Raw genomic sequence first — 64,796 nt, 5'->3', positions numbered from 1 at the left:
ACGGCCTAGATGGAGAATTCGTCTTCTCCGGTGAACTTCCGCCGCCGTTAACTCCCATCTCAATCTCCCTTGTTTTTTCCTCTCAATTTTCTCGGATGCCTTTCGCTCTCTCGATCTCCAATCGGAGATGTCATTCGTTCTCCTTCGATCTCCAATCGGAGATGCCATTCGGTGTACCTCCAAGCTTGGTGACTGCGACAAAAAAAAAACCAGAGAGGCTCTTCAAGAAATCCGATAAGATTCGATCGGCTTATTCTTCTTCTCTCAAACTCCGATGACGCTCTCATCCTTCACTCCGATCGGGGCTTTTTCTTCCTCCGCCGTGAATCAGAGCACTGTATTTCAGGTAACACTTTGTGAATCTATTTCTCCTCATCTTGACATGTTCTCCTGCTCTGTGCGAATCGTGACATTGCGACCGTGTCATTATGATAAGCAGATGCCGAATTGAATCGGTGAAGAGTGTTGCTCTGGAGGTTCTATAGGACGATGTTACCGTTCCAGGATTGTAACCGAAGGAGTTTACGAAGTTTTTTTTTTGAAGGTGATTGAATGGAAATGATGATGAAGATTCAAAGATGATGATAAACATGGACGATGATTGAAGGTTGAAGTTTATGGTGATTGAAGAATGATTATGGTAGTGAAGATATTGATTGAAGAGGAGTGTTGAAGATTGCAGAGAGTTAAAGTTACAGTGAAGAGAAAGATCGAGATTGAAGGTTCTGAATTTTTGTGAATGATGAAGATGGTGAAGAATTGGTGTCGTGAAGAAGAAGGTGAATTGTGGATGGTGAAAATGGTGGATGAAGTTCTGAATGTGAAGTGAAGAGATCTTGAAGAATGAATCTTGGTTCTGACTTTATAGCTATGAAGGTTAGTTTCCATCTCTGGTTTTTCTGTTGAATCTCTGTTAGTTTTCTGTTAGGAATCAGTTAGAGGTTTGGAAAGTTAGTTATGGGTTCTGTTTGTTAAAAGTTGGAAGGAGAGGTTGTTAGAGGGAGTTGACAGTTAACAGAAATTCTGTTATGTGAGTTTTTCTGTCTTGTGTGATATGAAACTTTATTTTTTCTTTTTTTTGATGCAGGGCTTTTGAACAAGTTGTATGGTTAGTTGTGAGTATGGACTGACATGGATAAGAACTAATTTGTCTTTGCACTGGTTCTTTGTTTTTCTGTTCTCATTTTCTGAATTGGTGTGCATAATTGGGTTTTATTGCAGGTGATGATGCGAATTTCTGCGGTACAAGGCGGTGGTATGGTCACGGTTTAGGCTTTAGTGAAGAAGGTCACCATAGGTTGCATTGGAATGTTAGAATGGTTGTTTTTTTTGAACTGGTGTATATGGATTGTTTTGTCTTGGATGGATACTGAATGGATGAGGTAGCAAAGATAAGGCAACCACAACAAAGCATGAAGCGGAAGATTATGAGAAAACTTGGTCCATAAATCTTATAATCTTTCTATTTTTCCTTCCATCTTGTACTTGTAATTTGTAAAGGATTTGGATTTTTTTGTAATGAATTTTAGGAATGTGTGGGTATTTGAATACAGTTTTGAACAAGTTTTGAATAACTGTTGAATGGATTATGGATATGGTAAACTTGTAATTCCAATTGTGTAATTTCCTTAACTTTGGATTCTTGAATCGAACTTAGAACCCATGAAAGATATACATGTTCAAACCATGTCTTGCATGTCTTGTGACCATGAGTAATTGCCCTTGCTTAGAATGATGAGTCTTATCACATTTCTTTAGGATTTTCCGAACAGCATGTATAGGTTCACATATTTCCAGACTTTTGTCTTCATGAACTAAAGTGAAATGGTTTCTTTTGATTTTCCTTTCTCGCTAATTCCATAAATCTTGAATGGATTAGCTTTAAGCTTTAACTCTTAAACTTGAAACCTTGAATGGTGATGACCTTGAATGAATGATGTTTAAGTCAAAACTTGCATGAATATTTTTGGTGAATAAACTTCAGTCCACTTGCAAACTTCAATGGATTCAATCTCGGCACTTTGATTCAAACCAAACCACCAACAAATTGAACATATAGCAACACCTTGAATACAATGCTCTCTTTAAGCTCATAATCTTGTATCATGATTTGTTCTCTTTGCAATTCAATCCAAAAGCCCCTTGACTCAATGATCACAAATGGAATATCCCAAGGAGTCCTTTGGATGAAGACAAGACTTGAAGCGTAGAAGAACCCCTTAGCATGACATCTAGTGAACCGCAGTGGAATTAATAAATTTGTGTATAAAAACCATTATCCTCTTGCCTTTGATGAATCTTCATAGAGGAAAACCTTGTAGTTTTACGAGAAAGAAATCCACAATGAATGACCATATAAAAACCCTGGCTTCTAAGATCCTTGATTCAATGCAAAGTTATTGATTGACGATGCATAATGCGTTAGATGACCTAAGGAAGAGATGCAGGTGAATGCAAAGCCTAAGTCAGTTAGTAATAAATATGTGGGCAAATTTTGGGGTGCAACACTTAGGGAACAACTAGATTTTTTGGAAATTTTTGGTTTGATTCTCTCCATTTGGCATAATTCAGAAAAAATAAATTAGGATTGATTGATCTATATAAGGAATAATTTCTCTTGATTTGGATGAGGATTGAGATTGATATACAAGATTGAAAGCTCATTGATCTTTTCCTAATTTACACAACTTGTGTCTTAAGTTATAAAATCAAATCAAATTCATTGATTAAATCATTCTTAATCTATGAAATCAATCTCAATCAGATCATAATTCTTCCTAAACTAGAACAATCAAATTGAATTTCTAGACCTAATTTTATTCCTATAGAAAGCCTTAAGATTTTACACAGAGGAACATCTATAATTCACAGAAAAAAATCTAAAAGGTTTGCCTTCACACTGCTTTGGTCCCCTAGTGGGGTATTCAACCGAAATTGATGAAATATTTGCTTCGATGAATGCACGCAATTCTTTCAAGATCGACCATGGTAATCTTGGTCGCAACCCAATCGACTGAACCAGCCTAGTTAAAAATCACCAACATCTAATCCTTTATTTTAGGGTGTTGACCCTTAAAGTTTGTGACACTAACTATGTAAAAAATTCTAAGGTAACAAATACGTAATCATGTGAGAGATGCTTTTAAGTCGTATCAGATTTGCAGAAATGGGTTTAGTATGTATCATATACACAATCATGCAAGAAATGAGGATAATCTTTGTTATCCCTGTCTTGAGTGCTCTAAAAGAAAAAGACACAAGGAAGCCCACAAAAGAAGAAAAAGAAGATGTACAGATATTTATATTAATAATAAATTGAATTCATTACAAAGAAATAATGAAATGACTAGATAGATAGACCTTCAATGGTAGATTTATTATGGAGAGACTACGTCTTGAGTCTTTGGTAGTTGTTCTCCCGGGATACTCCAAGGGTACACTTCTCTTCTTTAAGGTGCTTCATTTGGTTGGACGAGATGCCAAAGCATCTCGTTCTACTTTTGCTTGTTGGCACATTATTGGGTTGTCGAATTCATCAAGGACATAGCTTGAAAACAACCATCGAAACCTTAGGATCTCGAAGTTTTGTTTGTTGAGTTCTCTGGTTGCGTTCCTTCTGATCACCGAGACAAAACTTCTCGGCTCCTGGCTTACTACGGACTAGGGGTCGACTCCATCTTTGACCCTGGAAGACGGTCGGATACGAACGATGTTCTTTGATAGGTTGGCATTCCACCCTATACAAGAGAGCTTGGATTGTTATTTCTATCTAATCTTCCCTTTGAATGGTGATGTCAGTCAGTAATCTAGAATTACTAGTAACCGGTATTCTTGCAACCTGAGTTCGGGGTACCTTTCCTCTGACACGCTTCGAGAACCTCTGTTCTTTGATTCATCCTGAGGAGACCTCTCTTCATCGAGTGGAAATCATGTGGTACCTATAGGATGCACCCAGGTATCTTATCGGCATCCGACATAAGACATTAATGATGAACTTGTCTTATCCCGACGACATTAACAATGAACAAGTCGTATCTTCGACATCTCCATGGTGAGCACCACGTTAGCAACGGGAAGCACACGTGATGTTAGATCGGAAGAGGGATCATGAACATTCCACATGATCTTCAAGGAAATAGCCTTCGGTTTCTGGTGTAGACCTATATTTGGATCTAGAATGCTTTCTTCATTCGCTTCAAAGTTCTTGTGGGAATTGGAGATTTTGAATTTGACGAATCGTAATTGAAAAGGTGATTGATTAAATCAACTACAACAAATATCCGTTTTTGCTTATGAATGCTCTTGATTCTGTGATTTGAGGAAGTTGCAAACTATGGAGTTTGAAAGAAAATGTGAATTCGTGGAAATCGTAGGAATCAGAAGTCGATTCCCATAGACAACTCCATTATTCCATTCAGGAAGTATAAATGGAATGCAATTAAAGAGTTGATGATCTTGAACGACGGTGTTGATCTCTTTTACGGCGACACATGGTGGACCTGCATGGTTAGCATTCCAACTTCCAAGTCATTTCAAGATTCATGATGAGTGTAATGTAAAATGTTGATAAGAGAATGTACCATACTCTTTTCGTGTGAACTGACTTTTATACCTTGGATCAAGTGGAACGAATTTGAGATGGATTGGGCCTTTTACCGGCCAGGAACAACAATAATGCTTCAAATTCACTGAGTTACGTGTTTTAGGAATAAGTCATTCATCCAGTTCTTCTAGCTAATATGCACCATGTGGTAACTTGTACACCTTATATGGTCTTTTGCAAATGGAGAGAAAATTTTATGGATCTTGATAGGTGGAACCACTTGCCCGAACACAAGGTCTCCCTCCTTCATGTCCCTTGGGACTACTTTCAAGTTGTACCTTCTAGTATTTCATTGTGTGGTTGCAAACTCATGGGTTTATGCGATCTCCCTAGCTTTGTTGATCATACCACATGCACATTTAAGCCTAATTTCATTCTATTTACATATGGAAATATGATTAATTTGGTTCAGGAAGGTTAGATACTTTGTCAGTATATAAAAAAATACGAATGCCTATAGGTGCACCTTACCTTCCTCATTAAAATGCTCACGTCACCATATGGGCGTGTAAATTTCAACTAGAAACATAACATAGGCTCCATAAACCATCTTAAGCAGTATTTCTTTAGTGGTGGAATGAGGAGTCGTATGATACGACCACAAAATCTTTTTAGAAACTTTATTTAAGTATAACAGCATATACCTTGGAAGGGAAGTATTAAATCAATCAAAATAAAGGGGAATGAATATATCTTGTGTAGTTGTTCTTCCCATAGATCCTTGGCTTCATCAAACTTCTTCTTTATTTCATAGAGGATTTTTTTTGGTTGATTTGTCTTGTATATTGGCTTGGACTTAGACTACTAGGAAGACATTCGCCTAGATTCCGAGTTGGTGGCAAAACTCCACCATGCTTGAGCTAGAGAATTGTGTTCCTTTATTTGAGACAATACTTATTTGAAACCAAAACTGAAAAATGATCTGCTTCCAGTAGAAACTCTTGACTCTCTGTGTTGTAATTTTAGACATTGTCTCAACCTCGATTCACTTCATAAAGTAATCCACTACAACTAGTAGGAAGTGTAGTTAACTTGTCGCCAAGGGTAAATGACTTAAGATGTCTACGCCCTATTGATAGAAAGGTCAATGTCATGTAACATAGTGCAGAACTTCAGCAACATATTTATGGCATCTAAACAAATTTTGCTTTATCCTTAATCATGGTCGACCAGTAGTAATCCACCCTTAATAGCTTATGAGTGAGGGCTTTTTCTTTAAGGTGGCTGCCATACACCCCTTCATGAACCTCCATAAGAACCAAGGTGGTCTTATTCTTTCTCAAACATCTTAGCATATGGAAAGTCCTTCCCATCTTGTATCGCTTTCCTGTTATCGTGTTGTTATTTTTCGTCATTCTTCCAGTATTATTTGCTTCGATCTCCTCAAAAGGAAGCCCTTCTATTTTCAAATAACACATTATTGGCTTCATCCAACTTGTCGCATTAATGATGTGTACGGCGTTAATCTTTTCTTTTTCCATGTTGGGATCGACTACAGTCTCTTGTATCGTTATGTTGATGTGGCTGGTAAAATAAATGAAAAATCTTGTTCCTTGCACATGAAATAAATCTAGAAAGGACACTCAGTCGTCTTGTCAAATGTTGAATCTCCTTTAGTAGTGAGAATAATAAATGAAAAGTCTTGCCCCTTACACATGAAATAAATCTAGAAAGGACACTCTATCATCCTGTCAAGTGTTGAATCTCCTTTGTTGTGGAAGGACTCCTCGTGCTAACGATGACTCTATATTTATCGAAATTAAGCTCTATATCTCTTCTTGTTAAAATGAAACCCACAAAATTTCTTTCCTGATTTTTGAAGGAGCGCTTAGAGGGATTTAATCGCATGTTATACTTCCTAACCAAATTCAAGATGTCCTCTAGGTCACTACAATTATTTCCTTTCCCTGAGGTCTTCAGGAATATATTGTCTATGTAGACTTCGAGGTTGCGCCCTATATGATTTATGAAAATGACATACATCAGGGTTCCCTATTGCATTAAAATCAATGAATTCCACACATATTTTCCATTTCTTATATGCCTTCTGGACCAACATCAAGTTCATTTGACAAAATTGGTATTTAATTTCGATTATAAAATAGGTTTTTTTTAGTTTCTGAACTTCTCCGTCAATGGTCACTCGCTTCTCCTCGTCCACCTTATGTTTTCTATGTTCTATTTTCTCCATAGTGGAATTAATGGCGAGACAGTGACATACAATTCTGGTGTCATTCTCAGTCTTATCATAAAGAGTCTTGGCGAATAGATCGATATTTTTCTTTAGCAAGGCGACCAGCTCTTCCTCTTCGACTTCTATCACGGAGATGCCCAACTTAGTGACGTGGAATTCAAGCAGCCCAATTTAGACCTCCTTCAAAGTTCTATTATGGCACGTGTCTTTCACTTTTAGGTTCTTCTCTAAGATTTAAACCCAGGAAATTCACCTTACATATATCTTGCTACGGTGCGACGCATATGACTACCACCTTTGCTATTCTTCTAATTCTCAAATTATCTTGTAGCATTTTCAGAAGACATCTTAATATTCATGGATTACGCATATACACTCATTCTTCAATGCTGCGAACATCCCTCGCCTTGTTCTTAATGGACAAAGATCAATGGCTCAGGCAAATATTATAGCTCTGGCATTATTGTTGCGAAGAATCACCCCGTCAGAGCACCATTTTTTGACATTTTTAACTTTCTTTTACACATTGTTCTCTTCCCCTTTGAGATAACACTCAGCCTGCACTAAAAATTTCAATCATAAAAATAAAAAATGTTAAATTTTTAGATGAGAAACTCGTTAAAATGTCCTGCCTTTGAACTATTTTAGAATGTCACTCTGAACATTTTAGAATGTGCTTGATATCAATAAGTTTTCCACTAATTTGAATAAGCTTTTCTTATAGGTTACGTAAGGTAAGCATTGGAGTGGCAAGGATGAAAGAGCAGACAAGTTTATGCATCAGTGGATTTTTCATTTTGCAATAGATTACTAAATTCATTCAATTGATCGTAACTAATTACAAAACCAAAAACTACTTTACACAATTTAAACAGAATACAACACTCTTAGACAAATTACAACACAATACTAAAATAAAAACTAACAACTACTTTGCATAATTTAAATAGAATACAACACTGTTAAGACAAATTACATTACAGTAATAAAATAAAAGCACTTATAAGTTATCTCCTTCTAGTTATCAGTCTCTCCTCTTCTTCTTCCTTTCATTCCTCTCATTTTTGTCCGTTGTATTCTTCAACTGTGAAAAGAAAATAGAATCTTAGTCAATACAAATCATCTAAACCAACGAACAATACTGCAGACTAAGAAATATAAAAAGTTGATTCAACTCACCAATATAACAAGAATCCGCACAAAGATTGCAGCCAAATCAGTAAACAACGTCAATGCGTGCTTCACATAATCCAAATCACCCAAGTGGGCTCTCTCAATTATTTCTTGGGTGTCTAATACAATGTAGCTCACAAACACCAAAAGCCCAAAATATAACTGCAAAGCAGCAATCAACATCCAGTAAGATATTTTATTAATAAGTATATTATGAATACAAAAATGTTTTTTAAGGGACGAATCAAAACTATAATAATTAAATCTCAGTAGATCGTGGCAGCGACGCCAACAAATATGATTCCTAAGTTTGTAGCAATACTCCAGTAAGAATGATAACATAATTCAAATACCTCAAACTGGAATAGGGCAGTAGAACCCCCAAAGAGAGAGGAAGCAAAATGCAGCCACATAAGAATAGACAATCCAGAAGAAAGAAAGCCACCAAGGTAGAGATACTCCCTACGCCTTGCAACCAAAGTTGTCGCTGAGAAACATGCAAAGGCCAAGGAGGTTGCTACAAATGCGGTAAGAATAAGGCTGGAACAATGAAACAAAAATCTCATAAAATCAGCCAAAACTAAAAACTAGATATATAACCACGAGGGGTGCTATGTGTACACCAAAATTTTACACCATAGAAGTACACCGTATCATATTACACATGTGCATGTGATTGTTTGTGTCTCAGGCCAAATAAAAAATAAATATTAAATATTTGAAAAAAGAAAACCGTATCATTATACGATGTATGTGTCACTTTGAGTGTACAGATAACGTTTCTCATATAACCACTACTCAAATGCCACAAAGCATGCATAAACTCAATAAAGCCATACCTAGCATCAATGACAATAGCCAAATCAATCAAGGGTCCAATAGAGGCACCTTGCAAGAAAGCCGAAGCCATCAACAAATACACCCTCTTCCGCTGCAAATAAATAAAAGCAAAAAAAAGTGAGACCTAAAACACAATCAAAACTAACAAAACATAACTAACTAAACCGAAATTTAAATACACACCTCTTCAAAAGGAGGTGTAGATAACAACCAAATCATGGTTCCAATACTCGCCACCGTAGTAAGAAAACCTCCAATATTCCATAATACATGAACAAACGCTCCAACAGCTGAAGCAGCAATAGCACAACACAATGTAAAATAAACCTGCAACAGAATCCATGGAATAAGATTACTTTCTTCAATTTGTTAAAAATGAAATTATGAGAGAAATTAGTTAGTTAATTACCAGTTTGATGTGATTCTGAACGACGGGGGAGATTTGATGGAAGTTTTTGAGGGAATCATAATTCCAGCTGTTTCTTGAAGAAGATTGGGAATCGGAGAATGAAGTAAACGCGTCCATTGCGATTTTGATGAGACGGGAGAATGTTGCGAAGTAGAGAACAATTGCGATTGATTGAGGACTAAGAAAATAGAAGAAATATTGGGGTATTTATAGTGTGTTGGAGAGAGACCGCGAAATGTCGAGTTTATTCTAGACCTGATCGGTAATATTCTAACGTTTTTGGCATTGTCTATCCATCTCTAAAGTCAAAAGTCTCCTCTATTGACTAAATTTATAATAAATTGGTTTTAAGTTTTAATTTATTCATTAATAAATTAATACAAATGGTTATAGAATTGAGTTCACTAAATTTAATTTACGCTTAATTACAATTTTGGTCCCCCTATTTTATCTGATCTACGAAATTGATCCTCCTATTTTAAATTTAAACAGTTTTAATCTCCCTATTTTATATTTAAACAGTATTGGTCCCCCTTTCATACTTTTGCACTTAAAATTAATAATATTTTGATTTTTTAAATGACAAATTACTTGTAAAACATGACAAATTATCGTATATAAATTTATTATTGAACTTTGTAGATAAATATATATATATATATATATATATATATATATATATATATATATATATATATATATATTAAAAAATAAAAAATTTCATCGATTTTCTTTGAAAAAACATGAGAGGGGGACTAAAACTGTTTAAATTTAAAATAAGGAGACCAAAACTGTTTGAATTTAAAATAGGGGGATTAATTTCGTGAATCAGACAAAATAGGGGGACTAAAACTGTAATTTAGCCTTTAATTCAATTGTTCAATTAAAATAACAATATAAATATTCGTATTTATAAATAATTTAAAAGAAGAGCCTTTTAAAATTTTCTGTCTTTAATTTTGATCTATATCGTCTATTTGGTATAATAGAAGTTGACTTGGCACATCAACATTACTTTTGATTATTGCATATAAGTCTCCATTCATTTAATAATATCTTATAAATTAAAAATTAATTTTTATTTTATTAGATGATAATTTATTTTAAACACAAATGATATTTTTTCTTCAAATTCGTTCTTCTTTCATTCTCCCAACTTCCCAATCGAAGAAATCAATTCGAAACCCTAAATCTCTGAATTTCTCCGTTCTGGAGTTGATCTTTGGTCACCTTCTTACTAGCAGTAACTATGATGATAATGCGAAAAAAACTACCGGTGGTCGGAATGGCTATGGTGCGAAGCTCACCGACATTTTTTCAACTGAGTTTATCATTGAGACTGCTGATGGACGTCGTCTGAAGAAGTATAAGCAGGTAGTGATTCGTTTCTTGATTTTAGGGTTGGATTTGGCGTTCAATTTTAGGGTTCTGCTAGGGTTTTTGATGTTTGATTTTACGAATTGAAGTTGAATTTGTTGGAATATTTGTTTGTTTGCAAATCATAATGAAGCCTGATTTTCTGTTACTTGAATATTGAGTATCATCTTCCTTGTGATTTTTGAGTTGATTGGTTTTGTTATGAAGGTTTTCTCAAACAATATGGGGACGAAGTCTGAACCAGTGATAACCAAATGCAAAGCTAGTGAGAACTGGACTAAGGTGACCTTTAAGCCTGACATGGAGAAGTTTAAGATGACTTATCTTGAAGAGGATGTTGTTGCTTTGATGAAAAAGCGTGTGTTGGACATGGCAGGGTGCCTTGGAAAGACTGTTAAGGTTGAACTCAATGGAAACTTGATTCGTTTTAAGTCGTTCCGTGATTACGCTGATCTCTTCCTGAAATGTGCTGAGAAGTCTAAACCCACACCCCTGCCAAGGTTTGTTTCTGCAGACACATAGTTTGGGAACTCAGTTTGTGCGTGTCGGTTTGTTTCCCGTTGTTGTTATTTAACATGATTTGTTTGTTGTTATTTAGGATTCATGCCAAAGTATGATAGGTGGGAGATTTGTGTGAGTCTAAGCGATGGGCAGTTTCGACAGGTGAATAGCAAACTTCTCAAGTATAGTAATTTGGAGGTTTATTGATGTTAACTTTTTGTCTTACACACCTTAATTTGCTCTTTTTCATGTCAGTTTTGTTAATTCAATTGCTACAATCAAGGGTGGGACTCATGTCGATTACATTACAAATCAGATCACTACCTATGTAATGAATAAAGTAAATAAGAAAAAGAAGGATGCCAATGTGAAAGCTCATACTGTAAAGAATCATTTGTGGGTTTTTGTCAATGCTCTGATAGACAATCCAGCTTTTGATTCTCAAACTAAGGAGACACTAACAACTAGACAAGCTAGTTTTGGTTCTAAGTGTGATGTTCCCGAATCAATGCTTAAGGATGGTTAACTACAGGGCAAAAAATTACAATGTAATTCACTGGTCAACTACAGGGCAAAAATTTTAAAAACTGGTCCAATGGAGATTCGAAACCGCTCCAATTAACTGAATTCATGTATTCCTATCCACTAAGTCACTCATGATTTTTGTTTAACAATTGCAAAGCACATGTATATAATAAATACTTTCAGCATGTTTAATATATTAACAGTAAATTGACATATTTAATGTATATAATAAATATTTTATATATTAATATTAGATTTTATTTAAAATGTTAAATAATAATGGTAGGTTTTAAAATATTTAAATGTTAATAGTTTAAAAATGTTAAAATATTTAAATGTTAATAGTTTATAAAATAGATTTTAAAATGTTAATAGTTTTGGTTAAAAAAAATGTAAATAGTTTAAATATTAAAAATTGAAAGATTAAATAGTAAAAAATATTTAATTTGTTAAGTATTTATTTTGTTAAATATTTAGTTCATTAAAGTCCCTTATATTTATAACTTTTCATTAATTTATTCATTTTTTAAAATAAATTAATTATTTAATAAACTATGTAATTGAAAGTTTAATAATTGGAATATTAAATAGTTAAAATATTTAATAAACTAATTACTTAATAAAAAAATATTTAAAATATTAATAGTTGAGATATTAATATTTTAAACAAAACGCACACATGTGTGAATTGTGTCAGAGATGCATAAATAATGGTCAGATATGTGTGCACCATGTAAGAAAATCATTAGAAGATGATCAACTATGTGTGAACTAAGTTAGAGATTCAACAAATGATAGTCAATAGATGACACTCAACTATGTGTGAACAGTAAAAGAGATTCAACTGATTATGGTCAACTATGAGTGACCTGTGTTAGAGATGCATAGATGACTGTAAACTATGTATGACCCATGCAATCAACTAATGATGTCTGACTATGTATGAACCATGTTAGGGATAAATTAAAAATGGCCGACTATGCGTGAACCATGTCAGAGAGTTAATTGATGATAGTCCACTATGTGTGAAGCATGTGAGAGAGTTAATTGATGATATTCGACTATGTGTGAACCATGTCAGGGATGCACTGTTGATGTTCGACAATGAGTGAACCATTTTAGGGATGCACTGCTGATGGTCAACTATGTGTGAACCATGTCAGACAATCAACTGATGACGTCCGACTATGTGTGAACCCTAGAAGATAGTCAATAGAAGATGGTAAACTATGTGTGAATTAGTCAGAGATGATAGTTAACTATGTGTGAACCCAGAAAGTCAATAGAAGATGGTTAACTATGTGTGGACCATGGAAGATAGTCAATAGAAGATGGTCATCTATGTGTGAACTATGTCAGGGATGCATAGATTTTGGTAAACTATGTGGACGATGTCAGAGATTCTTCAGATGATGGTTAACGATGTGTGAACTATGTCAGAGATGCATAGATGATGGTCAACTATGTGTGAACCATGGAAGATAGTCAATAAAAGATGGTAACTATGCGTGAACTAATACAAAAGGAGTCTTTATTAGAAAGTGTGACATAACTATCTCAATAATGGTGTTTTAGATATTACTAAACAAAAGGAGCAAAAATAATTAAATCACTTCTCAAGCTTCCAAATCCCTAAAAAATGATGGTCAACTATGTGTGAACCATGGAAAATAGGCAGTAGATGATGGTGAACCATGTCAGAGATGCATTGATGATGGTGAACTATGTGTGAACCCTGGAAAATAGTTAGTAGATGATGGTGAACCATGTCAAAGATGCATTAAGGATGGTCGTCTATGTGTGGACCATAGAAAATAGTCAGTAGATGATGGCGAATCATGTCAGAGATGCATTGATGATGGTCAATTATCTGTGAACCATGTCAGAAATGCATCGATGATGGTCAATTACGTGTGAACCATGTCATGGAGTCAATTGATAATGTTCGACTATCATTGAAACATGTTACAGATGAACAGAAGATGGTCAACTATGTGTGAACCATGTCAGGGAGTCAACCGATGAAGTTCGACTATGTGTGAACCATGTTAGGGATGCACTGATAATGGTCGACTATGTGTGAACCATGTCAGGGAGTCAACTGACGATGGTCAACTATGTGTGAACTATGTCAGAGATGCATAGATGAATGTCAAATATGTGTGAACCATGGAAGAGATTCAACAGATGATGGCCAACTATGTGTAAACTATGTCAGAGATGCATATATGATGGTCAACTATGTGTGAACCATGGAATGTAGTCAGTAGAGGATGGTCAACTATGTGTGAAATATGTTAGAGACGCGTATATGATGGTCAGAGATGCATAGATGATGGTCAACTATGTGTGGACCATGGAAGATAGTCTATAGAAGATGGTCAACTATGTGTGAACTATGTTAGAGATTCAACAAATGATGGTCAACTATGTATGAACCTTGGAAGAGATTCATCGGATAATGATCAATTTTTTCTTCTTTATCTCATACGTTATTACTATTATTAATGATTTCCTTTATCCTTTCTCTGATATGAAATTAGTATTTAAAAAATCCAACAAAATATAGTCAACTACGTGACAAATGGATAGGAGATAGCCTTTATGTCAGGGAGTCAACCGATGTTGTTCGACTATGTGTGAACTATGTCAGAGATGCATAGATGATGGTTAACTATGTGTGAACTATGTTATAGACGCATAGATGATGGTCAACTATGTCATAGATGCATAGATGAAGGTCAACTATGTGTGAACCATGGAAGATAGTCAATAGAAATGGTCAACTATGTGTGAACTGTGTCAGAGATGCATAGGAGGTGGTCAACTATGTGTGATCCATGTTAGGGAGTCAAATGATGATGGTCAGGGAGTCAGGGATGCACTAATGATGTTCGACTACGTGTGAACCATGTCAGAGATGCGTATTTGATGGTCAACTATGTGTGAACTATGGAAGATAGTCAATATATGATGGTTAACTATGTGTGAACCATGTAAGAGATTCATAAATGATGGTCAAATATGTGTGCACCATGTAAGAAAGTCAATAAAAGATGGTTAACTATGTGGGAACCATGTCAGAGATTCATAAATGATGTTCAAATATGTGTACACCATGTAAGACAGTCAATAGAAGATGGTCAACTATGTGAGAACTATGTTAGAGAATCAACATATGATATTCAATAGATGACGGTCAACTTTGTGTGAATCGTGGAAGATAGTCATTACAAGATGGTACACTATGTGTGAATTATGCCAGAGATGCATAGATGATGGTTAACTATGTGTGAACCATATAAGAGATTCATAAATGATGGTCAAATATGTGTGCACCATGTAAGACAGTCAACAAAATATTGTAAACTATGTGTGAACCATGTCAGAGATGCATAGATGATGGTCAACTATATGTGAACAATGGAAGATAGTCAACCGAAGATGGTCAACTATGTGTGAACTATGTCAGAGATGCATAGATGATATTCATATATGTGTGAACCATGGAAGAGATTCAATAGATGATTGTCTACTATGTGTGAACTATGTTAGAGATACATAGATGATGTCAAAGAAGTTGGCCCATCATCATGGGACCATGAGGCCCTAACAAGGTTAGAGTTAGACCCTTGAATTACATATGTTATTAATTGTTAACACTTGAATTAATCGGTAAAATCATTTCTACTGGTTTGGACAAGGTTCATAGAGCGTTTTGGAACTCATTTTATAATTGGGGTGAGCATGGGAGGGAAGGATGTGATATATGTTAGACAAGAAGTTTCATCCAATCTCGATGATCCGGCTAGTATCCAAAAACTTTTAAAGGAAACAGTTGACATGAAGTTCATGGATTCTGCTGATAATCATCACGTAGCTTTAGAAGACTTACATGGATTCTTCATGGTTAGTAATGCATCATTTGTTGTTTGTAATTGGTCAATTAGAGGAAATGTTTTTTTTACACTCACATGTTTTAAATCTATGCAGTTGAAAAATCTGGAATAGTAGACACCCTCCTATCATGGGCAGATTTTAAACAAAGTAAAGATCTGAAAAAAACTGATGGAACTAAGACCCAGAGGATTCGTGGGATTGTAAAGCTCAAGGATGCCAATGATGCTGGTGGAAGGAACTCTGAGAAATGTACCTTGATATTGACGGAGGGAGATTCCGCCAAGGCTCTTGCGGTTAGTTGTTTATTGTATATACCAATAGAAAGAAATGCATTTCAATTTTTGGGGTTTAAAAGAAAACGTTGAAACATATATTCATTTAATTTAGAGTATGTCATCACAAATCCCCAACATATACAAAGAATGAAGAATGTTTAACTTAATTTGATTTTTTCTTCTTTTGTTGTATGAAGATAGTCGGGCTTTCTGTAGTGGGCCGAGACCACTATGGTGTGTTTTCGTTGAGAGGAAAATTGCTCAATGTGCGGGAAGCTAGTAGCAAACAAATAATGGATAATGAAGAAATTCAAAATATAAAGAAGATACTTGGGCTACAGCAAAACAAGGAGTACACAAATGTGAAGTCTTTGAGATATGGTCATTTGATGATTATGGCTGATCACGTGAGGTTACTTGCTTAAAGATCATAGTTTAATATCTTAATTCTATGCTCATTTTCAATAGAATAGGATGAGACACAATATATTATAGATGGTTTTCTTAATCACCGAAGCTATAAAGTCTCATGTTTATGTGTGATTCAGGATCATGATGGCTCCCACATCAAAGGGCTTCTGATTAACTTCATTCATTCCTTTTGGCCATCACTGCTTAAGGTTCCATCTTTCATGGTTGAGTTCCCTACTCCCGTTATAAGGGTTAGTAGATTGATGTTGCATGTTGTCTATTTTATTTGGTCCTGAAATCCTTTGAGTTGTAGATATTTTAAGTAAAAGTCTCTTTTGTGTATTATATCCACATTTATCTTTCACTGCAGGCTTCTCATTCAAATGGTACAATATTATCATTTTATTCTATACTGGAATATGAAGCATGGAGAGAAAGATTGGGGAATAGTGCAGCTAGTTGGAAGATAAAGTACTATAAGGTTTGTTGTTTTAACTTGTAAGCACAGGAAACTCCATATAATGTTTATAATTCTTCTTTCACTGTTTGCTTATTCTGTTATTGGTATTTATGCAGGGGTTGGGTACAAGTACTCCCAAGGAAGGGAGAGAGTACTTTCGAGATCTTGATAAGCACAAAAAAGACTTCATCTGGGAAGATGATTTTGATGGAAATGCAATTGAGATGGCGTATTTAATTGTTGTATATTTTGGCTAGGTTTTATGTTATGCCAAATGAGTGTAGTCCTGTTTGAACATTTGTTTTTGAGAGCTTTACTCTCAAGAGATTCAATGTTTTATCGAGCACAATGAAAAACAAAGTTGTCTATTTTCACAATTTTGGCTGTATGAATATTTATTTACTAATGCAGTGCAAGTAAGATGAAAATTAAATTGACTGGCTTTCAAATATGAGCAAGCAAAACAATAATGCAATAATGGATATTATAAAAACTAACTCATATTTGAAATGCTACAAAATCTAAAAGTTTTTGGTTCCATATAAAAATTAAACTTAACTTTGTAATTATTTTATTTTATGAAAAGATGTGCATAACTTTCAAAACCAACCACAAATAATTTTTTATGTTTTGGAAGTCAACACAAAAACTGATGTGCTTAATACTCACACAAACAGTAAACAATATTAATATGGAGGAAATAGTGGTATATTGATTATAGCATATAAGCAGTACAATGGATGAGGAATAATCTCTTCAAAGAAATGGAAAATAGCACTGAACAGATAAAATGTGACTCCCAGTAGAGCACCCTACTGATGTGAAAACAACTCACACAGAAACAATTGAACAAAACCAGAAATTGTAAAATAAACAGAAACGAGCAGAAATATCACTCGGTTCTTCGGCACAAATCTAGTCATCAATATCAAGATCCTAGGATGGATGTCTTCCAGCAAAATTCCAAGATCCAATCACTACCCTCACTTCCTTGGTATTTATGTACTGAGCACACAAAGTTTCCGATTTTCCTCTTATGTGTTTTGTTTTGTATCCTTTCTTAAAAGATGCATCTGAATAATCACAAATATGAAATCAATTCTAAAACTGAAATTCACTGAAACAAACTTAATTGATAGCTGAAATGGAATGAATTCTTGCCTGGTATTTGACTTGAAAATATAGATTGAACCCCTTGTGTCCACCCAAGGCGCATGGATAATAATATCACATTCATGGGTAAGAATGTCATCTGCATCCTTGTTTTAGTAAAGCCTATCAATCAGTTTTCTCCCGATGCCCTCCCTGACTTTCAACAGCTCTGCTATCCTTTTTCTACCAATGCCACTTTAAAACATCAACCCGGAGAAGAAAACGCTATATTTGAAAGCCAAAAATACAAATATGTGAGTTACAATTTCAAGAGATAATTCAGTGTGATGTGTTACAATTGTAAGCCAAATTCCAGTTTGATCCTTCCCAAACAAGTACTGCCTGAAAGTTCTCTACAACAACTCACTGTCATTAAGGAAGAAAAAGTTAGTATCATATAAGTACCAATTATGATAATCAGTTGGAGTAATAACAGAATAAAAGAAGCGGCGTTTCTACAAAGCACTTGTTTTCCATCACAAATGAGCTCAATGACATGATCCCAAATAGACATCCAAATATCATTCAGTTCCACGGCCTAAAACTTAAGACAGAAACCTAAAGAAACAACCTGGTGATCCAACAGGCGCAGTACAAACATATGAAAAGTAGCTCCATTTCAATTTCGTATGGAAGTTGCAGCTATGAGTCACAAGATAGATAAGCATTTGCATTGTCTGCGAGTGGTAAGGTCTTCAGCGGAGAAGTCAAGTGATGCAGGTGAATGGCTAATCAGTTGCTTCTTCTCCCTTCCAATTGTAATCTCAGGCCGATTACTGGTCTATTTCCAACATCTACCTGCCATATAAAAAAAAGCCAATATTATGGAATATCTTATATTCGTTATCTCGTCATTAAATGGAGTTACATACTCGCAAAATACACTTTAAAATTGTAAGATAGAATACTTACTAGAATTGTATTTATGTTTTGGACCGAAATGCTAAATCTTAGCCACGTATTCACTTGATGCTTCCAGTAAGAACCAAGCCGTATCTCACCAAGTATAGATGCCTATTGTCTCGGTAGCTGAAACTCGAAAAACTGATGGAGATCTTCCATTGGAGGTTTGTCTGTTTCAATAATCACGGTTTATATGCAGGTTCAGCTAAATCAGTTTCAAAAAGAGACTATTTCTGAGATTTGTGCAGCAAAACAAATCAAATAAGTAGTACTTACAACGAAGGTAGATATTTATAGTATGGCTCACATATCCGCTGCAACGGATACCCAACAAAAGGGATGTCAAGGGAGAAGATGCATCGATATGACATCGGGCTGTGAATTAATAGTATCCAACCATTCACTGTGATACATTTTTTGACTGCTTCCACCCCTCCTTCTATGTATCATAAAAAGATTCTGCGATTTCAACAAAAGATTTTTGTTTTAATGCACGATCAAAACATCGGAGAAGATTTTTGTTTTAACCACTTTAACATTATATGAAACAGAAGAACCATACGGGGTGGTTCTTGAAAAGCATACCTTAAAAAGTAGCGCCTTAACTGCCGTACATTATATCCAACCCAGACATCAGCGCTATACAAACGTGGATTCCACATGATAGGAGGCCTTGGCTGCCAATATTTAAATAGTTAGAGCAGAAAACGAAAATATTAAAACACAATACATGGAAATTGCTAAACTTGATGTAAAGTGACAATCTTACAGTCTATGATGGCTTTTGAGAATCAAGAATGACAAATACGAAATGTAACTAAACTAAAACATGATTGTCTGCATAAGGATGTACACCAGGCCAAATAATAAATCTGGAAAATAATAAACCCTGCAATTAAAACAAATACGAAATCTTAAAGCTTCCACATTCCATACTTCTCCAACAAATGCTTCAAATCTAAAATCATCTTTAAACTAAAACATGATTGTCTGCATTCAACATAAGAAAAATAGCCATGACAAACACCATACCTATTACTAACCATTGTTGTCAATGGCGGATGGCGGTCCATGCGCTTTGTGGCGCCGTTATAGCGGATTATGGCAGAAAAAATCACAATATCAGCCAATATTTACCATTGCGACGAGGCCAAAAACTGCCATGTATATCAGCCATAGCGGCCATGGCGCCACTATTTGATAACATTGTACTAACTGACAATAAACAAAACCGAAGGATATAAGTGGACAGTCTTACTATTCCGCCAACAGATCCAAGCGGTTGATGGATCATAACTCTAGAATTCGGCATACAATATCTCTTCCCTTTTGTACCAGCAGCAAGGAAAAATGCACCCATGGATGCTGCAAGTCTAAGACAAACTGTTGACACATCTGCCTTGCATAACTTCATGGCATCATAAATTCCCATTCCTGCAGAAGACAGAGTTATTTCAGATTCATTAAAGGCAGTTCCTTTCCAATACTCAATGATTCAATAAACCGAGTTCCTTATGGATAGAACTGTTCAAAAGCTAAAACGGGATGCCATTTTCAAATGTCTGAATTGGCTTGTAAATTCCAGTGATCAACAATTTATTCTATTCACAAATGTTTACATTTACAATAATCACCTATTTATACATGATAATTCTAACTACCCCATTAACTAATAATTTCCTTAACTAACTCCTTAGCTTAAATCCTAACAAACTCCTCCATGTTCTATATTCTAACAGTTACCACAAGCAGTGAATCAACAAACTAATGTGAGTTATTAAAAGCTAAAATCTCGTGTAAGGTATTAAGTAAACATCTATGCGCAATCAATCGACAAAACTGAGCTCGAGATTCAAGTAGATCCACAACGAGTCAAGTGCACAGATAAGAACAAACAAGTAAAAAAAGAAGTATAAAACTTTGTTTACACTTGTTTACCTACCAGCAGTAACAGAACCACCAGGTGAATTTATGAACAACTTGATGTCTTTCTTAGGATCATCAGCATCCAAAAACAAAAGTTGACTGATTACAAAATCTGCTGTCGTATCATCCACCTGCTCAAACAAAGAAATTCACAAGCAGACACCATCAGATACCATCTCTTTAGTTCCATTTCATTTCCCCTCTTTGTTTTTTCGTTTTTCTACCAAATTAACTAACAACCATAAAAAAAAATCCCAAAATCAACAACATCAAACACCTTGTCTGCAATTCAGCCCTATTATCGTAAAAACTCTCTTTTTTTTAACCCTTTTCCCATATTTGTCCATTTTTCTGCTGTGGTGAGCATGCTATTAGACTGAATCCACCCACATGAAAAAGCTTGTAAATTTCCCATAAAAACATCAAAAGATACAAAAGGGTACTCCTAAAATATCAAAATAACAGCAACAACCCCACCAACCCAAAAGAACGGGAAACGAGATTCATAACCTGAGAACCCAAAAAGATAATCCTTTGACAGAGAAGCATGTTGGTGGTGTCAAGTTCTTCGAAGTTGGGAAGCCATGAAGAAGCGGTTTTGGCAGATAAATCATGGGAAACGAGCCAGTTGGAGGATAAAGTGGGTTTGATTGCGTTACAGATTGTTGGTCTGTGTTTGGTTGAAAGATTGAGGGTGGGAAATCATTGGCGGTGGATGTGGAATTCGGGGATGAATTGGGTGGAGAGAGAATCGTCGACGGTTGACGCTGTGAGATGAAGAGTACAAAAATGGCGATTAGGGATTAGAGTTCTTGAGAGGGGTAGATTTCTGTGTTTCAAATGAAAGGAGAAAGTGAATATGGTGATGATGAAGTGAGGAAGATGTGGATATAATTTGTTTTAATTTAATTGATTTTGTCTATAAACATTACATTTTAAAAACAATAAGCTTAATTGCACTTTTGGTCCCCCTAATTTCAGCCTCCCAGTTTAAAATCCAGGATTCATGCCCTCAAAGTTTTACTCTGTTGAATTTTTTGAAGCCCCCCTCCATTTGGCAATACTTTTAATGACATGGCATGGAAATAAACCTGCCACATGGGTAATGATTTAATGATGAATGACATGGAAAACATTAACTATTTAAAATATTTTCAGGTTATATGTAAAATAAACTTAATTTTGAAAATGTATTCTTAATTCATTTAATTGGACAATATATTTTTAATTCATTTAATTGGACACATAAGAATCCAATTTTGCCCTAATCCCTTTCTTGTTCATTCTGTTCAACATCTCCTTCACTTCTCCTTCATTTTGTTCGTCATCTCCCTCATATCTCATTTCTCCTTCATTTCTCCCTCATCTCCTTCATCCTTCGTCAACCTTGCAATGTCTCAAAACTCTGTGTCATTCGATAGCTACAGAAGTCATAGAATGAGACAGGAATGTCATTGCGGTCTCGATGCTCCATTGATGACGGCCTGGACCGATACAAACCCAGGACGTCGCTTTTTCGGTTGTGGGATGTACAAGGTTCAAGGTTTCAAGAAGTGCAGTAACTTTGTTTGGCTTGATGAGGAAATGAACCCTAGGGCAAAAGAAGTAATTTCGAGCTTAATGCAAAAGTTGAATGAAGAAAAGCAGAGGGTTAAGGATTCAGTCGCAAAAGAAGAAGAATTGAAGATGAAGATGAAATTGATAAAGAAACAGTTGAAGTTTAATTGGGTCATGACCATTGTTGTGCTGGTATCATTAGTTGCAACAATAATTATGAAATGAAGCTGTTAGTACAATTGTTGTTTAGGTCTAATTTGTTGTCTTTGTTTAGGTTCAATTTATGTATAAGTTTAAGGATGTTTAGGTTCAATTTATGTTAACAGTTTATTATTGTAATTGTATGGTGTTGCTTGGTGTTGTCAACCTTGTAATTTGTTGTAACAGTTTATCAATCAATGAAGTTGCTTGGTGTTGTCAAAATGTTACCAAAGTGTAATCAAATTTAGCCAAATTGAACCAAACTAATAACAACCAATCAACAGTTTATTGAACCAAACTGATAACATTTTATTGGTGTTGGTCAACATGTTACCAAATTTAACCAAACTGATAACAACATGTTACCAACATGTTACCAAATTTTGACATCATCTATTTACAAATTGAAATAACATTTAATCAGTCAACAAAATCTAACCAAAGTGTAATCAAATTTAACCAACAAGTGATCTTTATAGCAGTAAGTTATAAAATTACTTGCATATATGAAATTATCCAAATGATGGCCATTACATAAGTGGTTCAGTAGCAGCAAATTTAAAACATAAGATTACAAAATATTGTTTGACAGCCATGTTGTTTTCATACTGAGATCCAAACAGATTTACCATATTGTTTGGCAATGATCACTACAAAATACCCAAAATATCATATTGTTTTACAATCACAACAAACTTTCATACTAATGCAACATTGTTACATTCAAAAAGAAAGGCATCATTGCCTCCTAATCCTGAGTTGGTTGAGGTGCCTGAGATCCTTGACCAATCTCAACTGGTTTTTCTTTTCCCTTACTCTTCTTTGCCTTATTGGTTGTCTTAGCTTTCTTTGCCTTGTTGCCCCCTTTAGGTATCTGCCTATCAGCTGCCCTCTTTCCCTTACAGCTCCTCTTGTTGTGTCCAGCTTGTCCACATTTGTTGCAAGTGACAGTTCCAAACTTCTTAGGAAGAACAAAGGGATTCTTTGGCTCATCAGATGTTTTGTTCCTCATCTTCTTAGGGCGGCCAATTGCCCTTCTCATGACAGGAGGAGACATTGGCACATGGTCAACATTGTTCCAAAGTTGTGGTCCATTATTTGGAAACACAATGTTAGCATAGCACTTTCCAAATGTAAGCTTGCTGCAAAACAGAATGTGTGTCATAAATATAACATAAAGAAAACTTAATGTTGTAGAATTCAAGAAATACCTATAATATGGAGACACATATCCTTCAGGTTTTTTCCTAATGCTCCAAATGCAAGAGATAACATGTTGGCATGGGATTCCAGACAACTCCCATTTTCTGCAGCTGCATGATTCATTTTTCAGATTGACACAGTAAGTCTCAACTCCATTGGTAACTCCAAAGATGGATAAGTCATCATCACCATGCCAAGAAGGGGTCCAGTTTTGTGCCTCCTGTTTGTTCTTCTCTATGAGCAATTGGATTCTAGGACATATAACACCCTCATAGTCCTGTAATAGTGTCTTATGTTTAGTTATCCTCTTTGTGATATAATGCTTGATTCCTTCCAAAAGTGTTATGATTGGCTTGTCTTGATGCTCTAAAATTGCCCTGTTAAATGCCTCACACATGTTATTAACCTGAATATCACACTTTGAAAATGTCTTGAAATGAGATCTTGACCAATATTTAGCAGGAATGTCAGCCATGTCCTTCCATGCATCTGGCTTTAGAAGCTTCAACTTCTCCATTGCTCTATCAAACATAGGAACACAAGTAGCTCTAGCTGCTGCCCACATGGTCTGTTTAAGCACCAATCCAGAATGTTTCTTCTTCCAATTACCATAAAGGTGTTTGACACACATTCTTTGCTCCACATTGTCACCTAATTCTTGGATAGCAGGAACCAAACCCTACAACAAAAACCACATAACAGTTGTATATTAATATATAAGTGAATATTAAAATAATTACATTTAGAGTTTAGTATTACCTTCTGTTGGTCAGAAATAAAGCCATAGCACCTTTCATTGAATGCTCCTAAATCTTCTAGTAGTAGATGCAAGAACCACTGCCATGAGTCTTTGGTTTCAGCCTCAACAACAGCATAAGCTATTGGATATATTTGGTTGTTTCCATCTCTGCCTACAGCTGACATCAGTTGGCCCCCATAATCACCCTTAAGAAAACATGCATCCAATCCAATGATAGGTCTACAGTAGGTGGCAAATCCTGACTTGCAGGCATCCAAACAAATGTAGATTCTCTCAAATGCTGGATTGCCATTGTTCTCTGCACATTTAATAACCACAGTACTCTTGGGATTGGACCTCAACAACTCCTCTCCATAGCTTCTCAAGTGTCTGAATTGATCTATACCAGCACCTTGTATCATTTCCAAAGCCTTTCTTTTAGCCCTATATGCTTGATCTGTAGTTATCTTTGAACCCCATCTCTGAAGAGTTTCAGCAACTAGACCAGCTGGCTTCATGTATGGACCGTGCCTTAGCAATTGTGTAAACCTAATTGCAAGCCACTGAGTCTTGGCATTCCTGTTGTCAGCAGGTCTAAAACAAGTATGGTCACTCACATAGCTAACAACCTGCCAATAATTCTGCCCATTCCTCATGCTGAACCTTAAGTGAAACTTGCAGCCTTCCATACACTTAACTACAATCCTTTTAGAATCATTTTTCTTGATATACACATTCTTTTGATTTTCCATTCCATACTCTTTCACTGCATCTCTAATTGTATCCTTGTCTGTAAACATCATTCCTAGCTGGAACGCACATCCCCCACCACTTTTGAAAACTGGATTCCTTTCTACATCTCCTTCATCCTCACTACCATGGGGTGTGTATAAGTGATCCTCATCCTCTTCATTCTCATCCTGTTGTGGCATGTTTATTTCACTTATTTCTTCCTGACCTAAGGTTTCTGGGGGAAGAACTGAGGTCCAATACACATCCTCATAGCCTTCACTATCCTCACAGTAGTCACTATCTTCACTGAGGTCATCATCATGTTCAGGTTGAGGGACATTGTCTTCAGTAGGGTCAGGATGATGTTCATTAGGTCGAGGTACATTGGGTTGAGGTTCATCAGGATGAAGTTCATCAGGTTGAGGTTCATTAGGTTGAGGTACATTGGGTTGAGGGACATTGTCCTCAACAGGTTCCTCAGTAGGTGCCTTGGTAGGTTCATCAGTAGGTTGGGTCTCAAAATGATGAGGGACATTGTCAGGTTGGGTCTCAAAATGATGAGGGACATTGTCAGCAGGTTCATGGTCAGCAGGTTCATGGTCAGCAGGTTCATGAGGTTCATGGTCAACAGGTTCATGGTCAGCAGGTTCATGGTCAGCAGGTTAAGGGTCATTGTCTACAAACTCAGCATGTGTATGGACACCCACAAACTCAGTAGGTTCCTTAGCAGGTTCAGGTTCATTAGAAACATTAACAGACTTCACACCTATCACTGTTACATCATCATCATCTATAATTTTACCTAGCTCACTTGGGTCAACAAATTCAGGTGGATCCGATACCTTATGTTCCACATAAATATCAATCAGCTCATGACCTTCGACATCTTTAGCAAACTGCAAGATATCACTGTCAGTGTTCAAACTCCTTAGACCACGAGTAAAGCTATAATTGGGGTGCCTATACCACATATTAGCAATGTCAACATAACCCTGTGCCCTAATCACTTGTCTCATTTCCACGACAGACATATAGTCAACATCAAACTTCCATCCAAATTCAGTAACCTCACCACCTACGTACAAATTAACAGGTTCATTTACAAACATACCCCTATGGTGTATCTTTAACCTAACTTTTATCTCTTGGGATGGCCTGAAATTAACAATATTCAAATGCAAAGTTAAAAATGGTGGACCACACAAGCCTATGGAAACTACTATAATAAGCGACAATAGCAGAACATGGTGGACCACACAAACCAATGGAAACTACTATAGTAATAGACAATAACATAAAACCAGTGGACCACACGAAACTATAAATACTGACTATCACCATATTCAAAGAAGGCAAAAAAACATACCTAAAACAAAAGCGTTCTTCCCCAGTCGCCATTGTTCTTCTGGAGGTTCTTCAGCTATTGACACCACTAGCAATGCGAAGACTATGGCGTTTGGAGAAGACAATACCACCACCCACCTGCGCACTGTGTAACAATGGAGGAGACGAAGGAGATGAAGGGGCTTTTTGGATTTTGACGAACATAATGAACAAGAAAGGGATTAGGGCAAAATTGGATTCTTATGTGTCCAATTAAATGAATTAAAAATATATTGTCCAATTAAATGAATTAAGAATACATTTTCAAAATTAAGTTTATTTTACATATAACCTGAAAATATTTTAAATAGTTAATGTTTTCCATGTCATTCATCATTAAATCATTACCCATGTGGCAGGTTTATTTCCATGCCGTGTCATTAAAAATACTGCCAAATGGAGGGGGGCTTCAAAAAATTCAACAGAGTAAAACTTTGGGGGCATGAATCCTGGGTTTTAAACTGGGGGGATTAAAAGTTTAAGAGGCTGAAACTAGGGGGACCAAAAGTGCAATTAAGCCAAAACAATATTAATATGTTAGGGACTAACTTGCAATATACAAACTATAAAATTACCACAGTAAGTGTCAATAAGGGTCATTTAATGCTTCAGTCCACTGTGACACTGTTAGGGCTTAGGGCTTAATTCTGATTGGTCAGGCAGTGACTTCACCACTGAAGTCAAATTGGTGACTGCACCATAGAATTCTCCCTAAAAAAAAGTTAGATTTTGGAGATTACAATCCTCCCTGAATTTCTTCAATTTAAACATTCTCTATTACATTTAAATCCACTCCCAAAATGCTATCTGCCAAACTCTATCTCCTTTCTTCATCTTTCCTATCAATTCAATGTGGTTGAGTTCATACCATAGCACTCTATCTCCTTCATCTTTCCTTTCCATTCAATGTGGTTGAGTTCATACCATAACGATGAACACGATGTGTTACCGATCCTATGTAGTGTCATCCTTGTCAATCATAGCAACGAAGACGATGTGTGTATCTAACCTATACTCAAAAGCTTGTTTAAAATCAATTATGTAGGGTTTCCATTTAGGGTTGATATTTTTTCTAACAATGAGAGATATTAAAAAGAGTAAATATTCTGAAACTGATAAAACAAGAGGATCCATTGTTGCTAAAACAAGACAATCATTGTTGTTATATTTGATTTTAGAGCGTCACCTGCAATTGCCATGAGATCTTTCTGAAGTGAAATTCCAAGTTCCAACTTTACCCTCTTTGTCTTCATCTTCAAAAACACATTTGAATGCTTTATCATCATCACCTCCTTTATGTGTTATACCAACATAATTTAATTCATATTCAGCTCTTTTTTTCTTCGATGATCAGTTTGATATCAAAATGGAAGCACCGCCCATTCTAAATAAATAGTTTGGTAAAAGCATGGTTCATTCATTTCGTAATAGTATGGTGTTCTAAATCGATTGAAATGAGTCCAACACTACAACTCATTCCAAAAAGATTGAAACTCTTGATATTACTTAGTTTGTATTTGTTAATTAATCTTCATAGCGGACAATGAAGGTGTTGAGAAAAAAAACTAAAATTTACAATGAGTATTAGAGTTGTCAAATGGGCCAGTCCGCTTTGATCCGGTGGGCCAAAATGTTTAAATGAGCCTTTGTGGATCGGCCCGATTATTTAATGGGCTATAGAAATTGAGTTAGACACAATTTTCAATGGGCCATGCGGCCCGACGGTTCAGTCTGACGGGCCAGCCCGACCCGTATTTCAATATTATAGTTTTAATTTTATAAAAAAGGATTTGATGGACAAAAACTACATAACATAAGTAAAGAGTGTCATAAACTTAGTTAAGTGATGTTGAAAATATTCATCAAATCAACAACATCCATATATACATGAATACAACAAAAGCATTTATTTAAAGTAAAGAGTAACTTAATATTATCATCAATACTTATCAAAATTTCTCTTCATCTCACAACTATTTCTTTGATCACATCATCTTGAAAACATATCTTCATCCTCTTTAACTTTTCTTAATCACTTGAAATGCAATCATGTCCTATCTCAATCTTTTTTCTCCAAAATTAACTGAAACTATTTTATAATTTTTTAATGGGCCAGCCCGAAGCCTGCTTGGCTGACCCACCCATGAAAAATATAGGCCTAGTGGGCTGGGCCAAAAAGATAGAGTCGTGTTTTTTAAGGTATTTTGCGATCCGGACCACGCTAAATTTTAGGGCTTATGGGCTAACCCGATGAGCCAGGCCCATTTTGACATCTCTAATGAGTATGTCTATATCTTTCGATTTAAGACAGATTTTATCGAACAAAGAATCATAGCTAAGAAAATAACAAACTCATATTCACCTCTTGCTGATTCCATGGTTGGTTTGAAACAAGCATAGTCAAAAATGTAAATTGTACGAGGTTTTAGCATAACATTTACAGTGAGTATAAAAAGAACCCCTAACAAAAAAACTGAGCAATTAATCAAAATCAGTGAGTATAAATTGTACGAGGTTTCAACATAAAATTGTACGACGTTTTAGCATAAAATTTTCAGAGAGTATAAAAAAAAAACCCTAACAAAAACAGAGAAATAAATTAAAATTAAGACCGTCTCATACAATTATTTTTCATAATTTTTTATAATTCTCATATAATAAATCATATATCAGACTCGGACCTTAAAAAATTATTGTAAATTATACTCTGATCTTCTAAGATTTGATCTAGCCTATTTTTACTCTTAATTAATCTTCATTTATTCGAATTATTGTTATTTTAATCGGTTAAACTAGATTTCCGGCAACTAGAAGTTTCTTGTCCACCCCTAGCTATATGGTGAGAGTTAGGATTCCCTGCAATCCAAATTCAAATCCAAATCCCTTATACTCCTTTAATTGAAGATATCATATCACTATGTGATTCCTTTAGTAGTTATACAGATATTTATTTATCATTATCTAGTCGTTCTTACGTGTGTTGAGGATGAAAATGAAACGAATATTTAACATACAATAGCTGACATGTCCAGTTTTCATTGGCTAACTTAGGTGGATGAGTAGTGCCTTGTGGCTCATGGGACAATTTCTTTACCCATCACAAAAGGTTTGATATTATATCTTCAACCAATCACAAAATTTCATTTTATTTTAACACATTTAATTATATTTAATTAATTATAAAATAGTACAACTATTTGTTGTTTCCAAAATATTTTACACTAAAGATAATTTTACCCAATTTTTTAAATTTGGTAGATAAGAACGTAATCCATAATATATGGGAACATCATAGTATATTTTTATATAAGGAAATTCCAAAATGATTAATATATAAAAAAATGAAGAAAAAATAAAGAGTCTATTCCAGCAGAAAAAACAACTTTACAGTAAAAAATATTAATTAATGACGGGTGGGCATCCAAAGGTTGTGAACAGTATGAAATCATGGTGTAGGTGGCGAAGACAATGAAAGATTCAAAAGCAAACCAAACAAGACTCCAATAAAGCCCACAAACATAGCAAAAGTGAAGGAGAAACCCGGATCACTTCTACTTCTTCTCCTTTTCAGCATGTCCTGTTTATCCAGAAAACACATGGATTTAGATAAGTGATATTTTAGCCATAATACTCAAACACCATATGATCATAGAACAATGTATTACCAGTTCCTGCTGCAGCTGCCGTGTTTGTCTGACAGCGGAATCTCTTTCCTCCTTCAGGTGTTGCAAGCTTTGACTCTTCAAACAAAGATAGTTTAATTAAGTTTAGTCCAATTTTCCATTTCAATATAATAAAGTTTATTCGGAAATAGAAGGTAACCCGACAATGTTGGATGATGTATCACCTAGGTCTATGAATGTAATTTTTAAGAGGATTGGTTTTACCATCCAAATAGGAGGATTGAATTTAAGCAATGGATTTGTAAAAAGTTTGACCAGAGGATATTAAATGCTACAAAGAAAGAAGTTTGATCAGGGGAGAGCCTGAAAAACTCACCGAATAAGTATCGAGTTTTTGCGCAGATTTTTGAAATGTAACATGTCTAGTGCTTCCTCCGGGTGAGGTAGGAGAGATATATACAACTTTAAGTTTCAATTCTTCTGTTAACTTTCCACTATTCTTATTAAACTGCAAGCAAGAAAACATGACCATGACCATTTTTTCTTATTCAAATTTGTAGGAATGGTCCTGTAAAACAAGGTTATTGGCTCTCTTACAGTATCTGGTGGAAGATCATCAACATCAGTGTTTGGATCCAGAGCTGTAGTTTGTATAAGAAACTTATCTTTGCTTTGCATGTCAGGAGGATATTCTTGTTGGGCTTGGAGGGTGACTGTGCATCACAAAAACTGGAGAGTATGATATATGCTAAAGAAACAAGATTTATAAATGTTTCTATAATAGTGACAAGAAGAAGTACCTCTGATGATGCAAGAGTCCCATGAGTGTATAACACCAGTGTTAGGCCGAACAAAGTACTTCTTAGGTGAAGTTGTCTTCACCTGGCACAAAAACATAACGGGAGGATCAGTTTGCAGCCATGCACTGAATAACCAGTAGAAAAGCATTTATAGATACAATAACTTTGTTAAGAAGGTACCTTAAAAGCAACGAAGTTCTCTGTCTTATTCAAAACTTTAAGATCGCAAAATGTTTGCTTCTCCAACTCAACTAATAACATGAACATTAGCAGTATAACCGCATAAGAACTCAAGATTAAGGAAGATAATAAAAGAGAAAGAAATTAGGATTACCAATTCTCACACTTTACAATCAGTAACAAAGTTTTATAAGCATTGCCTTAAAAGTTCACATCAAAACATCTTTCATTATATTAGAGTATTCTGTCTCCCTAATTGATTTACATAAAGAGAGAAACCAAAATTCTAAGTTAAAAACAAGTGAAGTAGAAGTACTCCTTGTATGAGATGTAACTAGTAACTACACAAAACTAAACCAATTTTGCAGTGTAATCAAAGTAGAATATATATTTTTTTTCAACAATAGTTTTACGGGTTCGTTTTGTTAAAACCGATAACTACTATACTGGTTTTATGATAGAATGTTGTACTCTATTAACAATAAAGATTTTGACTTCATATATATAGCCTTACACATGATTACATATATATAGCCTTACACATGATTCAAAGAAAAATTAAAAGCGTGAAAGTAAACACAAAACCACATTTTACAAGGCTTATAACAGGAAGGCTAAATCATACCTTGCAATTCCTAATAAAAACAGATTAAACATAAACTAGGAAACTAATAATCACACAACAATCTAGCATTTCCTCTCTTAAACTATATGAAGAATGTATTTAGTTTATTTGAAGCTTCAAGTTCAACCATTTCCATCATCATGTGAAGTTTCAAATATTAATCTAATTTTATGTGCTTTGTCATTATGTCTGCAACTTGCTCTTGAAAGTTGCAATAGCTCAATTCCACAACTCCATCTTATATCGAATCTCTAAAAAAAAATGAAATCTCATATCAATGTGTTTGCTTCTGCCGTGAAAAACAGAATTCTTTGAAAGCTTTATTGTTGAGCTATTATCGCATAAAATCAAAAGCTCTTTTTCTCTTTATGAGCAAATTTTTCTAACCTTAGCCAAAGAGATTGACAAGCACAGTCTTAATCGAGACTAAATTATCTAGGCTAGTATATCAGGATTCATAACGTGAATAATCATGGACAAATTACTAAACTGTGTGATTAATTTCTACGTACAAATTTCCTAACTGTAACGTTACAATTTCCCCAAATTGGATCGATAAATAACCACACTGCATGCAAATCGATTCACAAATCTTGAAGAATTTTGTAATTGAATGTTAAAACGTGAATTTCGGTTAAAAAAATAAAGAAGAAAAATAAAGATAAGATGAGATTTACATACATTGGAAACGTAGCTCGGGAGGATTGATGGATATGAATGAATTTTCAATAGAATCGGTATTCATGGCGAAGGGATCGAAGTTTCTAGAATCACGCGTCAATTGGTATACACGGAAGGCCGCTTCCATTCACATTCGCAACAATATCATCAAGAAACTGCATGAAAGACAAGATTAAAAAGCGTTCGAATGAGACTCTGAAAGAGAAAGGAAATGGCAGTTCCAAATTTTGAATCCAAAGAATGCAACAAAAAATCAAAAATAATGTAGAATATGAATATTGCTAGTAATTTGTAACCTTTGAGATTGCAATGAAAAGCATGTGTGTTTTGCGATGGAAACGCGAGAAGGGTAGTTTGGTAGTGAAATTTTTTGTGCTGCGGAACCGCTATGATGTTATGGGAATGAATGAGAGAAGAAGCATTAGAGTGAGAAAGATGTTTTGAGAGAGAGAGAGACGGTGCACGTGTCAAAAGGAGTTAGATTGACGTCCGATTCAAAAGTGCGTGCAATACCGAACTGACTGAATCAGCAAACTTTTTAGGATTAAAAAAATACCATTAAGTTTAATTGGTTACTCGATACCGTCGTCAATCATTATCACGTCACTTTTTATTTTATTTTATTTCAAAATAATTTAAAGTTAAAATATAATTTATACTAAAGATACTCGTAATCAATTTAAATTTATCGGTATAAAATAATTTACTTAAAAAAAATTATGCTAATCAATGTCTTCGCCACAATTCAATACAATTTTAATATATATTTTTTTAAATTTTTATTAATTTAATCACATAAAGAGTGCTCACTCGTTAGTATTTTTCTTAAAAGAAATACCATTGTTAATTTGATATTATTATTATGGATAAATATGTTTTTGATACTTATAAAATTATAAAATTTTATATTTAATTTCTATTAAAAAATGACATGTTTTAGTCTCCACAAAATTATTATGCACATAGTTTTAGTCTATGTTATTTTTTAAAATTTTTAAAACTGTTTAATTATATTTAAACTTTTAAATTTTTGAATAATTTTTTTCATACATGTTTAGAATACTATAAAATATTTCTTTACCAAATTATAATTTTTTTAAAATGAGAAGAATTAAATATGAATTTTTTAAACTTTAAAAGATAATGATAAAAATAATGCAAATATCGACTTAGAAATTAAATTTTAAGTTATTCTTTTCGAAGAACTTTTTATAACGTTCTAAACATGTCTGTAAAATAATTATTTAGAAAACAGGGGCTAAAACTACGTAATAATTTTATGGGGACTAAAACATATCATTTTTTAATAGGGACAAAAAACGAAATTTAATATATTTACAAAGACCAAAAACATATTTAATCATCATTATTATTATTATTTTATATATTAAAATTGTTAAGTTATTAATAACTTTTGGCGTCAAAATTCATAAGAATTTTAACTCGAAATTATCTTACAATAGGTCCAACTTCTAAAAACCTATGAGATATCTATGGAACTCTCTAGAAGATAAAGATACGTTAGGATTTTTTATATAATAGTAAACAAGATTCTAGAGAGTGATTTATAACTGTCATACCCCAATTTTTGACCTAAGATACCACCTCATATCATGTGCATATGCATCATTTGCATCTCTAACAAATTGCATAGCTTGTGTTTGCTACTTGTGACTCAGCAGGGTTTAATCAAGAAATCACTCATCAGTACAAGCAACAATCAATTAGGGTTTTGTTTTCCCTTCATCTCAAAAGAACCATCTTCATCATAGAATTAGGGTTCTTCGTGTTCATCAGAGAATCAATGGCCCTAGAGTGAAAATAAATGAAATTAAATGGTACCATCATGTTCCTTGTGAAAAAACGAGTAAGATAGACCCTTCACTTGATCAATTTGGTTCAGTTTCAGAGATTTTCAAATTCAAATGGGGATGGTGTTCTTGGCGCCATTTTTTGCGAAGGAAATTCAAAAATTGAGTTTAAAATATAATCAAATCTTTGCCTTTGTTAATCAGACCACGCGCGTGGTCCAGTTGGTTATGTTTTTGAGTGGTGAGCATGAGGTCGTGGGTTCAACACCCTTAGGGACCAAAACCTTTTTTTTAAAACGCTTTTTTTCTTATTTTTCTTCACAACTTCATCAATTAATTTTGTAGATGTTTTGATTGGCTGCATTTTGTGGTAAAACATTCATGTGTATTCTGTTGTCTTGACTAAGGTCATGACATGTGGTGTGTAGTGTTAAAGGTTATGCAGGTTCTGGTTGTGTAAGCTAATACATGCTGTGAGTTGGATGTCATGCTCGACGTCATGACATCAGTGTTTGACAGCAGTAGCTGCTACAGTTTCTATTCTGTTTCTATTATGTTTCCTTATTTATCTTAGTCTTTATTTTGGGAAACTAAAGATTATGTTGATTGTACATCAGTAATAGAACAAATCATGGGCTGTCTTTTTGGCATCCTGATATGTGAGAAGCAGAGAATTGAAGTGAAGAATACTGTTTGCTGTGATTTATGCAGAACAGGTACAGCATCAAGATGTTACAAGGAATGTCATGACATTAACCATGACATCGCGCCTGCAGAACTGAGGAAGGAAGATTCAGTTTTGGTTTTAAAAGATACAGAATATTCTATGTGGATATTATGTAATCCTATGTGGCGCAGTCTTAAAGGTCAAAGATTCAAGTCAGAATATTGAAGAATCAAATCTAAGCATTGAAGTTTCAGCAGTTACTAATTTAGGAGATAAATTAGGTAACTTATGATCAAAAGGCCTTGTTTGTAGCAGAAGAAATCTGCTGATTTGTAACAGCATGGAGTGCTGCGATTTTAAGCCCAAGTCCAACTAGGATCAGGTTATATATAGGAATCTTTGTAGCCTTGTAAACCTAACGATCATAATGTAGTCATTAGGGTTTGTTGTTTAAGTGAACCACCCAGGTTGTGGGATGGTCACTGATTTGTGCCTCGAAGCCTGTAGGTAAGAGGTTTGTTTTATTCACTCAGAAGCTGTGAAGCAATGAGTGAAAATTGTGTTCTTGGAACTACGCTATTATGTATATTTAAGTTGTTGGTGATTAAGCCGTCGATGCAGTGGCTGAGTTGTTGACTGCTAGACATCGTTGCGATGATTGGGAGTGGAATGGAGATATTCCATATCTAGGGAGAACCTAGGTAGAAGGGTCATTGGGTAGTGATTAAGTGAGGAGTTGTAAACTGGGAGTTTAGCTCTGAATTGATACTGCTAATAGTGGACTTCATCCCTGGCTTGGTATGCCCCCAGAGTAGGTTGATTGAACCGAACTGGGTGAACAATTCTGTTGTGTTGTTTATGTTTCTGCATTGTTTATTTGTAAGTTCAGTTTGGATGTCATAACATCGTGCACGACATCAGTGTGTGATTTAATGACTGTGCTAACACAGAATCTCTGCTAAGCAGATTTGTTAATGTTAACTGAACTGATATGGGATCCCAACACTTCCAGACTTCTGGATGATAGATGTAATAAATAATTGAGGGATCTGTATGTACTGCCTCAGCCAAGCTGATGACAGACCAGATGTCACAACATCGTATATGACATCTGGGGTCTGTCTTACCAGAATTTCAATTGGTATCAGAGCAGGCATCCTGTCTGTTTCTGGATGAGATCCATGGGAGATACTTTCTGGTTGTTGGAGGTAGTTGATTGTTTGAACATTCATGTTCATATTGAATGGTCCCTAGAAGTGGAGGATGGACCTATGTGTGGAAGACTGGACCAAACTGACCAAAACAGGTGTATTCTCTTGGCAAGGGAAGATGGTGTTACTGGTTTCAAGGATATCCAAATGATTCATGCGGGAGTGAAGAATTTGGGGTGTTTTATTCAGCATATAGCAAGGTACAGAGAAGAAGATTGTCAAAACCTTCATGCGGGAGTGAAGTTAATGATAAGGTATTCTTTGTGCTTATCTGTTTCTTTCTGGTCAGAATATTGGTTAGGTCTTGTTGTGTTGCTTGAAGAAGAAGCAAGCATATTGTTGGATTGTTCAGCTGCAATTCTTGGATGTCATGCTTACAACTGGTTCTGGGAGTAAGCATTGTGTAATCTCTGTTGATATATGGCTATTTTCTGCTGCATAGCATCTGATGCATAATCCTATCTTTGAAAGAAGATCTCTAGGGTTATATGGTTTTCAACAGAATTTGTAGCAGATTGTTTTCAACTTTAGTACAAGTGTCAAAGATACTTGAGATTTTTTCTCAAGTCCACTCATAAAGGCATGGTTATTGAGGTTGAAGAGGTTCATATGATCAGTGTTCCTCATGTTCATCTGCAAAGTTGTTTGATAATCCTCAAGATTGTCAAGAATTGTGTGTTCCAAGAAGAAGGAACTGATGGCATACTGGTATGCAGCTACCAGTTGAAGAACAGATGTTCTGGTGCTAAACTTATGTAGTGTGAGTACATTTGTTTGGAACCTACTCCTGATTTGGAAGAGGAGACATCTGCTTTTTGTGTTGATTGGTCAGAATACAATCAACTGAACCTTCCATCCCAAATGTCAGTTTATTTTAGGCATAAGCTTATGGGAGTTGGAAGTAGAGCTCAGTGCAAGTGAAAGGATTCATTCAGGTTTTCTTTTCAAGACCTCTATGAAAATTCAAGATGAGCTTATATCTGGTATGTTCTTTTGATCAAAGGAACCAGATGTGTGAATTGTTTTCTTAACCATAGAACAGTTAGTGTTGAAAACTGAATACTGTGTATCGTGCATAGTGAAATATGGTTTTGAATATTGTGTGATGATTCAAGGGAGTCAGATTACTGTGTGGAATCTGAGGTATTTTCAGGAGTTATGTCATAAGTGAATCTGTTCCAGAAACCTTGTTGAGATATGGCATATATTATCCCTTAATCATGAATGATGTGTAGCTGACTGATGCAAAGGTTATTGTTTTAGGCCTGAGGTTTATTGAGGATAAATTTTAGTTGGTTTCCGCTGTATGGTATCTCTGTTAACCATGGTTTATGTAAGTATAGTATCCTCAACTGGTGTATGAAGTATGTATAGGTATAACTCATGGAGTTAGTTGCCTCTAGTAGGGATGTTGTATAATGAGACTTTTATGTACAATGCATGGATAAGCGGTGTGGAGTTTCCATGATTGTTTGTTTGAGGGGGAGATTTGGTTAACCTCCCCACGTCTGATTCAGCCTTGTGTTTAGTTGGCTACTGAACGGTGTCACATGGGTTCTGGTTGTTGTGTGACACATTTGTAAGGAAAGATTCATCTCTCTCTTTCCTAAGGGCGAATCTAACTGGGAAAGGATTTAAGATCAATTGTTATTTGTGCAAAGTACAAGTATTTAATTGATTATCCTTGGAAGTTCAAGATAACTGATGTTCTTAAAGATGTTGGAACATCTCTTCTTCAAGACCATGTACAGGAAGGATAGTGCAATTGTTTTAAGATCTATCTCTTTGATGGCAGCAGAAGCATATGATCACTGAAAAAGGTTTCCTGGCAAGAAACATGTTCGGTTTTGGAGTGCACAAGAAGAAGAAGACATCATAATCTTGATGGTGGTTACTTGGATCAGTTTATTTCTGATCTAGGTAAGGAAGTGCATTGGCTAATGCACACTGTGAAGTCAAGAACAAGTGGCAGTATTCTTGACATCATGGAAATAGCTTTGCTCAAGGAAGTGGCATCCTTGGTACAGCTAGAGGATTAGTCTCTAACTAGTCCTTCTGATGACTCATGCATCAGAGTGTCTGATGTTGTTGGAAAAGAAGCAGGGATTCATAAAAGTGTGAGCTTGGATGACATAACTGCATAACTGCAGGATGGAGGTTGCGTACTCAAACTTGGTTTCACAATCAGGTCTATGAGAGCATTGAACTCTGGTTCTGTAAAGGGAGGAAGTTCTTTCAAGTGGCAGAAGAAGGAGCTGAATTCAACAGCTAGATGTTAAAACACAATGTGTTGACATTTGGTTCATCTCAGAAGTGGGTTCGAAGGATCAAGATAATCAACATATGGCAGCTGATTATTCTTGAGGATAGTCTTAGACAAATTACTTTTGGGCAGAAGAGTAATAAGTTGAAGACAAAAAGGAGGTGTTTTCTACTCACCTCTTGGAGCTTGTGGTAGAAGTTATGAGCTATCTATGAAAGAGTGCATCTTGTAATATAGATCTCCTATTGTGGGTGACTTATTGTATCCTAATCAAGCTGGTGGCGAAGTGGTATCTAAGGATTATCAGATGGTGTTTTTTTTTTTTTTTTGTGTGTCGTGGTCATGTCATGCAGAGTAACTTTTAAGGGGGAGCTGTACGTTGCTTTGGCAACATTTATGGCCAAACAGGGGGAGAAGAGATTGTCACCCCAGATCATATTGAACAAGTTATTTCTATTCATGGTATGTGATAGTGTAGCTTGTGGAACTTATTCAGCAGGTCTGATGTTTTGATGTGCTTTAGCAATTCTGCATAACTGGTAGTTTGCTAGTTGTTTTTGTGCTGCTGTGGTGACAGAATGTTTTAGCCAAAAATTTGCCAAAGGGGGAGATTGTAGATGTTTTGATTGGCTGCATTTTGTGGTAAAACATTCATGTGTATTCTGTTGTCTTGACTAAGGTCATGACATGTGGTGTGTAGTGTTAAAGGTTATGCAGGTTCTGGTTGTGTAAGCTAATACATGCTGTGAGTTGGATGTCATGCTCGACGTCATGACATCAGTGTTTGACAGCAGTAGCTGCTACAGTTTCTATTCTGTTTCTATTATGTTTCCTTATTTATCTTAGTCTTTATTTTGGGAAACTAAAGATTATGTTGATTGTACATCAGTAATAGAACAAATCATGGGCTGTCTTTTTGGCATCCTGATATGTGAGAAGCAGAGAATTGAAGTGAAGAATACTGTTTGCTGTGATTTATGCAGAACAGGTACAGCATCAAGATGTTACAAGGAATGTCATGACATTAACCATGACATCGCGCCTGCAGAACTGAGGAAGGAAGATTCAGTTTTGGTTTTAAAAGATACAGAATATTCTATGTGGATATTATGTAATCCTATGTGGCGCAGTCTTAAAGGTCAAAGATTCAAGTCAGAATATTGAAGAATCAAATCTAAGCATTGAAGTTTCAGCAGTTACTAATTTAGGAGATAAATTAGGTAACTTATGATCAAAAGGCCTTGTTTGTAGCAGAAGAAATCTGCTGATTTGTAACAGCATGGAGTGCTGCGATTTTAAGCCCAAGTCCAACTAGGATCAGGTTATATATAGGAATCTTTGTAGCCTTGTAAACCTAACGATCATAATGTAGTCATTAGGGTTTGTTGTTTAAGTGAACCACCCAGGTTGTGGGATGGTCACTGATTTGTGCCTCGAAGCCTGTAGGTAAGAGGTTTGTTTTATTCACTCAGAAGCTGTGAAGCAATGAGTGAAAATTGTGTTCTTGGAACTACGCTATTATGTATATTTAAGTTGTTGGTGATTAAGCCGTCGATGCAGTGGCTGAGTTGTTGACTGCTAGACATCGTTGCGATGATTGGGAGTGGAATGGAGATATTCCATATCTAGGGAGAACCTAGGTAGAAGGGTCATTGGGTAGTGATTAAGTGAGGAGTTGTAAACTGGGAGTTTAGCTCTGAATTGATACTGCTAATAGTGGACTTCATCCCTGGCTTGGTATGCCCCCAGAGTAGGTTGATTGAACCGAACTGGGTGAACAATTCTGTTGTGTTGTTTATGTTTCTGCATTGTTTATTTGTAAGTTCAGTTTGGATGTCATAACATCGTGCACGACATCAGTGTGTGATTTAATGACTGTGCTAACACAGAATCTCTGCTAAGCAGATTTGTTAATGTTAACTGAACTGATATGGGATCCCAACACTTCCAGACTTCTGGATGATAGATGTAATAAATAATTGAGGGATCTGTATGTACTGCCTCAGCCAAGCTGATGACAGACCAGATGTCACAACATCGTATATGACATCTGGGGTCTGTCTTACCAGAATTTCAAATTTAACCAATCAAATTAACTCATTTTAATTTCATTTTTTGTACACTCCTCATTTAATATGTGTATTTTATGCATACCAAAAAAAATCACAAAAAAATATTTATTTAATACATTTTAAAATAGGTTTAAAATGACATGTTTTTAAGTGTTTTTAAATACTTTAAATATTGTTTTTATTTGGTTTTTCAAACCTAATCACTTGTAAATAATTTTTTGTGATCAAACCCTAATTTTTTAGGTCTTAATTAAGCTTTAAAATTTGTTTTTTAACTTAATTAAGGTGACTTTTGTCAAAAATTCAAACCGTTTTAAAACAAGCGATCACGATTCTTTTCAAAACGATAAACCATTTCTTTTTGATTTTTCTTTTCAAAAGAAACTATTGATTAAATCTTTTTGATTGATCAATTGATTTTCAAAACGATGTGGGCCTCTCGAATATTAGAGAGTATAAGTCCCTTTCCTCTTTCTTTGTACAGTTTTTCTTTAAATAGAAAACTTTTTCCAAAACTTCCAAACAGTTTTTTTAAACAACAAATCTCACATCTTTTTCAAAACCATCCACCATGTTTTATAAACTAAAACACGGGCCTCTCGAATATTAGAGAGTATAAGTCTCTTTCCTTTTTTTTTTGTACAGTTTTTCTTTAAACAGAAAACTTCTTCCAAAACAAAAACTTTCAAACTGTTTTTAAAACGACGAAACCTCGCGTTTTTAACAAAACAATCAACCATGTTTTATAAAATAAAACATGGGCCTCCACATAGGTATAAGTCCCATTCCTGTACATGAAATTAGGTATTTCATTGTACACACACCTTTTTGTATATATCTCGTTCAATTTGTTTTTTAACTTCGAACAACAAATCAAAAAATAAAGGTTTCTTTAAATCTTCCCAAAAATACCATGGGCCTCCATGTAGGTATAAGTCCCAAGCCCTTTGTAAATACCTGTTTACATAGCTTTGAATAAACTCAAGTGGGCCTCTCCCCGAGTATAAGTCCCGAGCCCCCGTGTTTACAAACGGATCATGCTTACAGGTATATTTCCTTCATAAACTCCATTATATACACACACCTTGTCATATATATGTGCTTGTTCATACTTGTTCATATTTGTTCATGTACTTGTTCATATTTGTTCGTACTTGTTCATATTTGTGATTGTGTTATATATACTTGTTCGACTTAGTACAACACTAGGTTCCCCATAGCCTCCTATTGGGCTTCGTGCAAAGAATCTCCCTAGTTTAGGTTAGGACATAGAGTATGGTTTCCCGGTGAAATCGCTCTAAGAGCTCAAACCAACTATACCACGCCTCCTCTTGGGCTTCGTACAAACGACTTGTCCCTCCCATAGCCTCCTCTTGGGCTTACAATGCAAGGACCCTCGATTGTCCCTCCCATAGCCTCCTCTTGGGCTTACAATGCAAGGACCCTCGATTGTCCCTCCCATAGCCTCCTCTTGGGCTTACAATGCAAGGACCCTCGAATAGCCTCCTCTTGGGCTTCGTACAAGGACCCACGGGCTTCTTATAAGCATCCCCAATATCCAAAACAAATACCCTAGGAGATTAGACATTTATCATCTCTATGATAGGAGTATCTCTTCTATATCATCACAAACAATCAATCAATCAATCAATCAACTTAACTTTTTTGCCACAAGGCTGGCTAATCAATCAAACCTTTTTGCCACCATACTGGCTGATTAATCAAAGTTTTTGTCACAAGGCTGACTTCATTGAAACTTTTGCCACAAGGCTGGCTGATTAATCAAAACTTTTTGTCACAAGGCTGACTTCATTGAAAGTTTTTGCCACAAGGCTGGCTAAAAAACATCTTTATCATTCTAAGCACCATAAGTGGCATGGCCCAGGGCTTATAATGAAAAGATTTTCAAACAAAAATCAAACAGATGTATGTGATGATATAGATTAGATACATCGAACATTGAGATGACATTTGTCTCTTTTCCTTTGCTTCCACTAGCATAAGTGGGAACTACGATTGCTCTGACTTTCTCAACATCCCTTTGAGAATACGTAGGCACAAGGTCGTATCCTTGGCGAGCAAAACTTCTCCCTCAAACCACTCAAAACTTAGCACCCGTAGACCTGAGCTACAGATGCTCTGATTCCCTCTAAGGGATATGTATGCAGAGGATCGCGATGATCTTTGCGAGCATAATCAAACAAACACATTAGGTCCCACCTATTTCACAAGAACCTCTCAATAACATGGAATGAAAAACATAGAAAAGAAACCTATAGAGTACTATAGATACGTTGGGTGCTAATACCTTCCCTTCGTATAACCAACCCTCTTACCCAAAGATCTCTCCCCCCACTTTTAAGGTTATTGCAGCTTTTTTCCTTTTCCTACTTTGGAAACAATAAAAAGTTTGGTCGGAACAAAAGAAAAATCATTTTTTTGAGCACTCGAGCCCAAAGAAGGCATCAGGTGTCTCATCCCGAAAAAGGATACGATTTTTCCCCGCGACAGAAAAATGGCGACTTCACTGGGGACCATCTTTTTATTGTTTCCAAAGGAAGGTTAATTCTATTTTCTATATTTTTCATTTCATTTTTTGTTACATGTGTGGTTCTGGTTCTGTTACTTGTGTGGTTCTGTTACAAGTGATACATTATGGACAAATCCTAACCCGGATTAAGTACACATAAGAATTAGGTGGAGGGTATAGTCATGTACAGGCGTACGTGAGAATCCTTCCGCTCAGTGGAGGTTCCTTGTTGGTAATATATGTTTAGCATGTTTCGTAGCGAAGACATTATTACTTTCATTGAACTATAGAAGCTGAGTTGGCCGTAGAACCCCAACCCATCCTGGCCTTATTAGGTTGTGGTGCAGAAACTATTCAGGTGAAGACTTGGATTAGTTGTCATGCGGAGAACCACACTCAGACGAGTTTTTCTTGAGAATATTGCTGGCTCACAAGTTTAATTGTGCAAGCCGGTAATATCCGAAAGAAAAATGTAGACTCTGACGTATCAGTAGAACATGTTGTGCAGGTGATTAACTAGAACTATCCCATTTTTGGTTCTCTGACCTCATGCTCGTGACGCTGGACCTTTGAACCTATGTGTACCATGTTTGTAGTACCATGTTTGCGTTACCATGTTTGCATTACCATGTTTGCTTTACCATGTTTGAATATGTGGCATCCATGCATCCATGCATTCATACATTCATTAAAAAAAACCCATCTTTTTCCATAAAAACATGATTTTTCCAAAGATTTAGAGGATTTTCTTTGCAAACATTATAGGATTAAGTTATGGAAGGGGTAAAAAGGCATACCAAAAAGTACGGTTTCAAAGCGCCTGATGTGGAAAAACTGAGAGAGTTGGCATCTTTTGTACAAGATCCTCCCAATTTTAGGAAAAGTTATGGAAAGCTTTTGCCTATCCTGAACACTCATGTTGATGAAGGACTTCTCAAAACTCTGGTTCAGTTCTATGATCCCGTCTACCGATGTTTTACCTTTCCAGACTACCAGTTGGTACCGACCTTGGAAGAATATGCCAATCTTTTGGGTATTCCTGTGTCTGACAAAATACCCTTCAATGGTTTGGAAGCCATTCCTAAGTCACACGTCATTGCAGCAAGTATCCACTTGAAGAAATCTGAAGTAGAGAGTAATTGGACTACCAAAGGAAACCTCCCGGGTTTAACTTCACACTTCCTAATAAAGAAAGCCTTTGATTTCATCGAAACTGGTAGCATGATAGCTTTTGAAGCTATACTAGCCTTGCTCATCTATGGGTTAGTTCTGTTTCCCAACGTCGACAACTTTGTCGATATCAACGCCATAAAGATCTTTCTGATTGGAAATCCTGTTCCGACTTTACTTGGTGACATGTATTTCTCTGTCCATCACAGGAATCGCCAAGGCGGCGGAATCATTGTATGTTGTGCACCATTGTTGTTCAAATGGATTGTTTCACACTTACCTGAGTCTCCTATTTTCACGGAAAACCGAGAGGGCTTACGTTGGCCTCGAAGACTTATGTCTCTTACTAATAATGATATTCATTGGTATACCTTGGCTCGCTGTGGTACAGAAACCATTGATAGTTGTGGAGAGTTCGCCAACGTACCCCTCATTGGTACACAAGGAGGAATTAACTACAACCCGGTCCTAGCCCGACGACAACTCGGGTATGCAAATTCAGCTAAACCCATTGGTCCCTCAGTGGAAGGCTACTTCTACCGAGAAGGGGATAATCCTCAAAGGTTGAAAGCAAGAATGGTGAGAGCTTGGTACGACGTCCGATGGAAAGAAAAAGGTGAGGCAAGAAATTGCATTGCCATGGACGCCTACACCTGCTGGGTAAAGAAAAGAGCAAAAGAGTTCCAAATGCCTTATGCTTATGAAAAACCCATGTTTCCTGCAGTGTCTCAACGACCCAACATTCCCACTATGGAGGAATACCAAGACACTTTGGCTAAGATGAGGGTAGAAAAAGACGCTTGGGAAGAAAAGTTTCGTAGAACTGATGTGGAAAATAGAAAGTTGAAGAAAAGAGTGAAAGATCACGAAGAAACTCTCTATTATCAAGATGGATGGCTCATGAGCAAAGATGAGAAGATTCGTCAGAAAGACGCTGCAATCAAGAGGTACATCAAAGAAAGCAAGAAGAATCTTGAAGGCTCAACAAGCAACGCTCCGACTCCTGATGATTGGAAGAATGTTGTTGACAAACTGAGGACCGAAAAGGCCGAATTGAAAGCTTACTATGGGAAAGAAATCATGAAGCTCAAGCTGCACAATGCATTTGGTTCTTCGTCTGATGAAGATACTTGGGATTGTTTAGCTTTTTTATTTATCATTTGCTTTTGTAAGGAGCTACGCTCCAATGTTGTAACATTTCCCATTTATTCAATAAAAGAATAGTTTGTGTTCAAATGTTTGCAAGGAAATAATCTTTAAAATATTTGGAAAAAATCATAAATTTCTTTTTGCATACATCATTCTGCATATCGAGTCCGTTGTATAGAGTCTCATCTTTTGGATCTTTCTCCAATAGATCGTCAAGCTGTCGCGTCTCAAAGTTTCTCGACCGCGCTCGCAATCAGATCACAGATACAATACTCGTTCAAGCAGAAGAAGAGTAATGGAACACTCTGAACAAGAGAATATTGAGCTTCGTGGTACAGTGACCACCCTTCAGGAAAAGTTGGAAAGTCTCACTACTCTGGTTGACTCCTTAATGGCCGCAAAGAATCAGCCGCCGCCGCCCAACAGTCAAGCAACAGTAACATCTGAAGTCACTACTCCAGTTTCTACAGTTGCATTCAGCATTCCATCTTTCTCCATGCCAGAAGGTTGGGGCACGCCTTTCAGCTTTGGTGCAGGTTTTCGCCATAATTTCTCTGGGGTTCAAACAACCACAACTGAAGCGCCTGCCACACAGGGTTCGGCGTTTATTCCACATTCAGGGGTAACTTTTTCCCAAATCACTATGGCACTTTCTCAACCCACTATGACGGTTCCGACCCCTACGGTTCACACAGTTCCCTATGGTGGCAATGAGATTTATCATGATCAGGATGATAGCATAAGTCAGCGTAATCTTGTGGGAGATCTCCAAGAGCAGTTTAACAAGATTCAGCTAGAAGTTAAAGCTATCCGTGGAAAAGATTTGTTTGGAAAGAATGCCCAGGAACTATGTTTGGTTCCCAGTGTACAAATACCTGCTAAATTCAAGGTCCCTGACTTTGAGAAGTACAAAGGTAGTTCTTGTTCACAAAACCATCTTGTGATGTATGCTAGAAAGATGTCTACTTATGCAGATAATCATCAGTTGCTTATCCATTACTTTCAAGACAGTTTGACTGGTGCCGCACTGAAGTGGTACACAGGCTTGGATAGCACTAGTATTCGAACATTCAATGACCTAGGTGAGGCCTTTGTCCGACAATACAAGTATAACTCGGATATGGCTCCAGACAGAGATCAACTTCGATCCATGGCTCAGAAAGACCATGAAGCTTTCAAAGAGTATGCCCAATGATGGAGAGAAACTGCTGCTCAGATTAATCCACCGTTAAAAGAGAAAGAGATGACAAAGATCTTCTTGAATACTCTTGGCCCGTTTTATTATGAACGCATGATTGCTAGTGCTCCAAGTGATTTCACCGAAATGGTAAACATGGGGATGCGTCTAGAAGAAGGGGTCCGAACCGGACGTCTAACTAAAGAAGGTGGATCTTCAAGCGGAACCAAAAAGTTCGGAAGTGGTTTCCCAAAGAAGAAAGAACAAAGTGTTGACATGGTATCCCAAGGGAGGCCAAGAGGAAATGTCAATCATCAACGACAGATTGCTGCCATTGCGCCAGCCGTTAATACAGCACCGAATCCGGGATTTACCCCGCAGTTTCAACAACAACAGGCTCAACAGTTTAACAATAATCAGAATCGTGTACAAAGAGCTCCACAGTTTGATCCGATTCCAATGACCTACACAGAATTGTACCCTGCTTTGATTGAAAGAGGTCTTGTTCAAACTAAAGCACCACCACCCGTACCTGAGAAACTCCCATGGTGGTACAAAGCTGAGGTCTCATGCCCTTATCATCAAGGAGCACCTGGCCATGATCTTGAGCATTGCATAGCTTTGAAATATGAAGTTCAGAGGTTGGTTAGATCTAATCTCCTCTCTTTCAGAAATTTGAATCCAAATGTGCAAGCAAATCCGCTGCCCAATCATGGAGGGCATGTTGTAAACATGGTGTATGGATGTCCTGGTCCATACCGAGTCTATAATATCAATTTCTCAAGAGCAGATTTCGTACAAATGCACGCTACTCTCTGTCAAGGGCAGAATTTTCGCCAGCATCACTACGGTTCCTGTAGAATATGTTGTGTAGATCCTCACGGATGTTCGATTGTGAGAAGAGATCTCCAAGTTCTGCTAGATAATGGTACTATTCAGATCTACAGAAATAGGAATGAAGATGAAGTTAACATGATAGGATGTTATCCGCATGAGCTTTTAGTCTCAGATATCAACTCGGAAATGCCTAAAGTTAACGTCATCGTTCCTCATTTCAACATGCCTGAGCGCATAGAAGTTACTTACAACAAGCCAAGGGTTCCTGTTACTCCTTTGATCATTTGTCTACCTGGACCTGTTCCCTATGACTCTTACAAGGCAGTTCCATACAACTACAATGCTACAATGATAAAGAATGGACAGGAAGTTCCTTTACCTACTCTTTCATCTGTCGTGAACATCGCTGATGTGAGTCGAGTAACAAGAAGTGGACGTGTGTATACTCCACTACCTCCGAAGCAGCCTGTTGCTCCTGCTACCGGACAAAATCCTATCAATACACCAGTGGGAAATCCCGAGGAAACTCCTGTCAGTAATACAAACACTGATGTTGGTCAATCCAGTGGAACCAATGTCAATCCTGACTTTGATGAAATTTTGAAGCTTATCAAAAGAAGTGAATACAAGATTGTGGATCAGCTTATGCAGACCCCTTCAAAAATCTCAATACTTTCATTGCTGTTGAATTCAGAAGCCCACAGGGAAGCCCTGATGAGAGTTTTGGATCAAGCTTTTGTAGATCATGATGTGACTGTTGACCACTTTGATGGGATAATAGCCAACATAACAGCTTGCAACAATTTAAGCTTCTGTGATGAAGAACTCCCCGAGGAGGGTAAAAATCACAATCTTGCTTTGCACATTTCTATGAACTGTCAGTCAGACTCTTTGTCCAATGTGTTGGTAGACACCGGATCTTCCTTGAATGTGATGCCAAAGACGACTCTTGCTCGCTTGTCTTACCAAGGAATGCCTATGAGGTTCAGTGGTGTAGTAGTCAAAGTATTTGATGGATCGCGAAAATCTGTTATCGGCGAAGTCAACCTTCCCATGACAATTGGTCCACATACATTTCAAATCACCTTCCAGGTCATGGACATTCAAGCTGCTTATAGCTGTCTGTTAGGACGACCATGGATCCATGAAGCAGGGGCAGTAACTTCTACGCTCCATCAAAAGTTAAAATTTGTAACAAATGGAAAATTGGTAACGATAAGTGGAGAACAAGCCTTAATGGTGAGTCATTTATCCAATTTCTCTTTCATTGGTGCTGATGATGTGGAAGGAACTCAGTTCCAAGGTCTCTCTTTAGAAGACGAATCTTCCAAGAAGAAAGCATCAATCTCTTCTTACAAAGAGGCGGTAAAAGTAGTGAAAGATGGAACTACCACTGGCTGGGGGCAAGTTGTGATCCCTCCAAGAATGAAACTAGAGCAGGTCTCGGATGTTCACCAACATTCTCAAACTGCACCAAGAAGGATGAAACCCTTCGTCCGATCAAAGAAACATTCATTAGTGGAGGATTCCTTAACCCAATTCCTCAAGAGGTTAATGTCCTTATCGAAGAATGCATCGAAGAAGGTCTCTCCGATACTGAAGAAGAATGGAAATGTTATCTCAATGACTCGGGATATATATCTCAGGAAGAACCATATGCACCGTTCTATCCTCCTTCAGAGAAATCCAAAGGCAAAGAAACTGAGCCTGTTCCTGCAGAAATTTGGGACACCTTGGGACAACCAAGTGGCAAATATGATTATATGGTTAAATATACTGCACCTGAAAGTTCAAAGATTGCGATTGAAGATATTCGACCAACTGGATGGGGAGATTCCTTTGAATATAATAGTCAACCAGAAGAGGCTTACCAATGCTCTCAATTTTCACAGCAACCTGAAATTACTGAAGATTTCAGCTTCAATGCATCTACCAAGATTTATAATCCTGAAGATGGTTATTATCACATAAATGCCATTTTTGAAGATGAAGGGAAAGATGGCCCCGCAGTTGACTCGGAAAGTGTCTCTGACAATGAGTCTCTTCATCCTGAAGACTGGGAAATACATCCTGAAAATTCTGAAGATTGTGACTCATCTTATGCTCTTCAAGAAGTAGAAGAAGACCGTTTCAACTCTACAAAGAACAAGGGTGACAAACCAGGACCTTCAAATCCTGCTCGACCAGCGGTCAATGTCAATACTGAAGATAATTCTGAGAAGAATTTTCCTGAATACGTAATACACAGAGGAGTTCGTTGCTACTGGAAAGCTGTCGACGTTCCGAATGTTGTTCGCCGCTCAAAGTAATCACCTCGCTGTTATTTTGACCTCCTGCCTTGCCCAAAGCAGAGAGATGTTTTATAGGGCTTCGCTTTTAAATGTTCCGCCCAAATAACTTTGTGTATAGGGCTTTGTTTTAAAAGTTTCCCTCTTTGTCCTGCCCAAGGCAAATGAGTTTGTGTTTAGGGCTTTGTTTAAAAAATGAATCATAAATAAAGTGTCATTTTGAATTCCCTACACTATGTGTTTTATTTTTTTTGCTTTTTTCTAGAAATGGTAATCCTAAAAAACCAAAAAAAAAAATATAATAAAAAAAAAAACTTTTTCAAAAAAAAAATCTGCATACACTCTTGCATTCATAAATTTTCTGAAATAAATATAAATCATATGTGCAGATTTACTATTGATAAACCCATTGAATGCAATAACCCTATGCCCCCTCCCAACTTTGAGTTTCCTGTGTTCGAAGCCGAAGAAGAGGAGGAAGAGGAGATCCCGGACGAGATCTCTCGATTACTTAAGCACGAGGAAAGAGCCATTCTGCCTCACAAAGAGCCTTTAGAAAAGATCAACTTGGGTTATGAAGAAGACAAAAAAGAAGTGACCATTGGATCGCTGCTTGATGCTGATATCAAGAGTAAGTTGACAGACCTTCTTAAAGAATATGTTGACGTGTTTGCCTGGTCCTACCAAGACATGCCTGGGTTGGATACCAATATTGTTCAGCATTACTTGCCATTGAAGCCAGAATGTCCGCCGGTGAAGCAGAAATTGCGAAGGACTCACCCTGATATGGCTAACAAGATCAAAGTGGAAGTTCAAAAACAGCTCGACGCAGGTTTTCTAGTCACCTCTGAGTATCCTCAATGGTTGGCCAACATAGTGCCAGTTCCAAAGAAAGATGGCAAAGTCAGAATGTGTGTTGACTACCGTGACTTGAACAAGGCCAGTCCAAAAGATGACTTTCCATTACCACATATTGACATGTTGGTTGATAACACCGCTAAGTTCAACGTCTTTTCTTTCATGGACGGGTTCTCTGGTTATAATCAGATCAAGATGGCTCCCGAAGACATGGAGAAGACATCTTTCATCACCCCATGGGGTACCTTTTGCTACAAAGTGATGCCGTTTGGATTAAAGAATGCAGGCGCAACTTACCAAAGAGCGATGACTACTCTCTTTCATGACATGATGCATAAAGAAATTGAAGTTTATATGGACGACATGATAGCCAAGTCCAGCACAGAAGAAGAACATATTGAATACCTTTTGAAGTTGTTTCAACGATTAAGGAAATATCAGCTTCGCTTGAATCCTAACAAATGTACTTTTGGGGTTAGATCTGGAAAACTCTTGGGTTTCATTGTCAGCCAAAGAGGAATTGAAGTAGATCCCGACAAAGTCAGAGCTATTCAAGAGATGCCTGCACCAAAAACTGAAAAGCAAGTAAGAGGATTTCTCGGACGATTGAACTATATCTCCAGATTTATCTCTCAAATGACTGCTACTTGTGGGCCAGTTTTCAAGCTTCTCCGCAAAGATCAAGGGGTTGTATGGACTGAAGATTGCCAGAAAGCGTTTGACAGTATCAAGGAATACCTGTTAGAACCACCAATATTGATTCCTCCAGTTGAAGGAAGACCATTAATCATGTACCTTACTGTGTTGGAAGAATCCATGGGTTGTATGCTTGGACAACAAGATGAAACCGGTAAGAAGGAGCATGCCATCTATTACCTGAGTAAGAAATTCACAGATTGTGAGTCTCGTTACTCCATGCTCGAAAAAACATGTTGTGCTTTGGCTTGGGCTTCAAAACGTCTCCGCCAATACATGATCAACAATACTACTTGGTTAATCTCCAAAATGGATCCGATCAAGTATGTCTTTGAAAAGCCTGCATTAACAGGAAGGATTGCCCGATGGCAAATGCTGTTATCTGAGTATGACATCGAGTACCGTGCTCAAAAAGCGGTCAAAGGAAGCATTCTCGCCGATCATTTGGCGCATCAACCAATTAATGAATATCAATCTCTCAAGTTTGACTTTCCTGACGAAGATGTCATGTACTTGAAGATGAAAGATTGTGACGAACCATTACCTGAAGAAGGTCCTGATCCTGGATCAAGATGGGGCCTAATTTTTGATGGAGCAGTAAACGCTTTTGGCAATGGAATTGGGGCAATCATCATCACTCCCAAGGGTACTCATATCCCGTTCTCCGCCAGATTACTATTTGATTGCACCAACAACATCGCAGAATATGAAGCTTGTATCATGGGTCTCGAAGAAGCCATTGACTTAAGGATCAAGGTCCTCGACATATATGGAGATTCAGCCCTCGTGATCAACCAAATCAAAGACAAGTGGGAAACTTACCACCCTGGCTTGATTCCTTACAGAGATTATGCAAGACGTCTGTTGACTTTCTTCAACAAGGTTGAATTGCATCATATACCTCGAGATCAGAATCGAATGGCAGACGCCTTGGCTACTCTATCTTCCATGTTCAAAGTCAGTCATTGAAACGATATGCCTACAGTCAGAATTATGCGCCTTGAAAGGCCCGCCTATGTGTTTGCAACTGAAGCAGTCATCGATGATAAACCGTGGTTCCACGACATCAAACGCTTCCTTCAAACTCAAGAGTACCCACTTGGGGCATCAAACAAAGATAAGAAAACTCTAAGGAGGCTTTCTGGCAGTTTCTTCCTGAACGGAGATGTGCTATACAAAAGAAACTTCGACATGGTTTTGCTCAGATGCGTGGATAGACACGAAGCAGACATGTTAATGCATGAAGTGCATGAAAGGTCCTTTGGAACTCATTCAAACGGGCATGCGATGACCAAGAAAATCTTAAGAGCAGGATACTATTGGTTGACAATGGAATCTGATTGTTGTAAACATGTGAAGAGATGTCACAAGTGCCAGATCTACGCAGATAAGATCCATGTGCCACCGACTCTACTCAACGTTCTCTCATCTCCGTGGCCTTTCTCCATGTGGGGTATCGACATGATTGGAATGATCGAGCCGAAAGCTTCAAACGGTCATCGTTTCATCTTAGTGGCTATCGATTACTTCACCAAATGGGTCGAAGCAGCATCTTACGCCAACGTTACAAGACAAGTGGTTGTGAGGTTTATCAAGAATAACATCATTTGCCGATATGGTGTTCCCAGCAAGATCATTACTGACAATGGTTCAAACTTGAACAACAAGATGATGAAAGAATTATGTGAGGAATTCAAGATTGAGCATCATAACTCTTCTCCTTACAGACCAAAAATGAACGGCGCCGTGGAAGCCGCTAACAAGAACATTAAGAAGATCGTCCAAAAGATGGTCGTCACTTACAAAGACTGGCACGAAATGCTGCCATTTGCTTTACATGGGTATCGTACTTCAGTGCGTACTTCAACAGGGGCAACTCCCTTTTCTCTAGTATACAGCATGAAAGCTGTGCTCCCCGTAGAAGTTGAAATCCCATCAATGAGAGTCCTCATGGAGACTAAGTTATCAGAGGCTGAATGGTGTCAAAGCAGATACGATCAGTTGAACTTAATCGAAGAAAAACGTATGACTGCTCTATGCCATGGACAGTTGTACCAAGCAAGGATGAAACAAGCCTTCAACAAAAAGGTTCGACCTCGTGAATTTCGAGAAGGCGACCTCGTGCTTAAAAAGATCTTGTCTTTTCAACCAGATTCTAGGGGCAAATGGTCTCCTAATTACGAAGGCCCGTATGTTGTCAAAAGAACATTTTCTGGCGGCGCCATGACTCTTGCAACCATGGATGGTGATGAACTCCCGCATCCTGTGAATGCTGATGCAGTCAAGAAATACTTTGTCTAAAAAAGAACAAAAGAACAGCTCGGTAAGTCGAAAACCCGCAAAGGGCGACTTAGGCAAAAATGAGCGTCTCGGTGGACTGAAAACCTGAAAGGGCGGTCCAGGCAAAAATTAGAGACAATAAACAGAAAAATTCATCCTGGTAGATTGAAAACCTGAAAAGGCAATCTAGGCAAAAATTAAGGATTTATGACAAAGTAACTGCATCAGTCCGTACTTCGTCACCTGAGGAGTCTTTTTCATCAAAGGATCTTCAATCAAATCATCGCCAATCTGAAGCGACAGGCACAATTGGAACTCAAAGTTGTTAGGGGGAATAGTGGTTATTGCTTTCAATGTAGCCTTTTCCGCATAATTACCATTTCCAACTTTTGTAAATACTCCATGGAATCACGCCTTTAGCTGATTACCATCCTATTAAATAAATTTGAGCCTTGTGCCCATTTGTTTGCAATCTCTAATTTCTTTTAGCTTGCAAAATGACGCTTTAATTGTGTTATTCGTTTTTGAAAGAAAAGAAAAAAGTTTTAAATGAATTTACTTTCCTTTTTCAAAATAAAAGCGAAACTTTCCTTTGAGTGGTGAACAGCCGAAGGAACATCAACAGCTATCTCCATAGGATGAATCAAATATTATGATAGGAAAAGCTCTTCTATCCCCAGTGAAGAAGCTCTTCTATCCCCAGTGAAGAAGGTCTTTTATCCCCAGTGACGAAGATTTTCCATCTCCAGTGAAGAGGTTCTTCCATCTCAATAAGAAAAGATGCTTATCATCCCCAGAGAAGATTAAAGCACGCAACACCATTCATCACATGTGTTATCTACACCGTATTGAAGAACATTTGCCAAGTATCTGGTTGTATTGCGACGTTGGTTCCTCTCCAGTATACTTCTTTGTCTGTCAGTATTGTTAGCATGCATGCGACATTCATGACATTCATCATTCATACATATTTGCATCATTTATGCATCATTGCATTTTTCAAATGTCTGCCTAAAATCACTTGTTCAGGATATATCTATCCCAAAAAAAAAAAAAAAAAAAAGAAACAGGTATGGGCGTGTCATCTCTCCAGTAGGTTGTCACCCATAAGCAGAAAGAACATCTTCTTTCTCCAGTTCCCCACTGAGATCGTTCCTCGTGGAAGAAGGTTGCTTTAGTTTTCTCCTCTCAAAACGAAGGAGAAAATCCCCAGTCGAGTTCATTCCTCATTGGGTACAAAGTCTTGTTTGACTGTTTCTTTCCAATTCATTCATGGATAGAACCTTGTCTTTACCAGAGATTCAAATTCCGGTTCCTCAAACAGAGTTGTGAAAAACAGGCAATAAGCAATAGCCTCATCATCTGAGCAGCTTATGTCTCTTTCAAAAGCTTTTTCCTCTCAAGGAAATCAATCATGAAGACCATTTGACAATCAGGGCCTTATTACTGTTCACAAGGCTGAATAACCAGTAATTTCCCTATCAAAGTCTCCAGAATCATTTTATCACTTGGCTGATAATTGATCATGTCTTCAGAACCACTATCACGAGGCTGGTAGTCGGTAACTTTTTGTTCTGGTTATATTATTTAACATGTCTATCACCATGCTGATAGTCGGTAATATTAACCGAACCTTTGAGATGTATTTACCCTGTCAAGTCTATCACAATGCTGATAGTCTTGTCAAGTCTATCACAATGCTGATAGTCGGTAATACAGTTTCATACCTTTCACCTTCGCATTATTAAACAAGTCTATCCCCATGCTGATAGTCGATAATGTCGATAGGTAAGCTTTTCTTACAAAGCTATCATTTCTCGGTGAGGCATACACTTGCTTTCCCGAAAAAAAGAAAAAAAACGGATTCTCTTCCTAAAACGGATTGAGACATCCTTCCCGGTCTCTTGTCCCCAGTGGAGTCAGTTCTTGATATCCCCTCGGTACAGATATCCTTGCATCATTCGCAATTTTGGTATCTTAGGTCCAAAATTTGCGTTTTATGATATTTAAGTCTCTTCCACCCTATCAAAACGAAGATTTTCAATCTTCATATCTCAGGTTGAAGAAACTTAAATAGGGGCATCTGTCATACCCCAATTTTTGACCTAAGATACCACCTCATATCATGTGCATATGCATCATTTGCATCTCTAACAAATTGCATAGCTTGTGTTTGCTACTTGTGACTCAACAGGGTTTAATCAAGAAATCACTCATCAGTACAAGCAACAATCAATTAGGGTTTTGTTTTCCCTTCATCTCAAAAGAACCATCTTCATCAACAATCAACATTTGGTCCTCAAAGATTCATTTCAACAAGCTCAGAGGCTTTGAATCAACCAGATTAGGGTTTTGACTGAAGATAGCACACCCCTGACTTTTGCTCAGGATTTGACCTAATGACTTGGGACATGACCTCAACACCCCAAGTACATCATTTTGGCCTAATCTATTGGCTCAAGACATCTCCTACACAAGGATTGATCAATAGTGAAATTTCAAATCATCAGATTAGGGTTTTTGAACTATCAGGGACTGAAATCAGGGATCACATTTGGGAAACCCTAAGAATCCCCAGGAAGTCAATCAAAGGTTTCAATCATCTTCAAATAATCCCTATGACAACATCCAATGGAAATTACATCTCAATTCAAGATCCACAGTCATCAATCTCATCAGGTCGACAATTAGGGTTTTTTGACCTAATTCACTGAACAACTGACTTTTTAATCAGGACATGGTGTCACAACTCAAACTATGATTCAATATCCTCCAATGCCTCAATATTATCCATTCATACCATTCATTTGGTGAGGATAGCTTGGTTCATTTGAAATATCCAGAAACGCGATTCGTTTGAAAAAGTCAACTGTACAAGATCACCATTGACTTTTGGGGAGTTTTGGTCAACCTTGACTTTTGAAGTTTTAAATCATCAATATATGATATATGAAGTCATTTGATCAAGAAAAATCAAGAAAATCAATCAAGAATCAAAAAGTCAAAAGTTTGACTTTCATACTTAGAAAAATTTCTAAGTGTTTTTCAATGATTTTTTCCAAACTTTGGAAGGGAATAACTCAAAATTTCACCTACAAACTGAAAAAAACTTCCAACATGAAAGTTGTAGATTTTGATCCAATGAACAACTTTGTCACATATAATTTTTTTCCAAAAGATCAACCATTTAAGAGATATGGAGCTTCAAAGTTGGTATCTTTTGAAAATTTCACTTAAAACCTCATTTTCTTCAAAGTTCATGGATCTTTTTCACCCATTTCCTTAAAGGTCTTGAAGAAACTTTCAACTAGGGTTTTGAAGTATGTAACATGAGCTTTCCAAAATGTCCAAGAGCATGAAAAAATATGGAGTGTAGCTATGGCTTTGAATTTCTCCATTAGTGATCATTTTCACTTGAAATTTCAAGTCATTTTGCCAAAGTTTTGAACCATATGGTCTATGATCCAAGTAATGATGCATAGATGCAATAATTGGAAGATATTTTCTGATTTGAGACAGATGGGAAAGAGATAAGAAGCATAGCCAATTTTAACCATGGTTTAGTCACTTTAACCATATGCATTTAATGGTAAGATTCCTTTCTATCTCTTAAGTGCCAAATCACCATTCTTGGATCAACTTGCAAGGGCTTGTATTCAGAATCCATGGCCTATAAATAGAGGTGCAAATCACTCTTCAAATCACACCAAAACCTCACAATCATAGGTTTTCTCTCTTCTTTCTTGAATTGCAAGTTTCAAGTTTCAAAGTGAGGTAGAAATCCCAACCTCCAAACCCTTGAAGTTCTGAGCAAAGTGATGCTTCCCACAACTCATAAACATCATATGTGATGTGTCTGATCCATCCATACACCCCAAAAACACCAAAAACTCAGAATCACTACCTCACTTCTCAAATATGCATAACATAAGCCTTATCATGCCAATTTTCATTCAAGCTCAATTCTGTCCAATCTAACCATCCAAACACATCCCATATACCATATATGAACTATCCCAACCATCATTCATGATCTGAAACACCTCCATCATCAGATTCGATCCTCACTCCAAGCAACTGCAGATCGGGTCCCATGGCTATGCTCAGATGAATTTAGTTCACTCCAAGCATCCAGACATGTTCCATAATCATCATTGAAGCTATCCAGATCATTGCAAAGCATCTGTAACACCTCTATTGAAGAATTCAATCTCCAGTTTTGCCGTTTTTGAAGGTAAGCCTCATGAACTTCAAACTCATACATACATGCATCATAAATGAAAAACTGATTTACCATCTTGTTTCTGCACACATGAGGATCATTAACCCTCAATCAATTGCATCATAACTTGCACATACACGATTTCAGAATGAATCATAGAATTAGGGTTCTTCGTGTTCATCAGAGAATCAATGGCCCTAGAGTGAAAATAAATGAAATTAAATGGTACCATCATGTTCCTTGTGAAAAAACGAGTAAGATAGACCCTTCACTTGATCAATTTGGTTCAGTTTCAGAGATTTTCAAATTCAAATGGGGATGGTGTTCTTGGCGCCATTTTTTGCGAAGGAAATTCAAAAATTGAGTTTAAAATATAATCAAATCTTTGCCTTTGTTAATCAGACCACGCGCGTGGTCCAGTTGGTTATGTTTTTGAGTGGTGAGCATGAGGTCGTGGGTTCAACACCCTTAGGGACCAAAACCTTTTTTTTAAAACGCTTTTTTTCTTATTTTTCTTCACAACTTCATCAATTAATTTAACCAATCAAATTAACTCATTTTAATTTCATTTTTTGTACACTCCTCATTTAATATATGTATTTTATGCATACCAAAAAAAATCACAAAAAAATATTTATTTAATACATTTTTAAATAGGTTTAAAATGACATGTTTTTAAGTGTTTTTAAATACTTTAAATATTGTTTTTATTTGATTTTTCAAACCTAATCACTTGTAAATAATTTTTTGTGATCAAACCCTAATTTTTTAGGTCTTAATTAAGCTTTAAAATTTGTTTTTTAACTTAATTAAGGTGACTTTTGTCAAAAATTCAAACCGTTTTAAAACATGCGATCACGATTCTTTTCAAAACGATAAACCATTTCTTTTTGATTTTTCTTTTCAAAAGAAACTATTGATTAAATCTTTTTGATTGATCAATTGATTTTCAAAACGATGTGGGCCTCTCGAATATTAGAGAGTATAAGTCCCTTTCCTCTTTCTTTGTACAGTTTTTCTTTAAATAGAAAACTTTTTCCAAAACTTCCAAACAGTTTTTTTAAACAACAAATCTCACATCTTTTTCAAAACCATCCACCATGTTTTATAAACTAAAACATGGGCCTCTCGAATATTAGAGAGTATAAGTCCCTTTCCTTTTTTTTTTGTACAGTTTTTCTTTAAACAGAAAACTTCTTCCAAAACAAAAACTTTCAAACTGTTTTCAAAACGACGAAACCTCGCGTTTTTAACAAAACAATCAACCATGTTTTATAAAATAAAACATGGGCCTCCACATAGGTATAAGTCCCATTCCTGTACATGAAATTAGGTATTTCATTGTACACACACCTTTTTGTATATATCTCGTTCAATTTGTTTTTTAACTTCGAACAACAAATCAAAAAATGAAGGTTTCTTTAAATCTTCCCAAAAATACCATGGGCCTCCATGTAGGTATAAGTCCCAAGCCCTTTGTAAATACCTGTTTACATAGCTTTGAATAAACTCAAGTGGGCCTCTCCCCGAGTATAAGTCCCGAGCCCCCGTGTTTACAAACGAATCATGCTTACAGGTATATTTCCTTCATAAACTCCATTATATACACACACCTTGTCATATATATGTGCCTGTTCATACTTGTTCATATTTGTTCATGTACTTGTTCATATTTGTTCGTACTTGTTCATATTTGTGATTGTGTTATATATACTTGTTCGACTTAGTACAACACTAGGTTCCCCATAGCCTCCTATTGGGCTTCGTGCAAAGAATCTCCCTAGTTTAGGTTAGGACATAGAGTATGGTTTCCCGGTGAAATCGCTCTAAGAGCTCAAACCAACTATACCACGCCTCCTCTTGGGCTTCGTACAAACGACTTGTCCCTCCCATAGCCTCCTCTTGGGCTTACAATGCAAGGACCCTCGAATAGCCTCCTCTTGGGCTTCGTACAAGGACCCACGGGCTTCTTATAAGCATCCCCAATATCCAAAACAAATACCCTAGGAGATTAGACATTTATCATCTCTATGATAGGAGTATCTCTTCTATATCATCACAATCAATCAATCAATCAACTTAACTTTTTTGCCACAAGGCTGGCTAATCAATCAAACCTTTTTGCCACCATACTGGCTGATTAATCAAAGTTTTTGTCACAAGGCTGACTTCATTGAAACTTTTGCCACAAGGCTGGCTGATTAATCAAAACTTTTTGTCACAAGGCTGACTTCATTGAAAGTTTTTGCCACAAGGCTGGCTAAAAACACATCTTTATCATTCTAAGCACCATAAGTGGCATGGCCCAGGGCTTATAATGAAAAGATTTTCAAACAAAAATCAAACAGATGTATGTGATGATATAGATTAGATACATCGAACATTGAGATGACATTTGTCTCTTTTCCTTTGCTTCCACTAGCATAAGTGGGAACTACGATTGCTCTGACTTTCTCAACATCCCTTTGAGAATACGTAGGCACAAGGTCGTATCCTTGGCGAGCAAAACTTCTCCCTCAAACCACTCAAACCTTAGCACCCGTAGACCCGAGCTACAGATGCTCTGATTCCCTCTAAGGGATATGTATGCAGAGGATCGCGATGATCTTTGCGAGCATAATCAAACAAACACATTAGGTCCCACCTATTTCACAAGAACCTCTCAATAACATGGAATGAAAAACATAGAAAAGAAACCTATAGAGTACTATAGATACGTTGGGTGCTAATACCTTCCCTTCGTATAACCAACCCTCTTACCCAAAGATCTCTCCCCCCACTTTTAAGGTTATTGCAGCTTTTTTCCTTTTCCTACTTTGGAAACAATAAAAAGTTTGGTCGGAACAAAAGAAAAATCATTTTTTGAGCACTCGAGCCCAAAGAAGGCATCAGGTGTCTCATCCCGAAAAAGGATACGATTTTTCCCCGCGACAATAACTATTAGATTAAATCTGTGATGCAAAATCATAGTAGTTTATTTATTTCGGAATCAAGATAAAAAATATAAAGACTCAATAATACAAGTAGCATTCACTTTCTCAAAATTTTTCTATCCTCTCCCAATTACTTAAATACTTTCTCTACCTACCAAAAACATCCTTTCAGCAAATTGATATCACTTTGAAGATCCTTCTAAAGATGGCGAATATTGGTGTTCCTTTTCAAATCTCAAGGCTTACAAAGAACAACTACAATAATTGAAGTCTAAGAATGGTGACTCTCCTTGGCACACACGACGTGTGGGAGATAGTTGATAAAGACAATTTCGACCTAAAGAATAAATGCACTTCATCTCAAATTCAAAAGGATAGTTTTAGAGACTTAAGGAAAAGAGACAACAAGGCTCTATCTCTAATTTATCAAGGATTAAATAAAGACACATTCGAGAAGGTCTCAAGAGCAAAGAGAGCCAAAGAAGCACGGTGAAGCTTTGAATCTCTTATAAGGAAATCGATCCAGTGAAAAAGGTATGTCTTCAAACACTAAAAATAAACTGAGAGAAGTATGTTCGGTAGATCTCAAATTTGAGCATATCTTATCTTATATATTAAAGTTGTTTAAGTCTCTTAGCAACTTTTACCGCCAAAATTAAGGATCTTATATATTAAAGTTGTTAAGTCTCTTAGCAACTTTTAACGCCAAAATTAAGGATGACTTTGTAATTTTATAAATTATGTTTCTTTAGTTATTAATTTATTATTATTTGTTTTAATTTTTTAATTTTATTATATTATATCTTATATATTAAAGTTGTTAAGTTTCTTAACAACTTTTGGCGCCAAAATTAGGGATGATTTTGTAATTTCATAAATTATTATTTTTTAATTATTAATTTATTATTATTTGTTACAATTTCTTAAATTTATTATATTGTAGCAAAATCTTATATACAAAAGTTGTTAACTCTTTGTAGCTTGAGCTTGTGATGAACGTTCTGAGCCTTGTCATGTTTAACCCTCATTTTAAGTAAAATCGCAATTGTAGGCCGAAGTTCTAAGAGACGGGAGCTGATATCCTTTAGCTTGCCTATGTTGTTAAGCCCCCTCACATTCCATGAGATCAACACGGATCACCATTTTGATGCCCTAGAGAGTCATTTAAAACATCTAGAGCCTCAAAACTGTTCGCATATTGGACAACTTTTGGGGTGCATTCAATGATAACTCTTTTGCCACTGTCTTTGCCACTTTTGTTACTCATAGTCCAAACATTTTTGTTTTCATCTGCTGTGTTTTGTGTATCAGTAGCTACAAGTTTGTTTCCCACAACAGAAGTTTCTGGTTTAACTTGCAGTGGTTTAGTAATGTCTTGAGTATGTTGTATTTTTGGTTGCCATATCTTCTTGACCTTCACCTCATCACACCTATGACCAAACTTCTGACACGCATCACAGAACATCAGTTTTCATTCGTATTCCACGACTTATTTTAGCTTCTTTCCCTCATAATCTTTGATGGCAATATTAGTTGGCAGCTTTTGAGTAACATCCACCTCCATCAAAATCCTTGTGTATGATACTCAGAACTTGTTTGCAATACATTTGTCGGTAGTTACCGGTCTTCTAATGGTGCTACCTATCTTGCTAAGACTTTTAGCTTCCCAAATATGGAGAGGCGGTTGTGGCAATTTTATCCAAATCGGCAACATACGTAACATATCTTGCTTCAAATTAAAACCTGGGTTCCACTCTTTAAGACTCATAAACATACTTCTAATTATGTAGGGACCCCTCAACATGACTTCATCCATATCTCTATGCGACTTGAATTTAAGCAAAAACTAAACATCATGGCGGTAGTAAATATTTGGGAGTTGAACAAAATTACAGGCTTCTATGATGAATTGATTGACCCCATTCATGCTCAATTCCCCTCCAAGAACACAATGACCAAGGCTGACTCCCAAAATTTAAAAAAGAATTTTACTAGTTATTAAAAATAATTTTTTTGAATAGCCAAGTATTGAAAAAAATACACAAATAACCACGTTTCAGAGAAAAATACGCAAACAACCATGTTTCAGAAAATGTTAATATGGAGGCGCCAAATGGGATGGCGACACCACTTAAATTTATAAGAGAGGCGCCAAATGAGCTGGTTCCTCAGTGCATTGTTTTTTTGACTTAGCCATGTGAGATGGCGCCTCCTTTATAATTTTGAGAATAGGCGCTAATTGATTTGGCTCCTACATGTAGTCGTGTTTTCTATGAATAAAACACCTATTTCTCCAACATTGTTCACACTTTCTCACATTCTCTTCTTATTTTGCCTCATGACATGTCCCATAATTTTCACAAGAGATGGGTACGTTATTTTCTCGGCCACCAAACCTCTGATGAAAATGAAATTTTGGCACATTCATTCCATGGAGCGTCTGAAGAGAGAATTGATGTGATGGTTCGACAGAGACATTGAAGATGGTGATCAAATTAGAAGGATCCAGAGAAAAAGAACAATCACTTCACTTGCAACTGGAAAACCTCGATGTTGGTTGGAGGAAGTCAAAACAGACAGAGACGTAATCTCAATGATGCACGAATTCGATGAAATTGTTTTGACAGTTGTAATTTCTTAGCTATGTTGTTGTGCTGTTGCTTTTATTTTTATGTGGCATATGTGTTGTTAGTTTATCTGGTGTTTGTGTTCTTGTTTTAGTCTTTATGGCATTTAATTTCTTGTTTGTGTTTGGTATGTTGTAACAAATGTTCGTAATGAAAAACATTTTGTTGAGATAATAAAAAAAGTTCAGATATTGTGAATACAATTTTTATGTTATCGAACTAGTAGCACGAGTGGGACAAATTTTTTTTGCTGTGTCCGACCTGACGACATAAACCATATTTTCTTTCTAGCTTGTTAAGGGAGTTTATTTCAGTTGTGATACGCTTGCTTTTAGGACGACCCTTTTTATTCCTTCGCATTTGATTGTTGTGCCAAACTATTTCTCCTTCGTAAGCAGGCAAATAATCCGGTTTTGCTACCACTGGAATGCATCAAGAAATACCGCGCAGTCCAACTTGTTTAGAACCTTGGCATCTCAAAAGGGTCGACGACCAATGGGGTATTAATTAGAAAGAATTCACTTCGGAATGGTGTAAGATGTGGCATAGGCGTCACCGATATGTCTTACAATTCCATGTTTTCCTCAACCACAATAATATGCGACACACCGATCAATAAATTGATTGGTACATATCGGTTACTAACCCTGAAATGTTTGTGTTTGACCTGAGGTATTTGATCGACCCATGCACATAATGGGCACAATCCTCAAATCCCGAACAACATTACCAACAATCCTACACCACCCAAATGTAACCCCAACAAAGACAACAAACATCAATGTCATACCCCAAAATTTGCCCACATTTTCAAAAAAAAAAGAAAAAAAATTCGAAATTATTTTCAAAATTGGATTTTTATAAAATCTTGGATTCATTTACATTGACATCCTGAATTTTATAAATATTCGATTTAAAGTCTATTTTAAAATATAATAGTTTACCCTTAAATTATTTATATTTTAATAAATAGCAAAATGCTGGTCGATGCTTCATATACTTTCAATTGGCTTTTTATTTCAAATAAATAATATCGCACAATTGGTAAGGAGTTAAGATTTGCAAGTGCAAGGTGTCGGGTTCGAATCTCACTTCTGACAGTTTTCCTTTTCATTTTGTTTATACCTTAGTTTTAATTTTATTTTTTATTTATATTCAAAAATCACAAAAATAAGTTTTTTTTATAATTTAAAATATTATTTTCGTATTAATTAAATATGTTTTTTTTAAATAATCAATTTTTACCTTTTATGCTGTTTTTTAGCCAAAAATCAACAAAAATCATAAAATATTTAAAAAGCCCAAAAAAGAAAGTTTTAAAGTCAAATTCGTTATTTTCAGCATGTAATATTATATTAATAATTCTCAATCAATTTCAATCAAAGTTTTTATCATATTTGCTTTTGCCTTTTTTAATTTTAGGGGTCAAAATTAGTGCACTATAAAACTAACATTCACGTACATACACTGACAAGTTCACTAACCCTATTCTCATAGCCGCACCAACAATTCCATTCCCACGTACAAAAAAACTAACCCTTATATTCTGTTTAGCACATACACATTCACCGTCAAAAAAAACTCAAAATTCACAAAACCATACCTCCACCAATTTCTTACTCATGTAAAAAC

General features: G+C 36.4%; 5 protein-coding genes across 7 annotated transcripts; 2 read left to right on the top strand and 3 right to left on the bottom strand.

Annotated features, from left to right (window-relative positions):
* Positions 1–7,821: 7,821 nt before the first annotated feature.
* LOC131606578 (bax inhibitor 1-like) lies at positions 7,822–9,379 on the bottom strand. Its single transcript, XM_058878780.1, has 6 exons — positions 9,220–9,379; positions 8,994–9,137; positions 8,810–8,901; positions 8,324–8,510; positions 7,977–8,132; positions 7,822–7,881 (listed from the first exon to the last, which is right to left on the bottom strand). The coding sequence occupies exons 1-6, from the start codon at positions 9,334–9,336 to the stop codon at positions 7,822–7,824; spliced, it is 756 nt and encodes a 251-aa protein (XP_058734763.1). The 5' UTR covers positions 9,337–9,379.
* Positions 9,380–10,332: 953 nt separating this feature from the next.
* On the top strand, positions 10,333–17,020 carry LOC131639603 (DNA topoisomerase 2-like). The gene is made up of 9 exons (XM_058910116.1): positions 10,333–10,593; positions 10,804–11,100; positions 11,209–11,279; positions 11,353–11,618; positions 15,616–15,815; positions 15,995–16,204; positions 16,346–16,459; positions 16,579–16,689; positions 16,785–17,020. The coding sequence occupies exons 1-9, from the start codon at positions 10,333–10,335 to the stop codon at positions 16,923–16,925; spliced, it is 1,671 nt and encodes a 556-aa protein (XP_058766099.1). The 3' UTR covers positions 16,926–17,020.
* An 810-nt stretch (positions 17,021–17,830) lies between these two features.
* LOC131638125 (ATP-dependent Clp protease proteolytic subunit 3, chloroplastic-like) lies at positions 17,831–21,554 on the bottom strand. Of its 3 annotated transcripts, XM_058908684.1 has the most exons (7): positions 21,160–21,554; positions 20,666–20,780; positions 19,982–20,157; positions 19,309–19,400; positions 19,000–19,182; positions 18,733–18,893; positions 17,831–18,618 (listed from the first exon to the last, which is right to left on the bottom strand). In XM_058908684.1, exons 1-5 carry the CDS (start codon positions 21,196–21,198, stop codon positions 19,170–19,172), a joined length of 435 nt encoding a protein of 144 aa, XP_058764667.1. In that variant the 5' UTR covers positions 21,199–21,554; the 3' UTR covers positions 17,831–18,618; positions 18,733–18,893; positions 19,000–19,169. The 3 variants fall into 3 exon arrangements, 2 of the variants coding, with proteins under 2 accessions (XP_058764667.1, XP_058764659.1); XR_009294595.1 differs by lacking the exons at positions 20,666–20,780; positions 21,160–21,554 and adding an exon at positions 19,493–19,612 and having other exon boundaries at positions 19,982–20,118; XM_058908676.1 differs by lacking the exons at positions 17,831–18,618; positions 18,733–18,893; positions 19,000–19,182; positions 19,309–19,400 and having other exon boundaries at positions 19,619–20,157.
* A 487-nt stretch (positions 21,555–22,041) lies between these two features.
* On the top strand, positions 22,042–22,513 carry LOC131639516 (uncharacterized). The gene is made up of 2 exons (XM_058910036.1): positions 22,042–22,398; positions 22,481–22,513. The coding sequence occupies exons 1-2, from the start codon at positions 22,042–22,044 to the stop codon at positions 22,511–22,513; spliced, it is 390 nt and encodes a 129-aa protein (XP_058766019.1).
* A 7,246-nt stretch (positions 22,514–29,759) lies between these two features.
* Positions 29,760–32,843, bottom strand: LOC131606570 (vesicle-associated protein 2-1-like). Its single transcript, XM_058878773.1, has 8 exons — positions 32,670–32,843; positions 32,374–32,528; positions 31,068–31,138; positions 30,888–30,969; positions 30,685–30,800; positions 30,464–30,595; positions 30,130–30,204; positions 29,760–30,041 (listed from the first exon to the last, which is right to left on the bottom strand). The coding sequence occupies exons 2-8, from the start codon at positions 32,498–32,500 to the stop codon at positions 29,910–29,912; spliced, it is 735 nt and encodes a 244-aa protein (XP_058734756.1). The 5' UTR covers positions 32,501–32,528; positions 32,670–32,843; the 3' UTR covers positions 29,760–29,909.
* Between the last annotated feature and the right edge of the window lie 31,953 nt (positions 32,844–64,796).

The sequence above is a fragment of the Vicia villosa genome, linkage group LG1 (assembly GCF_029867415.1).
Source record: "Vicia villosa cultivar HV-30 ecotype Madison, WI linkage group LG1, Vvil1.0, whole genome shotgun sequence".
NCBI lineage: Eukaryota > Viridiplantae > Streptophyta > Magnoliopsida > Fabales > Fabaceae > Vicia > Vicia villosa.
The sequence above is the reverse complement of the archived record's forward strand: the minus strand, read 5'-3'. Positions and strand labels throughout refer to the sequence as shown.

What these genes read in the sequence shown, in the direction of transcription:
- LOC131606578 (XM_058878780.1), bottom strand. Translation starts at nt 9,336, where the DNA reads ATGGACGCGTTTACTTCATTCTCCGATTCCCAATCTTCTTCAAGAAAC. An exon ending in CTGCCCTATTCCAGTTTGAG is followed by an intron (nt 8,133 to 8,323) that starts GTATTTGAATTA and finishes GCTGCTTTGCAG; the next exon opens with TTATATTTTGGGCTTTTGGT. An exon ending in TGCGGATTCTTGTTATATTG is followed by an intron (nt 7,882 to 7,976) that starts GTGAGTTGAATC and finishes TTCTTTTCACAG; the next exon opens with TTGAAGAATACAACGGACAA.
- LOC131639603 (XM_058910116.1), top strand. Translation starts at nt 10,333, where the DNA reads ATGATATTTTTTCTTCAAATTCGTTCTTCTTTCATTCTCCCAACTTCC. An exon ending in CCACACCCCTGCCAAGGTTT is followed by an intron (nt 11,101 to 11,208) that starts GTTTCTGCAGAC and finishes TTCATGCCAAAG; the next exon opens with TATGATAGGTGGGAGATTTG. An exon ending in ATTCCGCCAAGGCTCTTGCG is followed by an intron (nt 15,816 to 15,994) that starts GTTAGTTGTTTA and finishes TGTTGTATGAAG; the next exon opens with ATAGTCGGGCTTTCTGTAGT.
- LOC131638125 (XM_058908676.1), bottom strand. Translation starts at nt 21,198, where the DNA reads ATGCTTCTCTGTCAAAGGATTATCTTTTTGGGTTCTCAG. An exon ending in TTATCTTTTTGGGTTCTCAG is followed by an intron (nt 20,781 to 21,159) that starts GTTATGAATCTC and finishes TTGTTTGAGCAG; the next exon opens with GTGGATGATACGACAGCAGA. An exon ending in TGGTGGTTCTGTTACTGCTG is followed by an intron (nt 20,158 to 20,665) that starts GTAGGTAAACAA and finishes TGTCTTCTGCAG; the next exon opens with GAATGGGAATTTATGATGCC.
- LOC131639516 (XM_058910036.1), top strand. Translation starts at nt 22,042, where the DNA reads ATGTCTCAAAACTCTGTGTCATTCGATAGCTACAGAAGTCATAGAATG. An exon ending in TCATGACCATTGTTGTGCTG is followed by an intron (nt 22,399 to 22,480) that starts GTATCATTAGTT and finishes GTCTTTGTTTAG; the next exon opens with GTTCAATTTATGTATAAGTT.
- LOC131606570 (XM_058878773.1), bottom strand. Translation starts at nt 32,500, where the DNA reads ATGGAAGCGGCCTTCCGTGTATACCAATTGACGCGTGATTCTAGAAAC. An exon ending in TCCCGAGCTACGTTTCCAAT is followed by an intron (nt 31,139 to 32,373) that starts GTATGTAAATCT and finishes TCATGTTATTAG; the next exon opens with TTGAGTTGGAGAAGCAAACA. An exon ending in ATGATCTTCCACCAGATACT is followed by an intron (nt 30,596 to 30,684) that starts GTAAGAGAGCCA and finishes TCTTGCTTGCAG; the next exon opens with TTTAATAAGAATAGTGGAAA.